The sequence below is a fragment of the Chelonoidis abingdonii genome, chromosome 22 (assembly GCF_003597395.2).
Source record: "Chelonoidis abingdonii isolate Lonesome George chromosome 22, CheloAbing_2.0, whole genome shotgun sequence".
Classification (NCBI taxonomy): Eukaryota; Metazoa; Chordata; order Testudines; family Testudinidae; genus Chelonoidis; species Chelonoidis abingdonii.
The window spans coordinates 21,220,567-21,290,310 of NC_133790.1; the positions used below are offsets into that span (position 1 = coordinate 21,220,567).

The 69,744-nt window shown below is 45.0% G+C and overlaps 1 protein-coding gene across 1 annotated transcript; it reads right to left on the minus strand.

Moving 5' to 3' along the window:
* Positions 1-24,575: 24,575 nt before the first annotated feature.
* Positions 24,576-59,143, minus strand: ADORA2A (adenosine A2a receptor). Its single transcript, XM_032801308.2, has 3 exons — positions 58,977-59,143; positions 36,904-37,833; positions 24,576-26,329 (listed from the first exon to the last, which is right to left on the minus strand). Exons 2-3 carry the CDS (start codon positions 37,251-37,253, stop codon positions 25,363-25,365), a joined length of 1,317 nt encoding a protein of 438 aa, XP_032657199.1. The 5' UTR covers positions 37,254-37,833; positions 58,977-59,143; the 3' UTR covers positions 24,576-25,362.
* Positions 59,144-69,744: the final 10,601 nt, after the last annotated feature.

Genomic DNA, 69,744 nt, shown 5'->3' on the forward strand with positions numbered 1-69,744 from the left:
TGTTACTTCTATGAAGAGGAACTGTCAGCTCAAGCAGAGACTCCGGAGCTGTGGGGGATCTTTACATCTAACCTGCATGCATTTCTAAGGCACTACACCAGCACCAGTTCTATTTTAACTCCATCCCACATACTGAACATGCTGTGTTAGACTTGGATTTGGGTGGGAAGACTAGATTTAATATCAACTGTCTCCAACATGACAACACTGCCTCCTCAATCACGATGCTGAACTGAGTACCCTCTGCATGACATCTGGGCTACCATGACACTGCAGCAGCATCGAACCAGGTTGCAGCTGCAACATCAGATGCCTTATCCATAATCAAATCATGGACTATGTTAACTTCATTAGCCTCTGATCTTCCACTGAACAGCATGAAATGGAGAGCAGAGTCTTTATCAGTTGACACCCAGAACTGTTGAGTAGACACTTCAGCTGGGACCAAAGGAATCAGTAATAAAACATCTTGGGCCTCTTCAACTCCCAAAGAACAATGTGTTCCTACTCCTACCTACAACTGGAACTGACAGAGTCAAACTGCAGTAACTAGTCCCCCTTGAACCTTTATATCCCCAAACCACAGCAGTGGCCCTCAACCCTCTCAGATACAGGTGTCCAGTAAAAGGTCACAGTACTACAAATGGGTTCTCAGGTGTAGACCTCCATGGCAGATTGCATGGGCCTGCAGGAAGATGCAACATTTTGCAGACTCCTCTTAATCACCTAGATTAAAAAACCTTCCCAGAGTCATCCACTCTCAACTGTTCAACTCTCATGAATCTCTCAAACTCCATGGAGTTGACATACAAAACTGCAGGAGCCCTGACTCCTAATTTTCTGGCTATTACCACTAGACCATACCTTCTCTCTTACGTTAGGAGACGTGGAAGAAACACTGAGTGTGATAGCTTTTTTAAAAGCAATTCTCATGTGAGGGATGTTCGCTAATCCCAGTGAGATTTTCCTTCGGTTTCTTAAGGCTAATATTGCTGGCTCCACAGTAACATGTGGAATTGAACAGACGGACTGAATTCTGAAAACAAACAGTAGTAACCTAAGCTTGACATTGTAAATGATGCTTATTGAACCCATGTCCTGATGAAAAGGCTAGGGATTGGTAACATGGTACAAGGAAGACAAAATAGAAGCTTAATTACTTAACAGGAAAGCAAAAAGCTTTTAGATAAAAGGGAGAGGGCCAATTCTCAGTCAAAAGTTTAGAGGCTTCTCAGAACCTTCCAAGGCCAAACATATGTGTAATGCTGACTTCCTTCCAGCTCTCTTAGTGACAGAAATAACTTCAACAGAGCGAATTCCATCAACATACCTTTTACCCAAAGCCGGTTCCTCAAATGAAAGCCACACATGTTGCTAAATTGAAAGGTAAATGAGGAACAGGAAAGGAAACTCCATTTGTGAAAGTGTGACTCTTCCCATGCTTATGCCCCAGAACGGCTGCCAGCTTGTAAGGACATGAGCTAACCAGGGGGAAATGAGATCCAGGAGAATGAGCCTATAGCCAACAAGCAGCATGGAAAGGGGAAAAGGGTGAGATTGGCCTCTCTGTGGTCCTGGGCTGGGACATGGCATCTTATATCACTGGTGTTGTTGCTAATTTCTTGTCATTGTTCCAGATTGTGGTCTAAACTACAGAGGTGTAAATTTAGAGTTATTTAATATGTATGCCATGCAGCTGAGATTGGAATCTGGCCAGTTAGAGCAGTAAGCTAAAAGCAGTTACAGTCACCACCCAAGAGCCGGCATGTTATCTGAAGGAACTATACATGAGGCCCTGGGCTGATAAAACCATGAGACACACATATTGCCCAGAGGGTAAAGCATTCGACACCAGCTGTATCTATGTGACCTCCAGGACCTCAGCTTTCATTTAAAGAGAAAATTTTCCAGCCCTCAGGGTTCCAAAAACAACCTTCCAAACGTGACCCAAGTGTAACTAATGCAGTGTTGTCTGCCTGAGTCAGTAGACAACCTGAAACAAATCCACTGGGAGGAGTGAATTCCCCAACCCAGAAATCTCACCAGGGTGCTAACTCTAAAAGCTGATGATGACACTTTCAAATGCCAGCATTAATTGCTTCATTTTTGGAAGGAGGCCTATGGGGACAGGAACTGGAACTAGTTGCGGAAGTTAAAAAAGAGGAGAGACAGAAAGATGAAGGGAAATAGAAGCACAGAAAGGGGAATGGAGACAGAGAGAAGCACAAGCCAGAGATCCTCCTCTTTAGGCCCAGGGCTATTTTCGAATGATACTTAAGGTGCCAGTAAGGTTCTGAATAAATGATTAAGGATGATAATAACTAAAGGTTTAGTTGCTAATTAGATTCTACCCTTGATCTTTGTGCAGATCTCTCATTGCCATCAGTGGGAATTCTGCTGTGGGTCCAGAGGGGAATATAGCCCTAAATTTATAGCCTGCAGCTGAGGTCATCATTAAAGATGGAATTTGGTCTTCTCCACAGAATGAGTTTGACATCCCTGATATGGCTAAATAGCATGGATTTTGTTCTTTATATACAAATCACACACACACACACAGCGCTGCTTCCTGAGACATATAAATTTGTTTTCCTTTGGTTATTTATGGTTGTAGCCACCAGCTGGCCTGTCTCAATGCTGAAATGCTCTGCATATTATTCCATTATCCCATTAGGTTGAATATGTCCTTCCTCCCTCAAGAGCTGTTAAGACATCAGTCGTACTGGAAAGATACAGCCCTAGTCACAGGCAAAGAAAGCCCAGCATCCAACAGGCACTGTCACCCCTTCCTCTTCTCCTTGGGGAAGATCCTCTGCCTATAGACAACCAGCTGGGTGATCTTGCATCTCAAGATGCACAGGTGACTTCTCACACCGTGCAATGTCTTGTGCTCATGCCTTAAGAGGCGATACTCTGGTCATTTGATGCCAAGCTCTCTGACTAAGTAGGTCACATTTATGTTATTTCTCATGTATGTATAAAATCTTATTAATAATGCTAGTTGGCTCGAAGCTTCTGGAAGAACATTTCCTGCTGCTTTATCTTTTCAGATGGCCATTTGCTAACACTGCATTATTTCAAGGTCTTGCCCTATCCCTCCCATCAGGATTGGAAAGTATATTCCAGAACTGCCGCCTCAGTTGCACAGAATCTTGGAAAATGACCCTGACTCAGGACAATGACTTTTAAATTGGGGTAATGGTCACCTTTATTTTCCCTGTGAACCCACACTGTCCCCCTGGGTGGTGTGAGAGAGAACATTCCTGGCTGGCTTCCCTGACCCTGAAGCTGGGCTTGACAGATCCTTCCTTTTTTTGTGGAATTCTCTTTGCCCCTGCACCAAATGACAATGCAGCTGGTGTCAGAAGAGGAGATCATTCAGACAAAGCCACTTAAACTCATAAGTGGGTCTGTCCACCTAACCACACTTTCCTATCCTGCCTTCCACATTAGGGAACTGGCAGTTGACCATGTCTCCACCCACAAACACATTGATATTAAATTAAACTCTTCCTGGCCCCAGCATAATGAGAACAAGCAGCATCAGCTCAGCTCCAGTCACTGAGTAACATAAATAATCTTCCTCATGCTCCCATGAAGCCAGCCTGGGCTCGGAGGCGGGGTGGAGGGGAGCCTTCTTCTGACATAATTAGACAGTCATTGAAGGACAAAAACAACCCCTCTCCACACAAGCCCAGTTCTCCCACCTCACCCCAACACATCACTGGCAGAGCACCAGCTGATGCTCAGAGCCAGAGGGTGGGGGTGGAGAAGCAGACACATGCACACACAGCTTCTGCCAGGAGGACCAAGAGGCTGGAATGTTCCAAGAGGACAGAGCTGCTCGTCTCTGCTGCTGGACTCACTCCAGATGGAATTTTTCATGGCCCTGACAGGCAGGGGATTGCATGGTTCCTCCAGAGAGTGGGATGTGTTCAGTAAAAGTTAACAAACGTACATCTAACGGGGTGAGCATGGGAAGTTAATGAATTAGCAGAAACCAGTGGCAAGGGAAAGAGTTTACTATTGGCAGCTCCCAGTGCAGGGATAGTAGTGGAGAGAGAGGCTAATGGATTATCATTTACAGATGATCCCGTAGCTGGTTGTGTCTGGGAATCCAGCTCTGGGACAGCCAACATGTTTTGCACTGAATAGCCACTGCCCACAAGCAACAATTCCTAAGAGAGCAAATCCGCAACGTTGGTGGTGGTGGTGGTGTTAGGGGATGCCAGAATGTGTCTCGCAATGCTGTGCAACTCAGCTCATGGCCAGCCTCACTTCTTATACACCATACTATTTTCCCTCTCCATCACTGTTCAGCTCCTTTCATTACTGTACATCCAGATACAGGCCTTGGGAAAAAAATTATAACGATTATAATCCAGCCATCTATTTGCAGTGTTCATTCACCCCCTTCATGTTTTGACGTAGGCCCACATTTTCTAGTCTTCTATAGAATATTTTTCATAACAAAGGGCTGGTCAATACTAGAAAATTACATCATGTTGATCATGAGGAACTTTGGCAACTAAAATAAGGTGAAATATGATTTATTTCTCAGTTTAGACAAACTCATACTTAACATCATGTCAGCTGGTCATGGTTAACCCTATTGTCTTAGTCTGTTCTGAGTGTTTAACATGTTATCAGAGTTCCTCAAGACTGCTTTCTAACACAATTGAATTTTCCAGTGTAAACAAGCCCCCTATGGTAGTACAGTAATCTCAAAAAACTATACAGAATAGTTTTCTTTGCATGATACTTCAGTTTTGAATTAGAAATGTTGTGCCCTACTGAGGCTTGAAGCAAAAAAGTCTTATATCATTGAAAGGGGTGAATTCCTGGCTAAGGGTATAAAAAGCACATTTCTACCTCTGATGAATCACAAGATATCAGACTTTGAATTAGTGGACCAAGACTGAAAGACCCCTCCTGCACTGCAGCCCTGTGCAATATTTTAGATAAGGGAAAGAAGTAGAGCTGGGGGTAGAAATTCACTGCTGGGAGAGAAAGAAGGAACCCTTTAATTCATTTTAAAATAGCATCTGTTTGAATCTGGTCAGAGAGTTTTGGAATGTTAGAATAAATTCCAGGGGAGATGGACTAGAGGTCAGTGCCTAAGGGAGGAAATCAAAGGTGCCTGTAAATGCTGTGTATCACGTGGCAGTGTAATTCATCACAACTGTCAGCACCACGTACGTAAATATAATGTTGCACACAATTTATTGATTGCATCAAACACATTGACTATTTATGTAGTATTCAGCCTTAGGGGTAGGGGATATTTTTTTTTAAATCCAATGATAAATATACCCACATGGCCTTTCTACAGGATCTCTCCATTTGTCAAAGCTGCAGCTCATACATCCTCAGGATGTCAGAGCCACTCAGTGTTAGGTTTCTGACGCATTAGAAGCCCATGAAATCCTCCTGGCAGAGCAATTCAGGGGAGTGGTCAGTGATGGATGTACAAGTTCTTTAAAGGTGGGATTTTCAGAAGTGCTCACTGTTGGCCTAACTCTGCTCCCATTGAAATCAACACGTTTTACTATGGACGTCAGTGGGACTCGAGTTAGGCCAAGGATGAGCCCTTTTGATAACTCTACACTAAGCCCCTTCATTGGCTCCCTTTCTTATAGTGCATCAAAAACACAAACTTGTTGTCCAGACTTTCAATGCCATCCACAGTTTAGCCCTGCCCTATCTTCCCATCCCACCACAGGGCTAACTCTTGCCTTTGCTCTGCCAGCTTCAAATCACTTCTTTGGTTGCTTCACCCACAATTCCCTTTATATTTGCTCCCACGTTCCCAGTCCAAATCCACAAAGCGTCCACCTTATCTCCCCCAAAGTCCCTCCTCAGAGCTTACACCTTCTGTAATGCATACAAGGAATTACTGCTCCTGACTGGGTATGAACTGTACACAGCTAGTCTGGGCTAAAACATCCCAGCACTTGTTACTCATACTCCTGCATCCCTCCTGCTGCTTGTCTATCTCAGCGACCATGTCTTGTCTCTGTACTGTAAGCTCTTTTACTGTGTGTTTATGCCACACCTGGCACTATGGAAACCGAGACTGTTGAGGCCTTGAGGTACTACCACTATATACGTGGTTCATACATTTCCTTCCCTTCTTACACACACAGCTTGGATTAACCAGTAAAGACTCCCTCCCTTTATTAGTTCAGCAACAATCGGCCATGTGAAAGAACCCAGGGCATTTTTCTCAGACCCATTTACAGGACTGGAATCTGGCATTTTCTATTTATGTATCAGACTGTCCTGCAGTGACACCTTATTGTCCAGTCCATGACAAAAGATGGGGAAAGGCCCTGAAAACCATCCAGTGTCAGACCTATTAAGGTGATTTAACCTATTTAATAATCAGCCCTTTGGGTCTGTTGAGCCTCCAGGTAAAAATAGCACAACCTGTGCATGTTGTGACATGTTAGCAGCTATACTGAGGTGAAGAAAATGGCACCTTTATGAGCTGCAGGATAAGTGAGCAGAGTCACAGCAGGTGTCAGGAAGCTGTAGAGAAGGCCCTTTTGATCTCAGACCTACTTAGACTGCAGAGGCCCAGCCTAAGTGAGAGAGATTTGAATGTGTTATAGGAGGGATTGGAAACTTCTCACTGATCATGCCCCAGAGTCCAGCCTTGCCAGAGAAAGATCTGGAAAAACTGCCCATGACTGAGACCAGAATGAAGGGGGAAGCTCTCGTTGAGGTAGCTGCATGTTTACCTTGCCACCTTCCTCTTTGGGAGAAAGGATGCACTGGCCTTCCAAAGGCAAAGAGGGAGAACGGCTCACCCCTTAGGATATTGTAAGTGCCATCGGGAGAGGCTGACCAGTTAAATTAGAGGGAACATTTTCTAAATTTTCAGTTAAACTCAGACAAGTGAGGCCACAATGACTGGCTAGGAATCTCAAAGGGCCCGATGTTCAGAGCAAAGTGGAGGCATTAGGTTTTCAAAAGTGCCTATGTCAATGGGATTTGTGTTCCTAAATCACGTAGGGATTTTTGAAAATCCCCCGCAGGAAAAGCCAGGGCAGGTTCAGACAGCTCTTTTCCGCTGTTCCTAACAGTGCACATCAAATGGGCACATCAAAGCAGTGGCAGACTCACTGCTGCTGATGGAAGGATGATTGGTAAGTATCCAAATGAGAGCATCCTCCAGCAAGTTAAGAGTCTCTTTCATGGCTCTGTTTACATAAGGAAAAGATTCCTGAAGATAACTTAAAATAAGAGTCAGGACCAGGGGAACGCAGCTTTGTGCAGACCAGTAGTTCTCCTCTTTCCGGACTCAGAGAGAAGCAGGCTGAGCCCAGGAGGGTCTGCGGTGGAGGGTTCCTGGTGGCAGGCGTTGGTCAGAGGGAATGTTCCACTAACACCACTTCTGACCTTTTGTGAAATCCTACAAGACATTTCTATCTGAAGGAGCCCTGCCAAAAGGACATGGAATTTGCCCTCGCTGAACAGACGCATAGTTCTTTAGTCTGGCAATCTGACTCCGGCACCACATAGTGTACTGGAGGCTTCAGAGAAAGGAGCTAACGGTGGTTTTAAACTGTTCAGAAATAAGGCATTAAACAGAGGAACAGAGTAACCTGCACAGGAGTGATGAGCTGATCTCCCCCTGTCTCAGGTCCCCCCAAAGACCAACTTTTTGACCATGATTCATGTTCCTCTGAAAAAAAAAAGCCTTGGGGGTTTTAAATACACAAACTCTACTTGGGCTGGATTTTGTGCATTAGTGTCTGTGTCTTAGGGTACGTCTACACTGCACGATTATTTCGAATTAGCTTAAACCGATATTACAAAACAGATCTAATAAAATCAGTTTAGCGCGTCCACAGTGGGATCACGAAATCGATTGTTTGCGTCCATGGTCCAAAGCTACCATCGATTTCAGGAGCGGTGCACTGTGGGTAGCTGTTCCTCAGCTATCCCATAAGTTCCGCACTTCCGGGTTGAGAGCACAGTGCCTGATGGGGCAGAAAACATTGCCCCGGGTGGTGCTGGGTACAGTCTCACCCCTCCCTTTGTGAAGGCAGCAGACAACCCTTTGGCGCCTTTTTCCGGAGTGCATTGAGACGCCATAGCACAGCAATCATAGACCCTGAGATCACAAACGGTATCCTGACCGTTGTCAACACCTCGCGTACTCTCTGCCAGCAGCATTCAGTACACAGAGGGTGACATTTACAGTACTCAAGGAATTATTTATTTTACTTCTCTTTCACGTGCTGGGGGGGGGAAGAGACTGACGAGCTGTTCCGTGAACCACGCAAGACACCGTGTATTAAGCTACAGACATTGGGCGCTCAGCCAAGAATGCAAATAGTTTTCAGAGGACTGCTGTGGAGACTGGTAGCTGTAGTCCTCATTACCCCTCCCTTCCTCCATGAGCATCCGTTTGAGTCTCTGGCTTCCGTTACGGTTGTCACGCACCGCTGTGTATCCTGGAGTTTATTTTTCAAACGCTTTGGCATTTCCTGTTCTTTAACGGAGCTCTGATAAAACAGATTTGTCTCACCATACAGCGATCAGATCTAGTATCTCCCGTAAGGTTCAATGCAGGAGCTACTTTTGCATTTGAACTGCATCGCCACCCGTGCTGATCAGAGCTGGACACATGAAAGCAGGAAATGTCATTCTAAAGGTCTCGGGGCTTTTCCTGTTTACTGGCACTCCGCATCCGAGTTCGGATTGCGGACCAGAGTGGTCAGTGGTGCCTGTGGGATACTCTAGGAGGCCAATAATGTCGATTTCCGTCCACACGAACCCTAATCCGAGTTATCACTTTCGAATTTAGCGCTACTCCTCTCGTCTGGGAGGAGTTCCGAAATCGATTTAAGGAGCCGTTTAACTCGATATTAATGACAATGTCGTGTGAACGGGTACAGCGTTAAATCGGTATATCGGCCATTAAACTGATTTAAAGTCGCAGTGTAGACCTGGCCTTAGTCTATACAAGTATGATCTGGGGCATGTTTGTGTGTGGCCTATGGATTCTTCACAAGTTAAACCCAACTGGGTGTGTAAGAAGGAAAATGAATTAAACATTTATATTGTGGTAGCACCTAGAAGCCTCATGGGAGTAAGTCTCATTCTTGTCTCATGTTCCTGATCATTCATGTTCAGGGTCAAATTTTCAAACAAGGTTCCATTGATGCTGTCGTGTGCTGACAGGACAGGCACAGCTGTGGTTTGAGCAGCTGGAATGGAAGGCAGAGATGACAACTGGCAAAAAATCCTGAAGGAGCAAGTGAGAATGATGCTGTGGAGAGGAGAGGATATGGCGGTGGGCATGTGAAAAAGGAACTTGTAAGCAGCAACTGATGAGCTATAAAAAGTGTCAGAGGAGAAGATCTTCAGGGTGGAATGCAAGAAAGATGGGGGGCAGAGGGGAAGGTGACAAGGAAGTGGAATGGACAGGAGAGCAGACCTGTGAATACAGAGAATGTGGGTGGGATGTTGGGGACTATCAGACCTTGTACATTAAAGAGTTAACAGGAACACAACTATCTTTGCTGTGCTTAAAGCACAAGAGTGAGAATCAGGTGCTCTGGGTTCTATGTCTATTTCTGCCACAACGGGGGGTAGTTCTCCTGGGAGCATCAGCAAGGCTTAGTTGCTATCTGTGAAACACACTGAGGTCTTTGGACGGAAGGCGCCATTCTAGTATAAAGCAAACAGTGGTGACCAAGTCAAACCTTGACATTTGACCTTAGCTGGTATGAATTAGGAAGCTCAAAGCACCAAGAGGAGCACCAAACAAGTAGAAACGTACCCAGACCAGCCTGACTCAAAGATGACATCTTCCATGTCTGTGCTCCCTGTTCTCATTCTCTCTGCTTTCCATTCAGGTCCATCTGTGACCCCATTTCTCTCCATTCAGATCTTCTCTCTCCACTGGGAGTAGACTGGAACAGCATGGGAGGGGAAGTTGCAGGCCCCTTGATCCAGCCCTATATATGCATGCTCACTCACTGCAAACATGCTGCTGAATCTGCAGGTAAAACCATGCATCTTCTCACCCTGCTCCCACTATGATCCTTAAGAAAAGCACCTGTGGAGTTAGCTCACATGTCCAGGTGTGCAGGCTCCAGCAGCACCCAGCTAGCTCAAGCTTCTCTCCTCTGCTCAGCCCAGCCTTGGGCAACTTCTACAGACACCCTCATCTCCCATAGCATGAAGCTTTCTGGGAAGCGGGAGAACGGGGAGAGGACAAAAGGCGGCAAAACACAATGTAAACGGGAAAGAAGAAGAAGAAAAGAAAGAAAAACAGAAAAAATGAGAGGAAAAGGACAGAAAAAAAGAGTGACAGCAGCCACTGTCAGGATCTGTTATAAGGGGACAACACACACCTGTCCCCTAATTTATGCCAAAATTTAGTTCTCTATCCTCCTCTCTCCTTTATGCAGATCTGCCCAGCTCTCTACTTTCCCTGCCATCCCCTCTCTGCCTTCACATTCAATTACCTTCAGGAACATTTGCTACAGGAAGATGCTCAGAATGTATCAAATTAACGCATTATGAAAATACAGTCAGGAAATGTCCATCTGATCCTTATTCAGTTAACAGGAGATGATACAGTGTGGATGCCAAGCTACAGGCAGGGGACACTGTTCTACCTAGACATACGCTTTCTGGGCCACAGTGTCATCTCGTCTTCCAAATGCTGCTGCTGCCAATCTCCATCACCTCTTTCTGCTTTCACCCTTGTTTATACCCTCAGAGAGGGGATAGGAGGGAGATAAGATAAAGTGAAAGTACCCCTCCCTATTACTCTTAAAGAACATGCTTGTTCTTGGCTACTTGAAGTCTGCATTTGGTGGCCACATGACAAGGCCAGCATAGAACAATGACATTTTTTCTCTCCAGGATAGCTACACATGGCATGTGGCTCCTATTACATCACTTTCCTTTCCCAGATGTTTTCATAGTGACCCCTTCCTTTGCTGACACTTTTCTACTATCTGAGACCTTACTGGGATCCCAAGGAGAAAGGTCGGAAGTCACTATTATTAGGAGGGTGGATTAGTTACTGTGAATTAAGGGATAGATTTTCAAAACTGACTAATGATTTTGAGTGCCCAACTTGAGACATCTCAAAAGGGCCTGATTTCCTGAGGGTGTGTGGCTCTCACATCCTGAAAATCAGACCTCTTTCAGGTGTCCATTTGGGCCCTCAAAAATCCAGAAACCTTAAACGAGTAGTCACTTTTGAAAATGTAGGCTTTAGCCCTTATTTCTGTTCATGAACAGATCCTAAGCTCCAAGAACACAGTAGTTATTTGTAAATATTCCCCTGATCATTTGGAGGAACAATTTTCAGCTCACTAACTCCATTTGTTAATCTTTATTCATGTACTATTATTTCTGTTCCTTGATTAGATGACAAACTCTTTAAACTTGAGAACAACAAATTACTGCACTTTCTGCAATTAAGTTTTTGAAGAACAGCTTGTGCTAAAACTCAAGAAATGTTGAGGATCTGTGAACATTTTCACCAGTCCCCACTGCTTTTCCCAGACATGTGCAAATAATGAACACTGATTCTAATTTAACTGTCTAAAACTGTGCCCATGTTGTGGCTGAAAGCACACTAGCATTAACAGTTTTTAACAGGGAACTAACACTGTTTTCCTAACTGTTGTGCATTAAGTTATCATCCTGAGATCCATGCTGCAGTCTAACCCCACTGCCACACAGGTAGGATATAGCACAGTTTAGCAATAGAGTCTCTGGGGGAAAACCACCACAGCTGTCCATGCTGCACCAGGGAAGCTGAGCTGGAATGTGCTCACAGCAGCTGTGAGCAAACAGAATTGTTCAATGTGTCAACTGTGGTGTGGACAGGCCCTAATAGAGATGGCATCCCTGAGTCCAACAAGGGCTGAATGTGCTTCAGATAGTGAGCTGCACACCACCCAGCTCTCCACTTTGCTCATTTAAGCAGAGAACCTCTGAGATTCCACTTTGAGCAAGTGAGGAAAAGTAGCTGAGTGAGCCTGCTTAGATCTATTTTTATATTCCTTCTCCATCTGTTCCTCTCCACAGCTGGCAGAGCCTGGGACTGCAGTGTTAGATCTTCATAACAAAAACTTCCTTATGAAACATGGGGCACTCCTCTCTCCCCACTCCGTTTGAGGCAATCTATTTTGGGAGACACAGATGGCATGCCCATCTTCTCACTGAGCACCAGAGAAGAACAAGCGAACGCTAGCCAGTGATAAATGCTCAGCCAAATACAACATTGGCGTCACATCAAGGGTCTGAAAAACCCAAAAGCCTGGGGAGGGAGTTAATGGCTTGGGCTGACACACAAGTCCCATCAAGGGGAATGGGGTTCATGGGTGAGTTTGAGTTACTGGACAGTTTTCACTAGTATAAAGGCTTTTGAGAGGCATAAAGACATAGCAGAGAGCTCCCTGCCATGGTATGTTCATAGCACAGAGCTGTATATCCCAGCTCTATGTTGTTTGATTGTGTTGAGGCTATGTCCTGTGTTCATTTTTCTTCTGCAAATATCTAGGTGGGGAATGGGGGAGGGGTCAGGTTTGACCTGCGGGAAAGCCATTGCATCCCTAACTGCAGCACTGACCAAAAATCAGCAAAGAACTACATAAGGCAGCTACTGTCTACCTTAGGATGTGTAGAAGCAAGGGGAAGCCAAAGGCTGTGGATCTTGAAAGATGCACAGGAACCTGTTTCCTCATCTTGAAGGTGATGTCAGCGGCTGTGTCTATTCAGGAAGAAAAACAGGGACACACATTTTAATACTGAGATATCTGACACACAGAGCACTGGACCAAATGGAAAAACACCAAATGCGTTGCTAAACACCTAGGGATCTCCATTCTTAGACAGGCAGAACATGGCTGTACTGGGGACAGAGTAGCACTTCTATCAGGGCCTGATTTATAAAAAGGCCTTAATGTAAATGAGATCCAGGCCCTCAACATTTAGCCTCGCTGGTTCTGAGCTATGTGAGTTTTACAGACCTGCAGGCCCAAAAGCCAGAGCAGCTTGACCCTGGATTTGAAGGGAAGAGAAAGTTAATCTGTCATTGCAAGGGTTCCATGGTAAATACACCATTTTCCAGAGTGAAAGGTGAATCGAAGATCCCCATGGGGGAAAATGAAACAGAAAGCGATATCAACATGCAGACATGGCATCTCATATTTGAGTGGTACAGTGAAATCTTACTGTGAGATTGTTTCTGATGTCATCAAGAAGGTCATGCAGCATTAATGTCATGGGAGGTACAATCATCCTGGGGATCTCTGATAACACAGGCTATGCTGTCTGGATCTCGTTTTGTGGAAAGTGCTAAGTTTTGACAGTACTTTAAAACACAGGAATCGGTATGGAAAGGAAACTCCTTGGGAAGCAGGCATTAAGAGACAGCAGCCAGCTGAAAACTGCCTTTTAGACAACTGCTTCCCACAGAGTTGGGGCAGATTTAAAGAACACAAGACCGTTTTTTGATTACACACACGTATGCTGCATTGGTTAGTTCTGCAGCTTGAAAGGTTTTAGTGGGAATGACAGATATTACTGTGTATTTCCTCTGGAAGGAAATCAAGATGTTGGGTCTGATGAATTCAGAAAGACACAGTTGTAGGACAAGTAGCTGGCCTAGATTTTGTTTATGGTGTTGAGTTATTAGTTATGGGAGAAGAGAATTTTTTTATGCAACCTTTAGCATGGTCTTCTGTTGGAAGTAAAGGAGGTCAGAAGGGTCTCTGAGAGGGGTTGATGTTCTCCCCCTCTCCCCTTCTGTGAATGTCTTCAGAAGGGATTTAGAGAAAGGCAGGGAATACCTACAGTATTGTGCCAATCCCAAATGGTAAGCAACTTAGTAATGAAGGAGCCAAGAGTGTGTTGCTGCAAGATGTGAACACCCCTCTGGCAGGCATGAAGCACCCTCATCTCTCATCAAAATCAGTCTGATGCTGAGGGCACCTTACAGGAAATGCTCAGCACCTTTAGTACTAGGCCCCTGGGTATAAAGCTGGACATGAAGATCCCAGTTCAGCTCTGGGGTTACACTCTCATTATCATCACTGGAAAGGGAGGTCATTTGTGCTAGGGCTGAACTTGCGTGAGGAGTGGGCTGTATAGACATATGTGGATGCAGCCGAACATCTGAACTTACTTGTTAACATACCGGTGTCTGTAGATTCACAGCCAATGCAGCATTGTTTGATTACCCATCACAATGAGGTCTTCAGCTTCCCAAAATACAGAGGAGTTTTCCAACATGTTCTAGGTTATTGTACTCAAAGAGGTGCGTGGGGGTTACTTGCCCACAGTAATGCTTGTTTTCCGAACATATTGCCCCCCCAGAGCCTCACTGTAGGGTCTACCTAGATGCACCTTCCCTGAGCTGGTGGCTAAGGAGCCCTGCTGATTTAACGTGAAAGCAGCACATCTCTTCCCAAGGATCATCTGCTCTTGCTGCAGTGTCAAGAGAATAGCAATTGGTGTCAGTTCAGGAATGAATGTGTCATTAGTTGTTGCTCCCCTTCCCGACACAAGGGAGAGTCAATAAAAGGCACTGGACGTCTCACTTATAACTCCACACCCAGTCCTGCAGATGGTTAAAAAAGGAGTCTCTATAACAACAGTTTGGTTAGAATAGGTCAGTGGTGACCAATCTTATTTCACTAGACAGCCACATAAACCTAAGCACAATCTTGTGTGGGCCAAACAGAGTCTACATATTTTAATAAGATTTAAAGTGACCTCTATTGATTTACATTTTAAGTTCAGCTTGTTTCATATGTATTTAGATAGACAACACTGTACATAGACAGTCTATTTACACACTTGTGTAAACTAAAGTGATGTAAACATGACAAAATGCTAATGAATCGTCCATTAGTATATTATGGTGAAGCCTTATGAAATGCTCAGGTGGGCCATATACAGCCCGCAGGCTGTAGGTTGGTCACTGCTGGAGTAGGTGGTGGCTCCACCATTCAAACTGATCTGTGTGTCTGCATAGGGCTTGGTCAACATGACTTACTGTGTGTAGCGTGGAACTTAACTGTGACCATTTTTGGACTCCATGAAAGTCTCCTGTCCACAGTGTACAATTTCCATAGGATGCTATGTGGCCAACTGGCAGCTTGTTTTACTTGTTTCTTACAAATGGATCTTTGGTTTGAGGCAATCCATTCAAGAATGAAGTGTTCACCCAAAAAATAAGACAGATGGTGCTTAGACAGTGCTGCTGTGTGGAGCATTTCCGTATGTAGCTAAGAAATTGACCAGTTTCTCTTCCATTTCTTCTGTTGCAGTTTCCATTGACATAGCAAATTCACACTTCAGGAAAACACAAGATCAATCTCCAATGGCAAGCATTTCTGTCTGGGTTCATGTTTGTGGGCACACCCAAGTGACTCAGAGCATCATCCAAGTTTGCTCCTGATTCACAATGCTGGTTCAAACTTTTCAGTTCTGCCAGAAACATCTATGAACTTTACAAATTGCTTATTCTGTGGATGGAACCAGAAGTCTTTTCACTGGAACAGTGGTATTGGAGACAAATGTCTTCATGAGTTAGCTGCAATCGCCATATAACTCTCCTTCTTTGGCTTTAGCGGTACTGTAAGTACACACAACAGTCCACAAAGTCACTTATGGCTCAAAAGGGATAATACACAATTAGCATCAAGAAACTGCTCCACTATTTCATTATATGATTCCCAACCCATATGTATCAGAACCCCAGCCACCATGTCTAGGACCAGACAGATTAGGCACACTCTTACTTATGCCAATATTTAACATAAGACGGGATGTGGCAGGAATTCATCCAAAAGTTAGCAAGTCTCAAAGCTACAATTCGTGCTGCTTGCTATGAGCCAAGTTTTCCAAATGACTGAGTGATTTAATATCACTGGTGTCCATTGTGCAGCAAGGGAACGGCTGTTTGGAAGGAATGAAGGCAGGAAACAATAATGGTGGAGTTTTATTTAATCCTCAGAGCTGCTGAGCACCTGCGACTTTCAATAATTTCGAGGCCTGGACTCAGCCACAGGAACTGGAGGGTCTCCTCCCTACCAGCTTTCAGACCACTGGGAAAACTATTGGTTTGTTCATTAGTTTCTGTTTCTGGCTCAGTTTTAAAGGCAGAATCAGAATAGAGCCTAAGCAACCTTCTCCATCCAGGATCAGAAGCAACAGACACATGCACGCACTAAATGCAGTCCCTCTGTCCTACAGAAAGCAGCTTCAGCACCTACCACAGCTCAGTCCTTTAACATGCCTCTGAAATAGGCATTTAAAGCTAAACAGAATACATTGCTAAGTAGAACATTCTGCCAAGTCCTGCCACCAGGACTACATGTTATAGGGCACTTGCCAATTCCCTAGTCAATTTTATTTATTATAGTCTAGGAAAGGTCACAACGAATCTCAAAAGATAAAAATCTGTCTCTCTCAGGATGCCTTCCTTATTTTCATTGGCTCAGGCCTCTGCGTTCCACACTAACAATAACAGGACACGGGTTCAAGAGGCACCATCAGCGCAGCTCACACTTAAATGGTCTGGGTTTGTTTTTCATTCTGTGTATAGCTGATCCTTACTGCTCAATTCTTGGTTCATTAGATTTCTCTTGGATAAGATTATGGTAAGTATAAAAGCCTGACGCCACCCCAGAACCCAAACACAGATACATTAGACATTTGCAGCTCAGGAAGTGCCAGTTCCCTTCCAAAGGATGCAGCTGCAAGTCCTTAGTCCAGATGTAAACTCACCAGAATTTCGGAGTACCCATCTGGGACATCCTCAGCTCTCACAGGGACATTTTGTGCTGCACTTCCCATGTCCATACTTTTCTGAAGTTGCAGGACAATTTTAGCATCTCTATCCCTCACCCTCCTGTCCTTCAGAACCATCCTAGCTGATACCAACCGCTCCATTTCGCTGAGAACACCTTCTTTTGTAAGGTGCAAGGTACCTGAAATCATCTTCATAACACTCTCCTGGATTCTGAGCAGAAGCTTCCTGTCTCCCTGCAGGATATTACCAGTGACAGTTCCTACCATGTAGGATCAAGGTGCCGACTTGGCTGGCACTGCAGCCCTCTGATCCCATCTTCCTCCTGTTTTGGATTTCAAACTCAGTCTGTCTGTCATGGCTTTATAGGGAAGAGCTGCTTCCCTGTAGCAACAAAGTGCTGAGCTTGCTTCCTGTACAGGCTCGTGAGACTTTCCCCTCAGCTGCATATTTAACCTGGGATTTTCAAAGCAGCATATGGGAGCTAGGCATGAAGGTCAATAGGAGCAGGACATGCCTAACTCCCATAAGCTTTCCTTTGAAAATCCCACCCCCCATTTTATGAGGAGAGAAGGTGAATCTCAGATATTTTAAGTGCCCATCATTGCACACACATTGTCCTCAGGGGAGTCAAAGAAGGGAACTGGGGAAAATCCAGTCCTCTAACTACCCATTACAGGTATGTCTACACCCCAGATTAAGGTGTAATTGAGGATGCTTTCATCTCGCTAGTGTAACAATAGCAGTGAAGACACAGTGGCATGGCCTGTGTCCCAGGTCAACAATCTGTGTATGGAACCAGGTTTAATCCTCACTCCAGAGCAAAGACTTGAACTCAGAGCTTCCCCGCTCCCCAGTGAGAAGGCTACAGGCTAGTCTGGGGTGCATTGCTCTCAATCTCTCCTGTTGAAACTGTTCCGCTCTGTATAAATACTTAACTGTTCAGTAGGCCAGAGCGAGTGAGCATGACTATATCCTGATGATTAAAGCACTTACCTGACAGATGTGGATTCAAATCTCTCCTCTGGAAGAGAGAGCACCCCACCCCAGAACAACCGGTCGCTTGGGGGTTAGGATGTTTAGCTGGGAGGAGGGACAATTGGGTTCAAGTCCCTGCTCCAGAGTGGGGATTCAAACCTCTGTCCTCCAAAGTGGGGAGGGGAGAATGGACACACACACACTCTCTCTCTATTTGCTGGCCTGGAAAAAGTTTTCTCCAACCAAAACTAATCGGGTCAAATTCATGAATAGTTTCAGGTCGATTGAAACAGCATTTTTCAGTGATTAAGCTATTTGAGTGAAAAATTTCACCCACTTCTCATGCTGAACCCCGTCAACTGCCACAGACTTCAGTCTGAAATCAGGGGGAGCTGAGGGGGCTCTGGACTTTTATGGGTTCAGTCCCTAAGAGAACCACCAATGGGCTCCTAGACCAGGGAAGACCAGGTAGGGATATTGCATTAGTGATAGCTTTAGGATATTGGCTGTTGGCTAACATCAGCCCCACCACCTTGGGCACATAGAAGTTGGAGATGGAAAGAACACTCAAGATCATCTTCCCTCCCCTTTTGAAGGGCAGGTAATCGTCTCTCACAAAGCATGTAACATATTAAAGTGTTACAGGGTAGATCTCAGCCCGGGACTGCAATGAAAGCACTGTGAAGTCCCTTTGTTTTCTGCTTTTGCCTATGCTGCTTTGGATGAACAAGCCAAGCTGTGGGCCTTGAAGGTTAGATTTCTTGAGCAAGACAATTGTGTTTTAAACTGGGTGCTCCCTTTGTTCTCCCAAGGACTCAGCTTTCTTCCTGCAGGACACATGCTGCCATTGTTCCTCCAGGTACTCCCGCTGTACTCTGGCAGACTCCCATTGTTCCTCCAGGTACTCCCGCTGTACTCTGGCAGACTTCCATTGTTCCTCCAGGTACTCCCGCTGTACTCTGGCAGACTTCCATTGTTCCACCAAGCTCTCTCTCTTTGATGCTTCAGAATAAAACAGTGTTTATGAAAAACATTTTCAATTTCACCCTTGACTGAGCAGGTCAGGCCTTCCTTGCCCTGAGTCCATAGGGACGCCAGCTCACTTCATCATCTCCTGCTCCCTGATGTTATGAATCATATTCACTTTCACTAAGCCCCCTTTCCTGGCTGCCCGCAGAGGGGACATGGACACAGTTCTTTCTGCAGCCTGTCAATGCTGTCCCACACCAGCCTGAGAGGGTCACTCCCTCCCTAGAATTCCCAGCATTAGCAAAGGGCCAGGACTGGAGAGGCAAGCATGGTGCAGATCAGCACTGAGGTGCATTGACACAGCCTTATGGGGATCCAGCGATGGAATAGCAAGGGCACTGCAGGCAGGAGGTCTCAGCTGTACTGATAAGGCAATGAGGTGCACCGATAAAGTAGGGGCACCCAGCCAGACAGGAAGTGAATGCTAAAGTCACAGCCAGGAATAATGGTTCAGGTGTTTTCCCCACTCAGGTGTCTGGCTATTTAACAACTTGCCATATGCCATGACAAGACCCTGTACCTTGGCCAAACCACAGTGCGCTGCTCAGGCAGACCAATGTACAGATATTACACAGCACATTAATGTTATTCCTCTGGGTGCCAGGATAACAGATCCAGTGAACTAGGGATGCAAAAGGCTTCTGGCCTCTGTCTGGGTCTGTCATCTTGGAGCATGTTAATACTTTCAGAGAAAGACTAGCAGAAGGAGCCGGAAATGGGAAGAGGACAGAGGAAACACTCTTCCAAGATGAGCCCAGCAGAAAAGCTCACAATAATAATACGTTGTTAAACAAAACCAGAGGGCAGGCTGCAACCCCAGGACACAAAGGCACTCGCACTCCTTTAGAAATATATTTTATTATTTTAATGCTCATTTTAAAAAAATGTAACCAAGACATTACACTCAGCAGCATCACCAGCAACGGGCTCCTCAGTGCCCGGCTGTCTGATTACTCATCACATTCTAAACCATTGGTCAATGCACTTAAAATATAATTACATGCACAGAATTCACCCCCTCTTCTGCCATGCTGCTCCCACTCCTAAGTGATAGACATCGACAGAGGGAAAGGGGGAGCAACCAATATATCATTTATAAAACATTTAAATTAAAAGGGTAAGAGATATCACGTATGCACTCGGGTGTTTGGGTCCCCTTGCTCCATGGGACAATGGGAAGGTGTAATACAAGATGGAGATGATGGCTCTGAAAAGCAGAGGAAAGAGGAAAAATTCTCCTGTGAGTGGGAAGGAGACAAGGAGTGAATGCAACAGTTGCTCTGGGATAAAAAGGATCCAGTCCTGATTTTGCTACATTATGGCTTGAACTAACCTAGCTTCCAAAGTAAGGCTGGGAGGTACAAGAAATAGATTCAGGCCTGATGCTCGTATTCTAAGCATTTGGGCCCCAGATTCTCTTCTCACACCAATTTCCCATTGGTGAAACTTCATTTTAGTTACTCTTGATTCATGCTGGTGAAAGGAAGATCAAAATCAGGCCTTTGACCTCTTCCACTCAGCACTGGAGCGAGGTGATTCCCCTGCCAATGGTAACCATGGAGAGGATTGATCTTTAGGCAGTTTCCTTATCAAAGAACAGTGGAGTATTCTACAGCTGTGATGCCACACCCTGCTCAGTAGCATTGCTGCTATTTGGTTAGCCATTCCTGTAGAATATTGTTAGGTTATTTATTTATTTTTAAATAAGGGCTCATCAGATGCAGATCAAGAAGAAAGGCCTTTGCGACTTCTGGACATTCTAAGAAGATGGGCAGCATCTGTGAAGGGGGAGCCACCCAAAAATCTATTCTGCCTCAGCCACATAATGACCAGATGGGAACAATCAGCTATACCTGCTAAATCAAACATAAATATGGGAAGCATGGGCTATGCAGGATAGCCACGCCACCTGTGTGTCCCCCCGGAACCTGCAGTGCATCTCCCCAAATCTTCCAGCATGTTCCTGCCCCTTGACTGTCCCAGAATCCTCCAGCACATGTCTGCCCCCCCCCCCCAAGCCCTCCAAAATCTCCCTATTTTTTCCAAACCTGTCTCTAAACACAAGCATTCACTTACTGATCAGCACGAATTACAATTTCATTGGTAAACACTCATTGTCTGAAATAGCTCTGCCTATTTCTTTCCACCAATTTTCAAATGTTATCTGTCATTCAAACATCGTGGTCTTGTCGATACACAGCTTTCTGCTATTTAACTCTGCAACTGGATTTTGCAACTGCAACTGCAACTCTGCAAAGGATTTTGAAACAGTCCGTCTGAACCATGCTATACAGAATAAAGTTGTGACGTATTGTGCACGACCAACCAGCCAGCATGCTATCAACCAAAAGGCCCTGAGAATGGCTCTTGATAAAGTCAATCCTGGCAACCAGCCAGAACCTCATTAAAACTGTGCAAGGCAAATAAACCTTGGAATTCACTAGTCTCCTGGGAATGATGAAATTAATGGAATCTTCCTCACACAGAATCAGACACTAGGTGGCTTCAGTGGGGAAAGACACACCTAGGTTCCTTCTCTTCAGAACAGCTGTGTTTCATCAGCTAAACATTCTCCACTGCAAAGGAAATGAGGAGGATGTGGGAGGGGGAGAAGCACATCCTCTTTGACCTTTGTATTGACCAATGACTTTTGTAGTTGAGATAAGGTGGCGTGACAGATAGAAGAGGCAGGAGAAAAGCATATACTTTGCACAGAGCTCCTCTTCTCTGGCTTTTTTCAGACTCTCGGCCTAAACAGCAGTCAGATTACGGTGGTGACGCCCAGTGTTGCCAATCACAATCAAATAAAGAGCCTCACTATGTGTGATGGTTTTGCTACAGCCCCAGCTCCTGGAGTCATAGTCTCACATTCAAATCTGTACTTCCAATTCACAGCTATGGAGACAAATCTGAAAACATGAATCCTAAAAAGGATCAAAGAGAGGAAGGCAAATAAACAGAACTCCAAATGCCCTGCTTTTCAAAATCTCATAGTATTTGGGGGCCTGACTGACGATTTTTCAACGCTTGGTGTTGGCAGCACCTTGACAGGGAGTTCAATACTGTGTCTGTGGAGCTTGCTGTCCATGTCACTATGTGCTAGGAACGCTGGCTCCTAAAGCTATTGATTGCCTGTTGAACACTGTCCAGTGAGCATAGGGACACTTGTGTCCAACCAGTTCTCCTGAGCATGGCAGCCCTCATCTGCTTGTCTGACATTTCCCCAGCAAGATATCCCAAAGGTCTCTCTCTAACACGTATCAGCCGAAAGACAGATGGGTGTAATCTGATGGGCTCCATGTCATCCTCTAGTCATCTTTTCTGGAGGCTGATGATCATAGCACCTACAAGCCCCAATCATGGACCAGGAATCCATTGTGGTAGGTGCTGTATGAACCCAGAACAAAAGATGGTCCTTGCCTGAGGAGCTTGCATCATCTCTAAATCCTTACAAGCTGAGCTGCCCTCTGCCTGGGGAAGGGATGCCGATCTAGTGCAAGCTCCCCTAGTCCTGCCCACAACCCATGAATCAATCCCAGCCTCAGCTTCCCTTCAGCTTTTGGGGGCTACAGAGACCGCATTTCCTTTCAGCTCTGGATGTTAACAATGAAAGGGCATTTGACACAGCTGGTTAAATGCCCTGAACAGCAATACTGGAGCCAATTCCAAGACTGCTGAAGACCAAGTGAGCTTATATGACAACCCAGTTAGACTGGTGAGTTTTCCAGTGGGACCCTCCCAAGTTTGTTAAACCCACATAGATCAACTCTGTCCTTGTAGTAACCAAGCTGCACATTTGGGTGTGAGGAAGCTGGGGGAGCAGTGGAAGGCAGCCAGCCTGTGTTGGTTCTTATAAAGTTTGATGTAATATAGCATCAGGCAGATCCTGTGTGACAGCCAGCAGAACGTGACAGCACACACTTTCTGCACTTGTGTGTGTTACAGCACATGAGCAATGCTGATATTTCCCCATACTTCCTTCCCTGCTCCGCTTCTGTGTGGACCTAATTGTTATGCTGTGAAGGCAGGATGTCATCTTGTGTTATTCTTAGCAGCATTTCAGCGCCTGAGTTCTGAAAAGATCAAAGCCCTTCGTGTATTCCTCCACTGCTGAAAGGTTACAGAAGGTTGGCGATGCACAATCCCCCACATAGCATAGAGGAATATATTCCACCAGGGAAGATCAACAATAATAAAATCCCAAACGCAAGCTATGGAGCCTGATAATGGAAGACTTATGCTAAAAAGGAACTGACTCAACTTGACTGTGATGTCTATTGTTTTAATACTTGCCTTGTCTTGTCTTTTTGCTGAGAGCTTTGGTGGCAAAAGCAACTTTTTATCTGTCTGCCAGACATACTTGTTGAAAGCCCTGTACTGGCTGGGACCTTCAGTGCTAAACTCTCTCCAAAGTCATACACCAACCCTCCTTGCCCCCATTCACCCAGGGAGCACAACGGAAAGGAAATTCCCTTTAAATAGCTTGTCAATAAGGAATGAATAAGCATTGCCTTTCCTTCTCTTGCCCCCAAATTTCAGAATCTCTCTCCCCTCAAAAAAAGTTACCCTGATCTGAGGTCTGGGATGGCCAACTCTCAGACCTGGACCAGTGGTAGGATTGAGTGGTGATATATAATGCTTCAGGGTCAAAGAATGGATCACTGGAAAGGGGAGATTTCCAGCTTTCCAGTGGGACAGACGGCACCTGCCTCTAGCCCCAGAAGGCCCTGTGATAGACTTTTGTCCACACTAGTGTTACAGTAATAGCTATTTTAGGTGAGCTTTGGAATATTTTTTTTTCTCATAACCATACATGGCAGATGAAGCATACAAGCTGATTGGGCTTGGATAAAGATTTTATTGGCCCCCTTTAGGATGAGTGGCTTCACCAGTTACAAGTAAGGGGCCATTCCAAACACATGTAAAAACCCTTTGTAACATATCACACTGTCATGTACCCTGTATTAGAGACAGATCAGACCATGGTCTATCAGAAAGGCAGGCAAGGCTAATGCTGTGACTGCACAGATCAGGGAGGGGTGCACTGGTGGTTGTTTTCCAGTTCTCTGAAACACAAGCTTCTTTCTCTCTCAAACTGCACTCACGTGCCCCCACTTCTACTGGTGCACACATATCCACGCACACTCATTTGTAATGCACACCCACATATTACAGAAACACAGGGCTTCACGGTTAACCAGATTCCATGAGTTGTTTGAAACAATATAGAAAAAATGGTTTTAATGAACTTGGGCTCATGAATTCTAGACTTTAAAACCAAGTTCAGTTTTAAAAGTTGTTTTTACTTTCAAGAAAAATGAGCAATTAAAGTTCACCAAAAAGAGGAATTCTAGAGAAAACGTAACTAAGGCTGTGGAATGAATGGGCATTCTGCATACACAGGTGCAGACAAACAAAGATAAGCAGAGGAAAGAACCAGCCACAAAGACATTGCAAACATGGACCTATTACCAGTCTGTGGTCATCTCTCATTGCTAACAACACACCTGCCAGCAATTCACAAAACCTGCTATCACCACCCTATTAGCCCTTCCCTTCCCACACAGACCTGCCCCTGCCTTGCTGTTACCCACAGCACACAGACACCTGCCAGTGTCCCATTGGCTAATAAAACTATCAAATTATCATATATAGTCTTTGTTCTTTCGGTGAAATGGAAGGGTCTGAAATATAGTTACCAGTTTGCTTCAATGTGCCAGGACGTAGCTGGACACTGTAGGCTTGGATAGAGCCACCCTCTCTTGTATACATTCATAACTGACAACATAATAGCACCTTACACACAAGTAACTTCCCAGCGGCCCATCTCCATGGAACACAGGGGAGGTAAAACCTTCTGTCTATATTCCAGCTCACTGTAAAATAATTCATAACTGATCTAGCAGTGAGTGGAAAATCAGGAAACCTGTTGTACTAGTAAGCTTTAAAAACTAATTTTAAAACAGAATCTCACAGTTGAAGATGCTGAAAGTTCCCACCAGTTGAATCCCTTCACTCTTCAGGCAGCATAGCATCTTTCCTGACCAGTAGGCACTGCTATACCCTCTACTTCTGTTAGAGGCCACAGTGTTAAAAGCCCTGCCCCCTCTTCCTCCTCATGAAGTAGTAAATGTTTCAGTCACACCTTTATTTCTGTTGGTAAAGACACTAAACTGAAGAACAACCACAGATACTCAGTACAGCATAATGTCATAACACACCCTGCTGGAGCAGAGTCTCCCAATGCTAAAATTCAGATGTCAGATATGACCTTTGCTCTCTTCTCTCTGTCTCTCTGAATTGGGCCTTTGATAGCTATAATGTCCCTCCTCTTCCTTTGTTGAAAACAGTGCCTCTCAATCTTTCTCCAGTCTAGTTCTTTGGATCTTCCCATCAGTCCTGGGTAGGGACCCCCTACGTGATAGTGACCTGGCCTCACTCCTCTTTTCCCCTCATCCTCCCTTTCTCCCATAGCAGAGGCAGCCAGTAGAAAAAAAGAAAAAAGAAAAAAAACCACCAGATTTCATTCCAGTGGAAAGACGTTGTGAGAGTCATCAGGAAACGTCAGCTGCTGCCAAGGTTGAATTCTCCAGTTCAGAGTAAGAGACACGAATGCCAATTAGCTCTTCAGTAAGAAGCTCCATGTTCCCACACACATCTGAAAGGTCCCCATTTTTGCAGGAATGTGGGAGATGCCCATTTATCTCCATGTCTAGTGAATTCCCATTGTGGTGCCATTCCAAACCTGCCTTGCATTTACTCAGGTCCTGCATGTCAGTATCTTTGTGGATAGCACCCAGCTCCCCATTGGCATATATGTTCAGAGCATACTCACTGATCCTAATGCTGGCATTTTCTCCATCCCCACCATAAGTGGAAGTCCTAGTACTGGCAGTACCAGTCTTGAACTGCTTCTTGCCTACAATATGCTGCCTGAGAATTTTACGGAAGGTGAGTCGGAATTCCCTGATCCGGTAGGCATAAATCAATGGGTTCACTACGGAGTTGGCATGAGACAGGATAATGGCCAGGTACATCAGCCAGAGGGGAGGACGGGCACAACCCGGGCAAAAGAGTGTGAAGCAGTTTATAATGTGGAGTGGAAGCCAACAGATGGCAAACAACCCAACGATGATGGCCAAAGACTTGGCCGCATGGACTTCCTTCTGCAAAGTAGAGCGTGAGCGTTCCCCATGTACCATCTTGTTCTCCATCTGTTTGAGCTGCCGCCTGGCTGCCAGAAAGATTTTCAGGTAGATGCCAAACATGAGGAGGAGGGGCACCAACACACAGGCAAAAAAATTGTAGTAGACCATGTACTCCATGGTGACAACTGTCTCAAAGAGACAAGCTATCATGCTTTTACTGCAGTTACTGAGTGAGGAATTATTGGTGTCCTGAGCTTCCCTCTGGGAGCATTTGTTCCAGCCCAGCATGGGCGTCAGGCCGATGATGAAGGATAAGACCCAGCAGATGGCAATGATACCTTTGGCTCGCGAGCTGGTCACCAAACCATTGTACCTGGAAAGCAGAGGAGAGGAAGATTACAACAGTGTAACTGGTACAAGCACCTGATGCCCATGTAGCTTCCCAATGCTCATCTCCATGGAAGGTATGGGGGAGGTAAAGCCTTTTAGGGAATACTCCAGCTCGCTGCAATGTGCTTATCAGAAGCATCACTGAACTGCAGCGCTGAGCCCATTTCCCTCAACCCAGTGAGGGCCAGAGTGATGTTGGACGTGGACAAGGAGCCCTTCTAATCTATCCTATCCACTCTTGGGGGGCGAAGGGTGGGTGCCAGCAGCACAGGTCAGCTCCCAACAAATAATGCCTATCAGCAATTCCCTTCTCTGCCTTACAAATACTCACTCATGGTTATGAGCCTGCTTGTCAAGGCATAGAGGAAGCAACTGTCCTGCTCTGCCCCTCTGCCCGCAGGGAACTGAAACACCCAGAGCTGCTGCTCTAACTTTATCTCTATGTACTGCCAAAGGCAGAAATAGCTATTGAGCATCCCTGTAGTGTGGCGTTGCTTGCCCCCTATCTGAGTGCAGGTAGGGTCCCAGGAGTCCAGTACAACTGCCCAGTATCACAGAGCTCTAGGATACTGTGGTAGTCGCCCAATGTCATAGAGCTTAGATGAGGGTCTCAGAGAAAGGGCACCATTAGCTCAGTATCAGAGCTCAGGCTGCACAGCATGCCCTTGATGGCAGTCACAGGGAATTCAGTATTGCCAGCCCAACGCTGATCAACTGAGATGAGATCCATAACCAAGCTGAGCAGCGCTGACCGTTGTGCCTTTCACAAAATAACCAATTCAGCATGACTGACTGCCTCAACTGAAGAAAGATCAAGGACTCTGAATAACAGAACATACTGTGGTCGGGCAGAGCTCTGAGGTCAACATGTCACTATACCCCTCATGCCAGTGCTTTGGGCAATAAATCCACCTGGCTGTTTTGAGAGAAAAAACAGAAGCGCAGTAAGAACCTGACACACAACCAAAAGGCCTTTGTTTTCCAAATATTAGCTGATCCATGGGTCTAGCATGCTGCTGTAAGCCCTCAGCTGAAGGCACTAGCTGTACGCTTTGAAAATGTAAGTTGTAGTCGTGTGTCACATGTGAGTACAGTCTCTTTTCCCCTCGTAGTACTTCACACAGAAAGGGAATGGCAAGGTTCCCACATTGTCCGTTGCTGGGTCCCACACTGTACTTGACCCTGTGCGTGCGTGATCTGACTATGGGATGCTCCCGTGTTCTCCAGTAGTTGCACTACTTCTTTCCTCATATCAGATTCTTTTAACAAACAAACTTAAAAAAACACCACCCAAAACTCGCTCTCTCTCTCTCAGTGGGTTTGTTCTTCCCACACACGCTCCTCTCCTAAGGCGAACTAAAGCCCTACAGGGAAGGGGAGGAGGGATGCTGCTTGTCTCAGCCAGAGAACAGAACTGGGAGCTGGTATGTGTTCTCAGCCCCTGGAAAATACAGCCAGGCATGATATGGGAGTGCAGGCTGATCATTCATACATTCTTTAATTGCCTTTCAAAAGCATAAAAAGTGGGAGACTGGGGGAAAAAAAGAAGGATGGCGCAACTCTTTTCTCTACAAGCTGGCGAGAGGACTCAATCCAGATCTGGAAGATAGAGAAGGTTTCTCTAGAAACTGGTGACAGTTGTGTGAATCCTTAAAAAGTGTTAAGAATACTGTCTATCCAGGAGGAGAGAAGTGGAGTTACTCTTAAATTCAGATCTAACCGACATGAGTGGAGTTATACCTGAGCTTCAAAATGTATATTTAAAATCACAAAGAGGGAATAAGAGATTGGCAGATGGCACTTGAAGCTTTAAAAAAATAAACTAGAATTGGCTGCATCTTTGTCAGGAGGAATTTTGAAATTGTACAGCTGTTATCCCACGGCTGGAGAGGTCCCTTCCCTGACACTAAAAATACATTTATTCCAGCTCTCAGTGCTCTTACCCTCTGGGGATTTCCATGCAACAGGCTTTAAAGGCTTGTGAAACAGCTTTTAACCCAAGCATCCTCCTTGCTGTACTGCCCTACAGTACTGGGGTAGCAGTAGAATTAATCAGCACAGAACTGCGTCCTTCTATAGCACCTCTCATTCAGGGATCTCCAAGAGGTTTGAGTTGTGCCTCACACAGTAACATCCCCCTTTGACAAGTCCATAGAGACAGAGAGAGATGAAAACACATTATCTACAAACAAGTTCACCACAATTCTGAAAGTGTCAGGACAAGGTAACAAACCTCACCGCCCCTGTAACCTAGTAAGAAGGTAAACTCATGTCTGTAGAGATTGAAGGACTACATACAGAATGGCTTTAGAGTGCCTTAGAGACGGGAACCAAATGCAAATGTTTAAATAGATAGAAATAAAATCATGAATACAGCATCCAAGAGCGCGTAGGCTCTGAGCATGTCAATAGTCAGATTCCTGCCCTGAAGAGGTTATAATCAAAGGGACTGATCTTACTGACAGTTACTGAGGGGCCTGACCCCCATTGATTTCAGTGGGACCATTTATGGGTAATAAGTAGTGAATCTAGTAGCAAGTGATACTCCAAGGCAGAACATCTTCCAGATTGTCAAAAGCCTTGTGACAGTGAGCTCTTCTGGTGCTTCTCGAGCAGCCCATAACTAACATGTGGCTAATGGTGTTAGTGTACAAATGAGGAAATAAACTACATTCACTCCAAGCAAGGCTGCTTAATTCTACACCAGCAGAAACAAGGATGTGCAAAACAGTGTTTGTGACAAAACAGGTTACATCAGGAGGGAAGGGCATTACAAACTATGGACCAAAAAAAGGCCGTGAACCCAGGGATGTCTAAGGGTGCATCTGACCGCTCAGATCCAAAACATGGGATTTAAAACAGAAAAATCAGCCATTTCAGCAGCCACTTTACTTGCATAGGGTTCAATTATCAAGCGTGAGCTACCGTTTCACATCTGAACTCCAAGATTAGCAGTAAGGCAACTAAAGTGGACATTTCAGAGGACTTTTCAGCATCTCAGGTTCCAAGCATGGCTCACTACATCCAATTAGTTTCAATCTGTGGTGGTGAAATTGTGACCCTTCATTCCAATATGAGCTCACAGCTGCAAATTCAACACTAGCTAGAGAAAGAACACCTTACAGAGAACTTCCAAGTGACTGAGAATATGGTCTCAGCAATTCTAAGAAAAGGGGTGCCCACAATTACTTGCACATCTAGGTTATCCATAAGAACGGCCGTACCGGGTCAGACCAAAGGTCCATCTAGCCCAGTATCTGTCTACTGACAGTGGCCAATGCCAGGTGCCCCAGAGGGAGTGAACCTAACAGGCAGTGATCAAGTGATCTCTCTCCTGCCATCCATCTCCATCCTCTGACAAACAGAGGCTAGGGACACCATTCCTTATTCATTCTGGCTAATAGCCATTTATGGACTTAACCTCCATGAATTTATCCAGTTCTCTTTTAAACACTGTTATAGTCCTAGCCTTCACAACATCCTCTGGTAAGGAGTTCCACAAGTTGACTATGCGCTGCGTGAAGAAGAACTTCCTTTTATTTGTTTTAAACCTGCTGCCTATTAAATCCAGGCGCAAATCAGAGTGGGAAGAAAGATTTGCATTTCAGCATGTTATTATAGTTGACGTTGGATCATCACAAATAAAAGGATTTCTTCCATTGTTGTTTGCAATGTTGTTGTAGCTGTACTGGTCCCAGGATATTAGAGACACAAAGTGGATGAGGTAAAATCTTTTCTTGGACCAACGTCTGTTGATGAAAGAGACAAGAGCTCTGTATAAGCTCGAAAGCTTGTCTCTTGCACCAACAAAAGTTGGTTCAAGACATTACCTTGTCTCACAAATAAAAGGTTGCTACCTTTGAGAATGGGGACAAGGTGCTGGACAAATGGTAATTTGAGAACTTTTCTGTTTGACTGCAGGAAGAAACTCTGTCTTCTTCTATCCAGTGCACCTCCCCTACCTGCCATTTCATCATGAGAATACCTTTTATACCCCCTGCCCCCTCACACACACACACACGCTTGGACATTGTGCCCTCTGAGCTGGGAAATGCCTATTGTTCTTGGCCAACAACTTTACTCTGGGACTAAGAATACCAACCAGTTTTATTTATAACACCCAGGTTTTGTTGTACCAGTGAGCAGAGGCTCTCAGTGCACCTGACATATTAGGGACATGAACGACTTAGCCCTGAACCATTCAATAGCTAGTGCTTCTCCCTACCTGAAACATGCCCCATACCACTTCTGGAGTGCAGTACTTGTATTAGCCCCTATCAGACTTTGCAGCCTGGTCCATAATTCCTTGCATCATTAGCTAATTGTTTAGAAAAACTTTTGGAAAGTCTGTCAAATTTTGCACAATGTTCCATCAAAACATTTTTGGGAAATAAAGTTTAGAATTTGCAGGATATTTTTAAGCATAATTCATCACTGATTGTTTGACACACACATTTTTTTTTTTTTTTTTTATAATTATACCCAAGTGTGCATATTTTCCCCACCAGCTTTCAGACAGGTCAGAAACGTTTAATCTTTAACAAAAGATCTTTTCCTCCAACTGTCTGTCAAATGTTTGTGTTACTTAGGTGTTGAAAAATAACATTTTGAACAGCGTGAACATCACTTCCCTTTTCCATTAACCAGGTTTTACTTTCTCCTCATGTCTGAGGTCAGAAATCTATTAAGGTGTCTACTGATCCACAGACTGTTCCAGGGGAAACAGTTGACAAGATCTACCACTGCTACTGTAAAAGACAAACAGAAAGAGGAAGACGCAGACCCTTTTGTACACCAAGCTACACACAGGTTTTTACTGATTCAGTGATGTTGCTCATTTGTTATCGAAATAGTTACATTGGAACAACCCCTTTGTGTGGACAGAGTTATACTGGTATAAAGGGGCTGATATTGATGTAGCTTATTTCCATAATGTAATGGTATAGCTTACATCCTATAAATGTGTCCAAACTAGGGGGCTTTACTGGTTTCCAAATCTATCTGCTAAAGGATATAGTTACAGTGGTACAAAAGGCCATACAGACCAGCCTTCGGGCGAAGAGCATTGCATTAGTTCACATTGCAGAGAATGTCTTCACAATTATAAGGGACAGAAGCCTTTTATTCTTAAAAGGACAAGTTTATTAATCAACAGAAGTTCTGGATGGCCATGCTGCTCACAAGTGGCAAAGACACAGCTAAGCCATCTCAAATGATTCACACTCAGAGATGGTGATTTCGAAAGCACATAAGTGACTCAGGAGTACAAGATCCTTCAAAAGCCAAAACTGATCACATCACCAAGGAGTTGTTATATACCACACTAAAAAGGGGTTTTGCAGATACATTTGGGAGACTTTAAGCCTTATGTCCCCACTCCTGCAAATATTTACATATGATTAACTTTAAGCATGTGAATAGTCCTAAGGGGACTACTCACGTACTTAACTTTAAGCCTGGTACTATTTTTATATCCTTCCACCTGTAACAGGCCAGGTTTCCTTAGCACCATGAGTCTCACTGTGAAGACCTCAAAGGAAGAGAAAAACATAATTAATGCATTCTAGAACCCTCTAAAAGTGGCGTAAAACAGCTTCCCTAGACATAATAATTAGGCTTGGAAGGATTTGCTTTTTATTGATAAATGTTGGTTAATGTTTATTTTACCCCAAACACCCCCAACGAAAACATATTTCCATCTAGAATTACTGAAGTTTACCAACAGGCAAAATTAGAAAAATCCTGTTTGAGAACTTAGAGTTTGATTTACAGATAACTTTGTATATTGTGATGTTGATAATTTGTGTTTTAACAATTATAAAGCTTTAACTATTTGAATCTCAACATTTACTGTCATTAAATAATTATTTTCTAACCCTCCCTGAATTTCCTGCAATTGTGAAAATTTAAAATCAATAAAAAATTTAAAAAGGCTTAAAAATTAAACATTCTTATTTGTCAAAATTATAAAACATAAAGATCTAATTCTGGCAACCTATTAATAATGATGGGATTTTAAGGCCTAACTTTTAGAAGCTTCAGGGGATAGAAGTGTCATAAATAGATAGCTAAGGGTTAATGTTTCTTTTACCTGTAAAGGGTTAACAAAGGGAACCAAACACCTGACCAGAGGACCAATCAGGAAACTGGATTTTTCAAAGTCAGGAGGAATTTGTCGAGTCTTTGTCTGTCTCTCAGCTATGAGAAGGTTCTTTCTATCTTTCTAATCTTCTGTTCCAAATGTAAGTACAGGTAGAAAAACAATATAGGCTTTTTATGTTTTGGTTGTATTTACTGTGTTAACTTGCTGGAATTTTAATTGTCTCTCTTTTGATAAGTTGTTATTCATTTTTCTTTAAGCATTGATCTGTATTTTGTCATCTTGATCACAGAAATTTTGATGTCTTTTCTTCTTTTTTTAATAAAGCTTCTTTTAAGACTTGTTTGAGTTTTCTCTCTGGTAGCTAAGGAGGGGAATTCTCTTTGTGTTAGATCTACAGAGGGTAAGCTCTGCAGCACAGGAATTGGTGGGGGGAGAGAGAGAATCATCTGTTCCTTGTTGGGTTGTCTCTTGTGGAATAGAGAGACATGCTTCTTGGTATTGTGATGTAAAGAGATTGCATCAGTACTCTCAGGTTAGCCCAGAAGGAAAGTCTGGGTGGAGAGAGAGGGGAAGGGAAGTGGGTATTTCCCTTTGTTTGTGAGACTCAGAGTTCTGAGTCTTGGGTCTCCAGGAAAGTTTGGGGGACCAGAGCGAGGCAGGCGCTGTAATTCCTGTCTGGTGGCAGCGAGATAAGATCCAAGCTGGTAATTAAGCTTGGAGGTTCATGCTAGGCACCCACATTTTGGACGCTAAGGTCCAGATTTGGGAAAGATGCTTATGATAAGAAGCAAGCATTGAGCATCCTTTTCAAAGCCAGTGATAGAATGCCCCTTCAGTTTCTAGCCCTCGTAGATCACAAGATGCTAAACCTACCAGTCACTCATACAAGAGTGAATATTTACCATTTCTGTGCCTTGGGCCAGTGTAATTTGGGGGAAGAGATCCTACCTTTCTGGGGAAGATGGTAACATTTGTATCCTGGATACTGCTTGATTTAATAAATAAATACAGTGTGGCTTGACGTGGTGTCCTGTTGTCCATCATCCTTGGTTGCACACTGTGCTACATATTTTGCATTCTCCCGATTTTCAGGAGCATTCAGGTATTTCAGACTTTCCACTAACTTTAAGTTCTGCTGTAGGGGGAATTAGCTACTCCACATGTTAGTCTTCTACCAGTTACATGAAATTATACAATCTTTCTACTATATATTAGCTTGGCACAATTAGATTTTGATGAACAATATCAATGTTTATTTTTAAGCATTTTAAAATTCATATTGCTTTAAGGTTTCACAGTTGCGGAAAATGATGGGGGCGAAGGGGATCACACAATAATTAAATAACAGCAGACATTGAGATTAAAAAAGTTACAGTTTTATAACCCACTAACACAAATTGTCAACATTACATGTCAAAATATACAAAGTAAATATCCTTAAATCAAACTTAGTAAGTTCTCAAACATTTTTCTTATTTTGCCTATCAGTAAATGTTAATTATTATAGATATATTTGCTCATCAGTTTCTGTGTACGGTGAAATCAACATTTACTGATAAAAATTTAATCCTTCCAAGCCTTCTGCTCCTCAGTAAATATGCTCAAATTCATTTGATGCACTATTAATAGAGATGAGTGAATAATTCAGACTCATTCAATGAGGTTTGTGTCTCTCTGTGGCATTTGCCTGGGACACAGCATTTGGAAGAGTGCCGTTTAAATGAAATTATCCATTCTGCAGCCTACTTGGCTGATCGTTCTAAGAAATCAGAAGACTATTGCTAAATTGTGCAGCCATATTTATTCCTAAGGAGAACAGGCAGCAGGTGTATCCTTCCCCACCTGTGGGCCAGGTCTACACTAAAAAGTTAGATCAACCCAGCTATGTTGCTCAGGGATGTCAAAAAGCCACGCCTCTGAGAGACACAGTTAAGCTGATCTAACTAAGTGTAGACAGTGCTAGGTCAATGGAAGAATTCTTTTGACCTTGTTGGTTCCACTTCTTGGGGAGAGATGGATTACCTACAGCAATGGAAGAACTCCTCCCATTGTCAGAGCAAACATCTACACTGAAGCGCTACAGCTGCGGCGTTTTTAGTGACAACAGAGCCTTAGAGGTTACCGCACACTCCTGATGTGTCTGGCCAGCTTTGCTGGCTGGTGCTGCAGTGGAGGCTGGAGGAAGATGATTGCCTCCTCAGTGCTCCCTTTGGTCTGGCAAACACCTGCAGAGGCATTGTGAGAGAATGGTCAAAGGGATGACAACTGTCTCTTGCTCCTGCTCTTCCCCATCCTTTGTGCATCTCTGCAAGGATCAGCCATGAACTGGCCCCTGAGGGCTTCCTTATTGCTAAAAAAGCACAATACCTGGAAATCAGGCTTTATCTCATTATTTGCTTTGGGGTATAAGTCAAAGAATTACCAAATGGGCAGCAAATTGCTTCAATTCATCAAACAGTCAATTAGCTGGAATATTGAATGTGCCTGCTCACAGGGCTTTCAGTGTCTCTCCCCACTGCCAGGTGACTTCCACCAGGTTCCTCTTCCAGCCCTCCATAATGCTTTTATATCTGGGGGATGGAGGGGAGGAGAGGGCAGGAGAACAGCCCACGTACTCTGAGCAGGATCAGGCTGCAGTCACCACCACAGGAGTGTCTGGGTGGCAAATGAGAAGGAAGAGCTGTTACAATTTCCCTCTGCAGATGAGGGCATCAGAATAATATGCTGGGGGGGCGCAGGGGTGAGAGGTGGCAAGGAACAAGTGAGAGGGGAAAAGAAGAGAGAATGATACATAGGAATGGAAAGACAGATCAGAGGTGTCACTAGTCACAGCTTGCTCTGCTCTAGTCTACGCTGTCCTTGCTGGAGAATGGAGAGCGTCACTCATTTACAGGCTTCCTCTGTGTCTTAAATGCCTCAGAAATGACATGAAGGCATTGTCAGTTAACTGCTCCACCATCCTCCCCACTTTGTAATAAGCCCAGAACATACAGGGTTTGAACTGAACTGGCAGCATTTATCTGTAGTCTTGTGATGATCAGACAGGGTGTCAGCTCCCACACACATGGTAAAATGTTCCCCCGGCCCACATGAATCTGGTTGCTTCACCATAGAGCAGCAGCCGCTCTGTTTCAGTTTGCGAGCTCTATTTCTGAAGGTCCTTTTTTTCCCCAAAAGGATACAGTGTGTGGGGTGCCCACTTGTGGGATGGACTTGGGACAGGGACAGGACCTGGCCTTTGCCAAATAGCTTTCTCTGTTAGAGACGCTGGATCCTCTTGCTCATATTGAACAAAACACACACACTCTCTCTTTGCCTGTGTAAGCTTAAAGCACCCCCACAACCCCTGAGAATGCCTCTCATTCCCATCTGCATGCTTGCCCTAGAGCAGGGGTTCTCAGGACAAATTATTTGGTGGCCTCAGAGTGCGGCCACTAGCTCTTGCTGGTGACCACTCTCACTCTTTTTCCTAAAATACTTAATTAGCTTTAGGAAAAACAAATAGATATGCACATACACATGTCCAAATCATTGTAATTTATTTATAGCTAGCTAGTAACTCTGCTGTGAAAAGTGATATTAACCAACATAATCAGATTCAAGTATCACTTTTCACAGCACAGTTACTCAGCCCCAGGAAGTCTGGGGACAAATTAAGCCCTGGATGGGGGATCGGGGGAGGCATCGGGGTCCGGAGCCTGAAGCCCCATGGCCGGAGCCCAAAGCTTTGTGGCCAGAACCTGCCTCCCCTACCACCCCCGGGCTGAAGCCCAAATCCTGACCCCCACCACCCTTGGGAAGGTGAGGAACTCACTGGCTGACAAACCCTTGCTGGAAACCCCAGCAACCAACACCAAGGCTGTCCATCCGGGAGCACCACGGAGGGGGCGGGGGCTGCTGGTCCCCTCCACCCCTGCAATCACACCCCAGGAGGCTGTAGCCCAAGAAAAGCCCCTGGTGGCTGCATGTGGCCCATTTGAGAAACACTGCTCTAGAGAATCTCACTGTAACAGCAGACCTCCACCTACCAGACAGAGCCCCTGCTGTCCACAGTGGGGTGATAGCGAGTGACCTCTATTTTGTGCTCAGCTTTCCCACAGTGATCTGTCTGGCACTGTCTGCTCCAACTCAGAACACGAATCATTACAGTTAAGTCAGGAATCTGTCTCAGTGCAGAATGTAAGCTCCTAGGCAGGGTCCAGGTAATGCCATGGGCACACGCTTCGTGGGACAAGGAAGAGTCAGAAATAGAAATGCAATATCCAGGAAATCCAGCAGGAAGGGGCAAGTTTTGAGGTCTAAAAAGCATTTTCAGATTACAGTGAAAGTGGCATCATTCCCTTTAACTCTCTCTTCCTCCTTGCTTATAGCACATAGGATGCTCTAGAGATGCCCATTCCATCTGCGCTTCCCACCCCACCACACACTCCAGGTCCCACCCACTCTGGGCTTACCTGAGGGGTATCCGGATAGCAATGATTCTGTCAATGGCAATAGCCAGGAGACTGAAGATGGAACTCTGAGTCAAAACCAGGACGAAGCAGGCGATGAAGAGGCAGCCATAGAAGAAGGCACAGAAGCCAGTGCTGATGGTAATGGCAAAGGGGATCGCCAGCACGCCCACTGCAATGTCGGCTGCAGCCAGGGACACCACAAAGTAGTTCGTGACGTTTTGCAGGTTGCTGTTCAGATAGACGGCCCAACAGACCAGGACATTCCCCAAGATGGCCAGCACTGCAATGACCAGTTCTAGGATGATGTAAATTACATCCGAGAGGAAGTTTTCATTCCCATATACTAGCATGGTGAGGTTGACCAGGCCAATGCAAGAAGGTGCCAGAGAAGCTCAGTGTCCATATCTGCAGTGCTGCAAACAGCCACCAACGCACCTCAAAACGGTCTGGGTTTTGAAGGGCACTCAGCTGCCAGCTGTTGGCCAGAGGCTTATCTTGCCCCCTTTTCCCTTCAGCTGATTTAGCTGTCTACTACAGAGGGCATAGAAAGATGGAGTACAGGGTTTGTCAGCTTCAGCAGATAGGAAAAACCTTGCAGATTCTCAGTGTGTTCACAATAATGCAGAAGCACATTTGTGGTCCACTGAGCTCTGACAGATACGATCCCAGAAAACACCTCATGTAGATGAACCTTTACTCTCCAAATCAGAAAGACCTGCAGATGTTGTGTGTTTGAAATGTTCTGCCTGGTATAGTCATGTGTGGTAAGGATCTTGGGTTTCCTGTTGACAATCACAATTCTCTTCACTATTTCCTGCCACCTCTCAGGAACTTCATCTTATTCTCCCTTTTTCCCTTTTGCTGAACACTCTAGGACTCAGGGAATCTTCTCGTCAGCTGTTGCAAACATCCAACTTCTCCACTTGTTTCCTTAAAAAAATACAACAAAAATAACCATACTAAGTAATCAGCTCCAGTAATGAGATGGGAAAAGCAAAATCTCATTCAAGTGGCATATCCAAATGATGTTAGAAATAAAACAGACCTACATGAACATCACAGGCAAAAAAAAAAGCTTATATTTTGTCCCCATCAAAAGTTGCCTGGTTAAAGGCAATATTGCACAGCTACAATGCCAAACACAAGAACTGTTTTGTTTCTGAGGCTACCAACTGAGCTGACAATTCAGCAGCTGCTTGATAGTTTGCCATGAAACATGAGAGCTCAGTTAATGATGCCTTAGACAACTTTGATCTGACATTTCCTTTGAGTGCTGAGGAAATTCCAAAACACAACTGACAACATAAGAAATAGCCCCCATAGAATGCAGAGGTGTAACATCCTTCAGTACTTTCCTACCCAGAGGAGAGAGAGAGAGGGAGAGAGAGAGAGAGAGAGAGAGTCACACTGCTCCAAGGATCCACGCACAGCACAGACTCCCATCCTCTTGCAGACACACCCCCTTGCCTAGGTACACAGTCCCTCACACTATAAGCAAACATATAATACCTAGCTCTGCTACAGTGTTTTTCATTCATAGGTCTCAAAACACTTTACAAAGGAGGTCAGTATCAGAATGATGGACACACAAGTGATACACACATACTTACGCAGACACACAATCATGGGTATACACACACTCCCCCTGCACAAAGGTACACGCACAGATGCTCACATAGTATTATACCCACCCATGGCAACCCCTGCAAAAAGCAGCAAACTGAGCCCCAAGAACACACATTCCCATGCATGGAGAAGCTCTTAATGCCATACACACCACCTTGTATACTTATCTCAGAACTGGAAGGGACCCTGAAAGATCATTAAGTCCAGCCCCCTGCCTTCACTAGCAGGACCAAGTACTGATTTTGCCCCAGATCCCTAAGTGGCCTGCCTCAAGGATTGAACTCACAACCCTGGAGTTAGCAGGCCAATGCTCAAACCACTGAGCTATCCCTCCCCTCATGCTGTCATGTGAGTCAGATACATACACAGCACTTACCGCTGCTCCTATCACACCATCTCTCATGCAAAGACACACACACATTTGCACCCAGAGACTCCAATCACAGCGTCAGGATCAAGAATGAGGCTTGCTGAGCTTAGTTTAAGGCTCTGGTCCTTCGCAGTCCATCACAAGTGACTACAGGATGCTTTGCTTTTCACTCCTCTGTAGTGAGTTTTAAGCCTCATTTGCTGCAAAAGATCGTGTTTTGTCCTTTGTTTAAGGGAAGAGTATAGTTATGGCAAACAAACACAAGTAGGGATGGGAAAGAAAGGGGCCTTGGTGTCAGTTGCTAAATCACCACTGGGTTCAGTTTCAGAAATGCAGATAAGCCTCCCAAAACAAATGTTTTGGTGCTGTAACAACAGATGACCCTGAACAGCACCACCAGCGGGTTTTCACATCTTCACAAAAGGCAGACTGATCTGAAGTCAGAAGAGAATTTCTCAAAATAAAATAAAGGAGTAAAGATAGTGAAAATGCAATGAACTGTGATTCACATCTCATCTCAGGGAGCTAAGCTAATCTTGCACCTTTCATTGGTTTGGATCTCTGTTGCTAGTGCTGTGTTTGAAAGAAGAGAGAGTGGTCCTTTTTGGTTCAGAAGTGCTAAAAACATACCTTTTCATCAATTCCTGAAATCCCCTTTTGTTTTATATGCATATTTTGGGGAAGTCAATAGGGGAAATGAACTTGCAATGTGGCCAGTAAGAGGCAGATAAGGATCTTGTTTTACCAATAGTCCCTTGAGGAGGGACAGTCTCTATTATCTTTCTCTATCTAGTCCCTCCAAAAGCTCTTCTCTCCACCGTATGTTAATACAGTTGAAAGTATAGCCCTGATTTACCTCTCCAAATGTCATTAATTATCCATTTCAAATCCTGCCTGAAACACACTGAAGGGCCCACTTGCCAAAATGCATTCTAGGCTGAAATCCAGCCCCGGGTAATAGAGTTAACAGCAGATGAGCAGAAAGAAAGACAGAAATGCAGGGAGGAGGGCAGAAAATGAGATGACAGAAGATGGAGAAAAAGAAGCAGAGATGACAGAGTGAAAAAGAATAGAAGAGAAATGGGGAAACAAGTGGCAACTTCAGGGATAGGAAAAAATTACTGCAAGAGCTATGGTGTGTGTGTCTATTGAAAGTGCCGTGCTATGAAAAGGTTAGTCATTTGAATTGAACAGTCACAGCCAGAGCCCACAAATATGCCCTTTGAAGTGGGGAAGGGGGCATCAAATTAGTTCACATCTCCCAAGAATGCAAAACACACACCCTGAGAATGACTAATACGTTGAGCTTCGTAGGCCTTTTTTTCAAACAATGTGGGGCTTCCTAACTCACATTCATATCTCCAGACACATAAACTTAATGAAACTCAAGCTTAAGTACCAACTCTCTGTTAAATAAACACTTAGTGAAATTTAACAACTGCATATGGAGTATCTCAGCCAAAACCTCTGACCCATAAAAAAGCCAACTTTAAAAAGAAAAGATCTGTCATCAAGCTACAACAGCTATAAAAATAGCCATGCTGGAAAAGAACTAGGCACTGAAGTAATCAAGTTAAACAGGATGCAGAGACAATAAAACTGCCATCTACCTCTTACATAGTGCATGACATCAGTAGAACTCAAAGCACTTTACAAAGGAGGTCACTAACATTCCCATTTTACAGAAGGGGAAACGGGATTAATAGACTCTCTTTTCCCAAATCAGCACTTCCTTCGGTAGGCTGATGAACCCATCTTAATCCTAATTGTGCTTTATTTAACTTGACCACCTCAGCAGCTAATCTTTGTCCAACGTGGCTATCTTTAATCAGATTAGGCATGAGATAGCACAGTTTTATTGGATTTTCCTGGTGCTCATTATTCCAGATAAATCCCACCTAGTTCAAATCCATGCAGGGAGAGATGGAATTTTCTGCAGTTGAGCACATCCTCCTGGAAAATGATGCTGTAATTTTAAAATTTAATGACTGTCTTTAATTGTCTTATGTCACGAGAGTTCTTGTACATTCTACTTCATCCAGTTGCATCACTGACTGATTTCCTTTTTATAATTTAGTCTCTGAAGGCTTTGAATTTGGCTCATGCCTAGTTCTCTGGTTCCGTTTGCACGTTGCAGTCATATTTTTCCATCATAGTCTTCCCTGTTCACCTCAGCGTTCTGTTCAGAAGGAGGACAACTGGCTCTTACACTCCGCTACACTCCACTTTTTCATGGGATGGAAACCATTAGACCTGGATAGAGTTGATATATCTCAGAAGACAAATGACTGGAGGTGAGCAAACATTCCAGCCATGACATGCCAGCATTGCATCTCCTTCAGCACCAATGTTTCTGTGGTAGCAACTGGCATTAGATACAGTGTTTGAGTTTACAACATTCCAGCATCATGACTGCCGCAAACTCGCTGGTACAATGGTCTCTGAGGTGCAAGTGCCATATACCCATTCATTCCCCATCTCCTTCATTTTCCATGTTGTGGGGCAGGATTTACCTTCATGCCGCCGGCAGCCTGACTCTTTGACAGCAGAAGTATTTGAAGCTTGCTTTAGTTCCAAAATTAGTTTGCAAACCAGGCCCCAGTTTGTTCAGTTCATATTGCTAGAATTTACTGAGCAGGAATGAAAATAAATATAGATATAAAGGGAAAGACATATATTTTGTGGGTACTGATTTCTCTGAGGAGCATCTACTCCATGTATGACAACAGTCCAGCAGCCAGCAGTGATGAGATTAATTTACTCACAAGCCTGCTTTACTTACGAAGGTACTGGGGGTGGTATATTTAACATTTCAGTTAGGTCTTCAAGTGATCAATATTGTGAACTTCTTGTGAATTGGAAAAAATAACCTGTACTATGCAGTGTGCTGGACAGCTACAATTAATATTGCTTCTCAAACTCATGTCTTGTTCTGTTAATTGGATTAATCCCTCCTTGTCACCCTGGGCTATGTTCCTGCCATTCTCCCATTATTAAATAAACTTTTCTTGCCACTCACAAACCCCCTAAGCTGCTCCCTTGTTCATTTTTCATGACTTGGAACACTCTGTTCTAGCTCAGATTTCAGCCTCAATGAGAATCTGCCTCTTGAAAATTGAATAAAGAATCTGAACAGCATGTTCCAATGAAGCTGTTCACATCTGGAGGCAGAACAAGCTTTTATTCTGAGCTCTTCCAACTGACTTTGGACTGAGGTACTGCCATTGCAGTCTCCTGAGCTGCTTGGGGTTTTTATCTGGAGTGAATGCTCAGATAATGTTGATTCAAACATTCCTCATACAAATTCCTTTCCTGCCATTGCCCCCTTGAGGCTCTTTAGACCTCTTGCTTTTGGATACACATGCCTGCATTATGCATCATCATGCTGGTGATGAGTGGACTTGTTCTTCTCCCGGCCCAGCCTCCTTATTCTATGAACATTTTATTTCCAGCTGTGGAGTAACAGGTTTGACAATATCCACAATTTTTAATTTGGTAGCCAATCTCAGGGGCATTAGCAATATCCCACAGGATGCAGGATTTCTCAGACAGTCTCTGATCCTCCAGCCATCAGAATGTGACCCCTCCCTGGAAGCCAAAAATCTTCAAGTCTATTGCCTTTGTAGCCAGAGTGCAGGACCAAGCAGCTAGAGACAGTGCATGAAATGGCGAAGTAAAGGTACATGCTGCAATGAATCTCAGCACAGGGGAACCTCCCTAGCAGTGTGATGCATCAGGGAACCCTGTGAATTTCTAACATGCAGAAGCCAGAATTATTGTGACCTACACTGCGTGGACTGAGGTGGAAGAAAAACCGAAGTCAAGAACCTCGCTCAGCCCCTTATTGTTCCTTTAGTCCTCAAGCCTGTGCTGATAGGCTGAGGGCCTATCACACCCCAGCCTCCTCGCAGCACTACCGATCCCATCTCCTTGCCTGGAGCCATTCTGGACTTGGACTGGTCCTTCCCCACCCCAGCCAGGTCTCTGGACCAGAATGGGTTTTCCCACCCAGTTCCAGACCAGTGAAAACCAGTTCTAGGGAAAGTGGGTCATGTCAAGGTAACACAGGGAGGGAAGAGGTGGTGTTCCTACCAAGAGAGAGACAACCATAATTGGGACTCACTCCACAGACAACAGTCTTGAGCACGCCCCATGCCACCTCCTCCCCAGCACAGTGCCTCCTAGTGTATCCCTGGAAAGTTATACAGTCCTAGGTGCCTAGTTTCCTAGGGCAAAACCTAGGACTTGTACAAGGTATTATTCCCAACTACCCTAACCCTGAAACTGAGCCAGCAGGTTGGTGCTGTTAATAAGCCATATGTTTCCTGCTTTCGGAACTCAGAAAGGAAATTTTTAGCCTCTTGGGAACATTCTCCTCTCTTTGAAGATGCTTTAACTTAGAGGAAGATTCCATATCTTTAAAATCTATTAAAATGTCAAAGACACATTGCCTCAAGCCATATTTTTAGAGGATCATCTATCACACAAATTAACCAGTGTCCATACTTTACCTGTAGCTGAGAAACATTTTAGGCAACAAATGTATTGAAAAATCTGGGTTTTTTCCTTGTGAATTGCTTTTAAAAGCTGCTGGCTAGTTTGTTTCCTGCACTTAGATACCAAGGTTTTAGATGTCTTATTTACAATTGTTTCACTTCTTGTCACGCTGCAATGGCCGAGGCGTGGTTGAGAACCAGTTTCTCTACATCCTGGCTAACAGATGAAGAGGTGACTGGGGTGCGCAGGTGGGAGGAAGAGTTGCTCTATCGTAGCAGGATGTGGCTCTTCTGGTTTCCTTATTGGCTTTTTATTGGTTACATTTTTAATTGATCTTTTAGTCATCTGCTTCCAGTAATAAGAGGAAATTAAATATTAACAATAGACTCTTTCCCTTGTGATTGTTCGTCATTAACGAAGGATGAAAATAAAAACAAAGCAGGCAAGAATACCACAGCACATTATGAGCCTGATTTTCAGGTGCTCTGAGCACCTGCAGCTCCTATAACCGTCAGCTGGAGCCATGGGTACTTGGCCCCCTTGAAAATGAAGTCTTAGAAAAGTATAACAAAGACTGAGCTATCTAGCTACACACAGTATGTGTGCTTATATAAACCCTGACCCCCACACGGGATAGTCAACATCCCTGTCACAGACCTAGAGAGAACTTTTCCTCCTCCTTTTTATCCCAAAGATCTTTTAAGTCATCATCCTTCTGGCTGAGAGAAGTGTAGATAAGACACTCTTGTGAACTCATCAATGCTGTCTCTTATTCAGCCAGATGAGGAGTAGTCTGTGGCACTCCTACTCCCGGGGCTTGAGCACACTGTCTCTGCAGCATTGCCAACCTCTTCCAACCTGGGGAACAGCAGACTAAGATTTAGACTCCCACTTGGGTTTCCTGAGGCTTGGAAGTATGGAGCACTCATGCCCAGGCTACTTTCTCATCTATGAATGAAGTCCTTCTTCAATGAAGCAATGTAGAACCCCGCCGCTGAACAACGAAGTTCATTTAAGGGTTCCACCAAACCTTCCATTGTTTCACTTTTTATTCAGAACAAAGATGGTTTCAGCCATTTCTAAGACTGAACCAGTCCATTCTGCTCTCCCCCAGGGCAATGGCAACCTGTCCCTGCATTCCAACCTGACTCCTCTGTTCTACCTAGTTGACAGGGGCAAAAAGACCCTCCCTCTTCAGAAGGTTGTGCTGCACCCAACCCCAGACCATCCTGACTTCATTTACTAGCAATAACTTTAGCAACTATCCATAACTAATAAAATAATTATTAAGTCTTACCCCATCAGCCTATGTACTGTTCTTCCCTCCTCTATTTATAGATTCATAGACTCTAAAGCCAGAAGGGACCATCATGATCATCTAGTCTGACCTACTGCACATTGCAGGCCACAGAACCTCACCCACCCACTCCTGTAATAGACCCAGAACCTCTGGCTGAGTCGCTGAAGTACTTAAATAGTGATTCAAAGACTTCAAGTTACAGAGAATCCACCATTGACACTAGTTCAAACCTGCAAGTGACCTGTGTCCCATGCTGGAGAGGAAGGCAAAAACCCTTCAGGATCTCTCTGCTCTACTTACCTCTAAAGTGAAAATCATAATTTAAGAAAGGCGAGGGGGGGGGAGGGGGAAGGGAGATATACCAACCCAGGTACCAGCCTGAAAGCAAAGCCCATGATGCAAGATGGACCCAGTGCTTGTGGTAGCCCATTGGGGGCCTTCAGCAGAAATATTCCCCCCCAACACATACTAATAATTAATAGGGGCCTCCCTTGAGCTGCTTAGGGCTCTAAGCAATTGTTTAGTCTGCTTATGCCTAGCACCGGCTCTGGATGGACCAGCCAACAAGAACAGTTAATCTGAAACCTTGTCTTGGGCTTGGTGCTCCACCCTCCAAGAGCTAGAAGTGGATTAATCTTTATTGCTGCACTGGAAGAGGGGTTGGAATGGAAAACACCTGACCATTATTTTCTAAGTGGATACTGTAAATGTTAAACAAAAACAAAGAAGGAGAAACTTCCCCCACAACGACTCCTCCAACTGTAATGAGCACCAAACCAGGCTACCGAGCAATACTCTGGGCTGCTCCAACTTAGGGAGCATCTCCATAAAAGTCTCTTTATAAACCGGTGTCACTCTGCCCTGGGATCAATGTGTAAATGTAACACTATTAAAGATTAGAAGCCCAAGCCTGCCCATGAATGTTAGCTTTGGACATGACTCCTAAGAAGTAGGCATCATTCAGCATTGTTTGTACTATCACCCTAGGTTTTTTGCTTCCAATGTCTTTTTCCCTTACATTTCTTTAATATGCATAATCTGTCCTGTGTTATCCCTTGTTACACCTGTAACACTGCTATCTCATGAACTCACTGCAATTAAGAGGGGTTGTTGTTTTTTTTGTTGTTTTTTTAAATGATGCTTCTGTTCTCCCCCAGGAATTTATTCTTCTGCTACTTGCACCACAGTTCTATTAGTTTCTTGCTGGACAACACATTTTCACTAGCACAGTCTGCTGAGCCAGTTACACCATCTTTTCTAGAGAGAGCTGAGATTGAGTTTTTTCTAAAAGTTTTGTTCAAAACCCTAACTACTAGAAAATCTCAAGTGTTCTTTTTTACTAACTCCAAAGTGACAGTGCTCAGCCTGCGCATTCAGGGATCTAACAAAAACTTCCCTTCTTTCTTTGGGTCTCCATGCTCTGTGGTAAAAGCATGCCTGCTTACGTATTACGTTCTGCTGTGTTTGCTAAATCCCTCTTTTGGATCTGCTCAGCCAGTAGACTCTGATACTACACTTTGGGGAGATCATGTATTGCTAATTACATATGACTTCAAAAGTTTGGAAGCACCATGTTTTCCTGGCAGACTATCAGATTAGAGATCTAGCTTGCCCCTTCACAAATCACCTTATAAATTTTTTTATTAGCATGAATTTCTTACTTGTTTATGAGCTAAAATGTTTGTCTAAAGGAAGTGGAAAGGCAAAGAGGTCACCAAGCAAGCAAGCACAGCACAGATTCCTTCCAATAGTGACTTCCAGAGAATGGTCCTTTGCTCCTCTAAATATTTTTCTTGCTTACAGTAAAGACTATTTTTTGTAAGTCTCCAACCCTTGACTTAAAGAAATTCCCATCCATTTGTCAAACACATGACCCAACCCCAATCCTTATTGTCAGCAAATAGGAAGTGAGAAGATATTCCTAAAACAGATTTCTAAGTGGGCTGTGGAATTTGCTCTCAAGTGCAAGGAGATTTGTAATGGAGATGGGTCCAACCCAACCCCCCCCCCGGACCAGACACCCTAAAACTCTAGAGAAGATGGAATTTAGAAGTGTTGAGCCCACCTTGGTTGTACCAACCCCTGTAAATGGAAGGGGAAGCCAACCACAAACTATACAGTAAGGCTGTAGTGTGAATGCACGGGAGAAGTCACTGGTCCCCTCAGGAGGACTGAGTATCTGTCCCTTCTCAGGGTAGTTAGGGAGAAACAGAGAGCAAAATGAGCTATAGCAAAGGGGCAATCCCATTAAGACCACCTCAGCCCATAGACCCAAAATATGCAATTTTACCTCATCTTCTAACAACTGCAGCCATCCACTAAAAGTTGGTACTGCCCAGTCATCTCCAGAGTGGTTCCATCTTTGTACAGTTACATCACCTCTCCCAAGTTCCCCCTCAATCTTCCCTCTCCACCTGTGTTAGTTACCTTAGATCCCAGCTAGACAGGCAGCTGAAAAAGACAGTTACCTTTTCCGTAACTGGTGCTCTTCGAGATGTGTTGCTCATGTCTATTCCACAATAGGCGTGCGTGCTTGCCACGTGGACCGGTGCTGGAAGTTTTTCCCCTAGCAGTACCTGTAGGGGAGCACCCCAGTGACCCCTGGCGTGGCGCCTCCATGGTGTGGTATAAGGGGCACTGCGTGCTCCCCCTACCCTCAGTTCCTTCTTGCCAGACAACTCCGACAGAGGGGAAGGAGGGCGGGATGTGGAATGGATATGAGCAACACATCTCGAAGAATGCCAGTTACGGAAAAGGTAACTGTCTTTTCTTCTTCGAGTGACTGCTCATGTGTATTCCACAATAGGTGATTCCAAGCTATATCTGTTGGAGGTGGGTAAGAGTTCACAAATTCTCAGGACAGAGCACAGCCCTGACGAACCTAGCGTCATCCCTGGTCTGGGAGACGGACGCACAGTGCAAGGTGAACATGTGAACGGAAGACCATGTGGCAGCCCCACAAATGTCCTGAATGGGGACATGGGCCAAAAAGGCAGCTGACGAGGCCTGCGCCCAAGTCGAGTGCGCCCTCACAATTGGTGGCAGAGGGATTACACCAGGTCGTAACAGGTACGGATGCACAAAAGGTGATCCAGTTGGAGAGCCGCTGAATGGAGAGCAGCCGACCTTTCATGCGCTCGGCCGAGGCAATGAACAGTTGCGAGGACTTTCTAAACAGCTTAGTCTGCTCCAGGTAGAAAGCCAGAGCCCGTCTCACATCCAGCGTGTGGAGGCGGCGCTCCACACTAGACGCATGGGGCTTGGGGCAGAGGACTGGTGGAAAAATGCCCTGATCCATGTGATAGGTGGAGACCACCTTCAGGAGGAATGAAGGGTGTGAGCGGAGCTGTACCGTATCTTTATGAAACGCCGTCTAGGGGGCTAGGAGGTCAGGGCTCTGAGCTCCAAGACCCGCCTCACCGACGTGATTGCAACCAGGAAGGCCACCTTCCACGAGAGGTGTGATCAGGAGCACGTAGCTAGAGGCTCAAATGGGGGCCCCCATGAGATGGGCCAACACCAGATTTAGGTCCCACTGTGGGACAGGGGGCCTAACATATGGGAAGATGCGATCTAACCCCTTAAGGAATTGGCCAGACATAGCATGGGAGAATACCATGTGGCCCTGCACCGGCGGATGGAAGGCCAATATGGCCACCAGGTGCACCTTGACTAACAAGGGCGCCAGGCCCTGGGCTCTAAGGTGCCAGAGGTAGTCCAGAATAAACTGGATCGGGGCTCCCACTGGGAAATTCCCCATTCATCCGCCCATCTGGAAAACTGAGACCACTTTGCCAAGTAGGATCGGCGCATGGACGGCCGCCTGCTTTCTAGAAGGATGCACTGAACTCCTTACGAGCATGTCCTTTCCTCCCAACCTAACCATTGAGCAGCCACGCCGTGAGGTGAAGAGCCACTAGATTGAGGTGGAGGAGACGGCCCGGGTCCTGGAACAGCAGGTCCAGGTGGGACAGCAACGGCCATGGCGGGGTGACCGCCAGGCCCGCAAGGGTCCCGTACCAATGCTGCCTGGGCCATGCTGGGGCAATCAGAAGTACCCCGGTCTTGTCCGTCTTTATCTTTTCCAGAAACTTGCCAATCAGCGAGAATGGGGGAAAGACAGAGAAACTGGCCTGAACAGGACAAGAGAAAGGCATCGGAGAACTTGAGCCACAATGTCCTTCTCATGGACACTGTGAAGGCCATGGACCACGCAGCCGTGTCCACAGCATCTGAAGCCACCTGCAGGGTTGCCCTGGCAGCTGCTGTACCCTCCTCCACCAGCACTTTGAACTCCTTCCTGTCACATTCCTGAAGGGAGTCCTCGAACTTGGGCAGAGAACCCCACAGATCAAACCCAGGAGAACTTGGTGGTTCGCCACCCGTAACTGGAAGCTCGAGGACAAATACATTTTTCTTCCAAAAGAGTCTAGCCTCCTTGAATCTTTATTTTTAGGCGTGGGGGCTGGCTGGCCCTGCCGTTCCCTGTGGTTGACCGACTTGACCACCAGGGAATTAGGAGCAGGGTGGGTGTATAAGTATTCATGCCCCTTGCCGTGTATAAAATATTTGTGTTCCAGTCTCTTAGAGATGGGGGACAATGAAGCCGGTGTTTGCCACAGGGCATTTAAAATTTTGACACCCCTTTATGGAGAGGCAAGGCCACCCTCCTCAGTGCCGAGGAGGACAACACGTTAAACAGGGAGTCCGAGGGCTCCACCAACTCCTCAGCTTGGAGATGGAGGCTTGATGTCATCCTTTTTAAGACTTCTTGGTGGGCCCTAAAGTCCTCCTGCGGGATGGAGGGGCTGTAATCGCCTCATCTGAGGAGGGTGAGGAGGCCAGCACGGTACTTTGGGTGTCTACCGACACCGGAGGGTCCACCACCTGGTCAGTCTCCGGACACGGTGCCGAGGATGTACATCCCACCAACTCCTTCCTTGGAGGTCTGGAGAGGGAGGCCAATGGTCTTCTGAGGCTCCAGCCACCGAGTGAGCCCCCACTGGGGGCTGCATCGGGGGCCACGGTGCCTACTGGTACCATTGGGCCGGTGCCACTGCACCTGCTGTGGCACTGGCGAAGCCGGCTGTTCGTGCTGGCTGGCCTGGCCCATCGATGGACAACTACAAAGGGAGGCTAGGCTGACATACAATCTGCTGCTGTCCCTGGACCGGGAGGAGCGGCGGCGCTGGGAGTGATGCCGACTATAGGACTGCAATCCCGACGTGGAGGACTGGTACTATCGGTAACAGCTACTCTGAGATCGGCTCCGGCAGGCGGACCCGCAACAGCGAGACACCAGTCACCGATGCCCAGGGCTGCAGAAACGGTGCCATGGTGGTGTCCTGGAGTGGGACGCCGAACAGGAATGACGTTGACGTTTGTGCTGTGAGCAGCTGCGATAGCCCCTCTCAGACAAGGACCTTTGGCGACGTCTGCCTCAGTCCTGTCGATGTTCGCTCCTCAAGGTGGAGCGGTGTTGAGAATCTCGGTCAGACGGAACCCAACCAGACAGTCTGGTGGAGAAAGAATGGCGAGGGCGATCCATGTGGACTTTGCCCTGAACAGTCGCGGGGCTGCAAACGGTGTCGGGAACATTCCCTCGACCGAGATCGGTACCGAGCTGGGGGCGACTGCGGGGCTGACATCAGCGGTGCTCCTGGTACCGGCATGGTCATAACTTCCTGGGCCGCCTGCAGGGCCTCCGGTGTGGAGGGCATCTGCTAGGAGAAAAACTTCTGGCACTACTGCATGTGGCAAGCACGCACACCTATTGTGGAATACACACGAGTAATCACTCAAAGAAGAACTTCTGTTAAGTGTCCAAATAAGCCCCAGCTGGTTCTGTAAAGGCAGGACTAATTAGGGCTTTATAAGTGACTAGTGACTGGGGCACCTTTGTCTTTGGGTGCCCAACTTGACAGCTTAAAGTGGCCTGATTTTCAGGAGGGAGATGCTCAGCAGTTCTGCAAGTCAGGTGTTCTTAAGGTGTGTCAAACTAGAAACCCAACATCACTGGTCATTTTTAAAAATGTAGACTATAGGTCTTTAACACATTCAAAATGAATGTGTTTCCTTTCTAAAGCACCCACACTGCATACAACTATAACCATACTGGCCACTGAGGGATAAAATGCCCTCTAGCTGCTGTCTGGCAATATGATATTATAGAGCGCCGCAGAATATGGAGATTGCTGTATGGACTAGACACATATGAACATGACACTCTCGCAGCAATTTAAGATGCCTGCATCACTCCTGTGGATCACGTTAAAGAATCACACGCTTCTTGACAACCTTTTATTAAGGGGAACGTTTCCTGCTGAAAGTTTCAGAATTCCTCCCAATGTGCCCGAGCACACTGATCTCAAGAGTGAAAATGAAGCTTTTATTACCATGCAATATACGTTTTAACAACCCGCTTCCCATGACTCTTCAGCCTCAGGGACTGATTTGTATCTAGACTTACTTAACACTCAGTTTTCTGAAAATGTCAACAGCCAGTTAAGAGAGGTTCCCAAATAAGTCCCAGAGACCTGAGCATTCCCCTCCAAGAAGGTCAGTGGTTCTGATAATGACAAGAAAAGAATAAACATCTACAAATTCTCACTTCCTCACAACCCAATATCTGGGGAGACATGCAAGTGAGAGATGAATTACAAAATGGAATGAATGGGCAACCTGATTTCATCCCAGCTCCACTCCCATGCTACCACTGCAATACCTGTTCTACCCAGATATCAGTCACTTCACTTTGGAAACACTTGGACCCTTCATTATGCCAACAGTTCCTGAAAAAAAAGGGGCAAGAGAAAAGGAAGGAGGTAGGGTGACCAGATGTCCTGATTTTATAGGGACAGTCCTGATATTTGGGGCTTTTTCTTATATAGGCGCCTATTACCCTCAGCCCCCATCCCGATTTTTCACATTTGCTATCTGGTCAAGGCTGTCCCTAGCTATTCTGGGGACCTCCACAGCCCCTCCGTGTGGGGATGGGCAGGCCTTCATGGGCTAGGGTGGGGCTGGTTTGGAGGGCGGGGGGAACCACCCACCAGCACTCACCAGTGGTGTGGCTGAGGCCGGGCCACTGCATTTCCCGCCACTGGTGAGTGCAGACCCAGCCCTGCTGCCGTCCTCAGGGGAGCGGAGACGGGACTGGGGTGGAGTAGGGGCGGGGGCCATGGGGAAGAGGTGGAGCAGGGGCTGGAGCAGCACACAGCTGAGCAGGCACCAGGAAATGTAGTGCCCCAACTTTTCCTGGTGCCCTACATAGCTGCGTACTTTGCGTATGGGCAAGGACGGCCCTGCATCTGGTCACCCTAGAAGGAGGGCATGGTAATGTCACAGCCCAGGAGAAGGGGGACAGATGGGGAGACTCCAACGCTGGCTGAAGCAAGAGACCAAGGGCTGTGTTACTGTCCCAAGTGTGAGAACACAGCAAACCAAAGGGAAACATTCAGAAAGCAGAACAAGCCTGAATCACACTGCACCCTGCTCAGCTTTTCTGCCTTATTCACTTGAATGGGTGAGGAACTGGCCAGTAAGATATGCAAAGGGTGACCCCCAGCTGAGAGCAGCTTAGCACAGTTCCTGCTGCCTCCTTGCACTCACAGCTGGAACAGCTTGCTACCTAAGGATCCTGAGGGTCCCAGTGAGGCTTGGCTGGGATAACATGCAGGGTATGGACACAGCAAACACAGGCACTGAATGCGGGACTCTGCTAAGCCAGCTTTAGAGTCTAGCAACAAGTTGGCAGATACAACAAGCCTGATCCTGCAAGGTACAGAGAGTGCTTCCTAGGAGATACAGAGCGTGGAGTGCACTCAGCCCCTTGCAAGGGACAGCCCAGCAAGTCATTTCTCACATCACCAAATTTCTCTGAGACCCCCCATTCCTCTAACTGTCCTGACTGGCTAGTTCAAGCTTTTGCACTAGTAGGAGCTTGGCCTTCGCCTGCACTATCCAGTCCATGCTTGAACCTCACTAGTGATTGGGTCCCGCTCACAGCAAATGGTTCCATTGTCTCAATTTCATTGTTAGTGAAATGTTCCCTAAACAACTCTAAACAAAATGTTCTCTTCATGTTTCAGGGTTTGTTACATCATCCTGCAACACCTGGAATCATTCCTCCCTGGCAGTGCTTAATTTGTAATCAGGCTGCTGACAGAAAATTCCAAGCCCCAGGGCCATCCCAGGGGAGGGGGGGGGACGGTGTGTGTGGAAATGACGAGTGTGTCACTTCTGAGACTGCCCACGTCGGCCTGCGGTGGAGCCCCCCAAAGTGCAGGGCCTGAAGCGGTATCGCACGCCTAGGGACCCTGCAGCCTGGGTCCCTGGAAAACTGCCCCTTCCCTCACCCCCCCTCCAGTGAGCCTGTGTGTAATGAAAGAGGTGCCCTTTCTTTTATTTTCATAACCAATGTGCGAATCCCAGAGGTGCCGGGGCTAGGAACAGCCATGATCAGAGGTGCCAGGGCTAGGAACGGACAAGCCTTGGCACAAATTAAATACTTCACCCTGGTTTTTATCTTACCACCTTCCAAATGTTTTACAACTGTTACAATGTCCCACCCTATGCTTGACTAAGATGAATAAAATCAATTGAGTCACTCTTCACACCTCACCCTCCAGTACTTGTAGCATTTTAGTTATTCCCTTTTGAATTGGGAATACCTTTCTAATTGATCAATGGATTGTCTTTATTAATAGTAGGTGTTCCAACCCTAGTCACAGAATTCAAAGCATGGCTTCTTCATTGTTTGACATCTGCCACTCCTAGTGAACTTCGCAGCAGAATGTTCATGTTTTGTGCAACAGTATCACCTCAAACGCCCATCTAACTTCTTGCATTCCATCATCCCTAGGCCATTACTGCTCTCTAACCAACCAACAGGTTCCCAGATAAGGCTCTGAGGAAAGCATCTATATTCAGCACAACACTTCAGCACATGCTTAAAGTTAGTTTAAATCCTTTCCTAAATCCAAGCCTTAGGGCATGGCTACACTTGCAGATGCAGAGCGCTTTGAGTTAAACCAGCTTTCGGAGAGTGCAGTAGGGAAAGCGCTGCAGTCTGTCCTCACTGACAGCTGCAAGCCCACTGGCATGGCCACATTTGTGGCACTTGCAGCGGCATTGGGAGCAGTGCATTATGGGCAGCTATCTCAGCATGCAAGTGACTGCAACATACTTTTCAAATGGGGTGGGGTGGGGTGGAGTGGAGTGGAGTGTGACAGGGAGTGTGTTGTGTGTACGTGGGGGGAGAGAGTGTGGGTTTAGGGGGGCTGAGAGCATGTCAGCATGCTGTCTTGTAATTTTAAAACAGCAGCAGAATTCCTCTCCCCCTCTGCCTCTCTCTCTCTCACATACAGCATTCCACACTAATGGTTGTTTTTTCTCAGAGCAGATAAGCAGACGGCTGTCAGAAACGGAGCTTTCAAAGGGCATATCTGCATTCCTACAGTGATTCAAAACAATGACAAGAATGGCCACTTGACTTAAGGGGTTTATGGGATGTTTCCAGAGGCTGATCAGAGCGCAGTAATGCAACACCTCGTCCACACTGATGCCCGGACATTGTAGCCAAGGTGCAGCAAACATTATTCCTCTCACTGAGGTGAGGTACCAGGAGTGCTCTAGCTGCAGGGTCAGAGCGCTCTACGTGTGGACAGGGAGTGACCTAGTGCATCCGGGGCTGCTTTAATGCACTCTAACTTTCAAGTGTAGCCAAGCCCTCAGTCTTTTGCCTAGTGAGAGTAGTTCCCAAGTCAGTCTTTATAACAACCTAATTAAATAACAATTCTGTTTGCCCATTTCTCTAAATTCTTGAGATCGTTCTGTTTGTGGCTCAGCAGCCCATTTTATAATATCATCACAGTATGTTTATCTAAACAAATTTGTTTTAACTTTTCAATTCCCACGTGACTATAAAAGGCCTTTATTAAATATCACGTCCACCAAATTCCCTCATCTACTAAATTTGTAATCACATCAGAGTGCGCTTCCAGGGGGTCTTTATAATTCGTTTTTTATAGAATTCATGCTGTCTATTGCTCATTAGGCTATCTTCTATGGAGTCACCAGTCACAACCCTTATTGTTCACTCATATTTTCCAAGTCCATAGGTTGAACATGTTATAAGTGATTGAGCAGTTCTACAGTTCTCTCTTCTATTCTATTTCTGTTCCCGACCCCATAAAAATGGATGAAAAAGTCGCTAGGCCCAACAGCAAGGATTCTGGGACTGCACAAAACTAATGGGTTCTTCTGGAGGCTGTCAATGGGCATTGAAGAGGGTGAAAATCCAAAACAAAACTCTCCCCAAAGCTCTCATATTTGGCTGCAGTTTTTCTCTGCTTGTTTTTATCAGGATTTAATCATAGGGCTCAACCTGAACCTCATTACAAGAGATTGGACTAAACAATAAGAAGAATAGTTGTTAAAACCTGATTATATTAAAATGTGGAAGCAAGCAGTGGCTGTTATGGAAAACTATTAAAATATCAGCAATAAACGATGCATATAGAGAAGTTTTGGCAAAAATACTCATTTTGGATCTATACTTCCCTTTCCACCCATTCTGACAGTTTGGTATAGTCCAAAAATCTCCGGCAGGGCAGAGGTGCTGGAACAATTTTTATAGTGGGGTGCTGAAGGTGGAAGCCATGTATTTAGGTTGTTATTAGTATTTCAAGCCCTGGGGTACTGCAGCACTCCCAGCACCTATGCTGCAGGGTTCTAATGCCTTTCATCAAAAGCAGGAAGGTATGTTCCCTTAATCTTTTCTTGGAATTGGGGGCTTGATATTTATATGTATATTCCAAGTCCATCTCACTGAATGGGATGAAAGAGACTGCCCACCTGCTTTCCATGAACTCATGCTGCCTGGCATATGTAGTTTTTATTTTCTGTACACCTATGTGCATGCAAGTAGCCATTGTTTTATATATACATTTGGGGGGTTACAAACTGTGATTGTTAATTTACAGTTTGAGCTACCTGCCACATCAGAAAGGTTCTCTTTTATTTTCATATTATTCATATACTTTGAATATGTAATCACATTTGTACTGAGTTTCTTTTTTTTTTTTAAACTGAGATTCAACATAAATGAATTCTTCCACAAATCTAATCCAATTTGAGGATTTCCCATATCCCTGCTTGTCATTCTGCCTCATCCTTTTGTAGGTGTGACACTCTGATCTTGTAGTTTTCCATTTTAAAGGCAAAACAAAAAGGACTGTGCCCTCTGTATAACTGCATGTCTCTATTGCAGACAGGAAGTTGAATTGGTCAATTACTACAGTTCTTCAATTACCACAAGGCTGGGACTTAAAAGCCTGAAAACAAATACGTTCAAAGACAGAGTTACCTAATTGATGACCATCTGCTTGGAACAATAATTTTGGTTTAAATAATTAATAAAAGTTGCCTTAACTACTATTTACCCAAATGACTCACACTAACCTTTTTAAGTTAACCCCTTTTGTTTTTTCTGTGTCACACACAGACACACCAGAAAGACTCTGTCAACAGCCTCTTCAAAATCATGGTGCTTTTAGGTTGGTAATAAGACAGAGGCACATTGCACTCGTGGCTTATACCAGTGTTTGTACCACACAATGTTCAAAACCAGTGTTAGAGAAACTATAGTGCTTTATAGTGTGATATTTGAAAGGCACCTTGCAGCAGTTCAGCCTTTGCACGTGCCACAGCCTGTGTTTCACTGCTGCTGATGGGGTCTTTCTCCTTACAGAAAGGATGGGCTGAAGCAATCTTACCCATCTCCTGGCTTCTCACTGCCTTGGAATCACACCAACCACCATCCAGCACCTTGGATGCCCATTATAAACATCCATTTTTCCTTACACCAGACCAGGAGGGATGAACAGAGGAAGCTGTGGCCCTTTTGCTGATACTTCAGATGATTCAGAACGCATGAAGTATGGCCCACTCAGAACCACTATAACTTGGATCTCACCCCAGTCACGATCCTCTCCCACTTGCTGAGTTACTGGCCACCTCTAGTGACAGCTTCACGAACGTTTCCATGTACTGAAGCTCAGAGGTCTCCACTTTCACCAGCTAAAGACATTGTTGAAATGCTGGACAGCATTGAGCCGACTGTAAATATCACTGAGGAAAAATGAACCACCTCATTTATTTCTGGTGACGTTGTTTATTTTGCTTGATTTCAAAGTTAAACAACTGAAACTCACCAGCGTTAAATGCTATATGCACGTTTACTGGTATCTGATACTCCTGAGGAAACCACTGTTTCCAGTTGACTAAGAGCACGTACATTCAAGGACTCAGCAGCAGTGCTGGGTTTGAGGGGAACAAAATTAAAGGCTAGAAGTCTGAGGATGATATGGAGGGACAAAAGCTGAGAGTTTGAGCACTGGGTGGCTGTGAGAATTCAGAGGGCTGGGGGAGCAAAGGGGATGAAGAGCTTAGACTCTAAACTCAAGAGAAATTGAGGGAGGAATCAGAAGTTGTGGACATCTAGGAATTCTGATGACAAAAAATTGTCCCAGTCTTGCAGTTGGGGATTTAGGTAAAAAGGGGGAGTGGACAGTTGTTTGCCTTTCCCCCAGTGTTCAAAGGCTGTCCATGGAAGGGCATGCCTGACTGTATTACTATCACCCCAAAGGGAACAGGGAGAGATTCAGATTCAACACCCATGCCATCTCTGAAACTAGCACGCGAACTCTACCAGTATCCCTCAGAGGAGTGAAAGTAAAAGCTGGATCTACCAGGATCCTGCTGGAACTAGCCAAATTTTGGCCCCAAGAGCCCCAATTCCAACACCCATATAGAGAAGTTGAGATAATCATACTTTACCACAAGAGTGTGGATTCTGGTATGTGAGTGCGGCAAAACCTCAGATCCAGTGCATGGAACCTCCTGAGTCTGTCCAACTTCCACCCCCAAATTCCATGGCATGAACAGAGAACAAGGGCAGGTGCTCCTACTCTGTCAGATGGTTCCCAACTTGAACCCATTCTAGTGCCTTAAGTTGCACAAAATCCTGGATCTGGCAATTGGATCTTAGCAGGCTTTGGCCCACAAGCCCAACTTGTACAGTCTAAGCAGAAGACAAATCTAACTATCCTATTTCTCAGGAAAAATCAGGATCTGTCTGCATCTCAGCCCAACAGAACTGGGAAAATACATAACTAGCTCCTAGATCCTATTGGGTCTGGCCAATTTTCAACCCCAATCCCCCAAATTCTACTGATCTTAATACAGAAGAAAAAAACTCAGCAGATCTTAGTTCACCAGATCTTGTTACAAACTGACACAGCCCTACTGAAAAGCGATTGTGTTTGGCACCAGGGTCTTTCTGGAGGCAGTGAGCTTTTTTATCCCAAACCCAAAACTTAAACCAGCTAAACAGACAAGAAGGGCAGCTACTCCATTTCCACCGTAAAATCACAGACCCCAATACATCCCTGCTCAACAGCATCACAGACACATTCAGCACCTGGACTCTGCTGGAGTTTGCATTTTTGGCTCCAGGCTCCCAAGATGTATTGTTAAAACAAGGTGCCCCTACTACGTGACCAGAAAACTCCAGCCTCTGATATATAGCATGGTCTGAGTCGGGGGCAAAAAATTACCAATCTGGCTAGATCCAAGTGCCAGATCAGAGTTTTTTTACGCACTTACACACTGGGAAGCATCCGAGTCTGGACTGTTTCTGCTGCTCTACTCATGACATGGACTTGAGAAGGAGAGGACTAAAACTTGAGTGGATGTGGCAGGATCCAGGGGCCAGATTTGGTTTTCGGGACACTCCTATTGGGATGTGCCAGAGTCCAGAATATTTTTTGAGCAGTTGAAGCAGCTTCGATTGTTGTCTAGGCATGAGAAGGGGGAGGCGGGGGCTGGATCCAGGTTGAGGTGGGGCAGTAGGGGAGGCTGCACGTGTTCTCTATTGTAATAGCACAATTTGAGGGCTGGGGGCCAAATAGCATCAGGATTCTTGGATCCAGCCTCTCTCTCTGACAGACAAACACACACTTACTCTCCCACAGACAGACAGACACACACACACTCTCCGGCCCCACGCGCAGTGCATCTGCAGGCTCCTCTCCCCTGCCCTGTCTCCACAATTCCCCAGCACCCCGGCGGCTTGGAGAGCGATGCCCGCGGGGGTGGGGATGGGGGGGGCGCATGGAAAAGTCCCGGGGAGTGAGTGACTGGGGGGGGGAGCACTTCTCCCCTGCCCGGGGGTCCGCCCCGCACAGCGCCACCCTCCTCCCCCTGCACAGCACCCACCTGTCCAGGGGAGGGTGTTTCCTCCGCCCGCCCCCCGCGGGCTCTCCAGCCAGGCTCCGAGCTCCTGCTTAGCCCGCTTTGGTGCTCGCCACCGACCGGCCAAGAAAGTTTCTCAAAGGCCGGGGCTGCTCCCGCGCCGGCAGCTGCCGCGAACTGGCCGCTCGCTCGCCCGCTCCAGGCTGGTGACTGGGTGAAATTCAAACCCACGGACTGAGCCCCGGCGCCGCGGGGCGGGAGACGCAGGCGGGGGCGAGGGGGGTCTCTATGGCGCCCCCTGGAGGTTATCACGGCCTCAGGCACGCGAGCCCGGCGGATCGGGGCGAGTTCTCCCCGCAGCAGCCGCGTTCCATGCGTTGGGGCTCGCCCAAGCTGAAGGAAGCGCTGGCCCGGCTCGCTCAGGCACACCACGCTCTCTGAGCCTGACTTCCTGGGGAGGGCCCGCTTAGGCGGCTCAGTCACACCCTCGCCGCTAGGACCGCTTTCACTGAAAGAAGAGGGGGGGAAAGGAGAAAGATGGAAAAACACGGACCCCGAGGAATCCTATTTCAACACAGTTTGCAAATAGGCCATTCTGCCGGGGAGTTGAGCCCACCTAGGGAAAGCTGTCTAGAGCTGAATGGGGTTGGACCTACTGGATTCTAAGACTAACTTCCACCTAAAAACCTAGAGCTAACTTTTCAGGTGGTTTTGAGCCATCCTATCCAATTCTGGAGCCGGGATATCATTTTCTGTTAAAATTGAAGGGGTGCCAAACAGCCTCTGGAAAGGTTAGGACTCTCCCCATAAAAGTAAACACACTGCCTTCCACTTTCTCTGTGCAGGCTCACAGCAATGTTTCTCTGCTCGCCTTGGAAACTGGTGCTGTAAAACAACTTCTCACATTCACCGTGGGAAAGCAAACCCCTTGGTACTTAGGTCACTCCCGCTGTCAAGTTTTGTTGCTGGTCGTTTTTTTAAAACTCTGCCTGCTGCCCTTCCCTTCCTCAACTCCAAATGAAGCTATACCAACATGTATATTTAACAAGCTATTCTGAACCTTAACAGTGTTCTATTAAGAAAGGTGAAGGCAGACAGGGCACTTTAAACCCTGATGATGGGAAATCTGAAATAGGATGCAGTGGGCACTGGGCTGATCTAATATCCTCCTCTCTTCTATTCAGCCATCTAGCCAGCATATGCCTACATTTTGCTAATGAGACAATTTGATTATATAGGTACTAAAAGCAGGGAACATCGATTTTGTCCAGAGATCATTAATAGAGTGTCAATAGTAACCAAATGGATGACAGAAAAGAGCCTCACTGTCTCTTGGGTGGCTTAAAGGCAACCTGTGAAGGTTTGTTTGTAAAATGGATAAAGTGTTTTTGCTGCTTTATGATAAAGAAGGTATGAAAGGTTCTCTCTCTCTCGGTTCCCGTTTGTTCTTTACAGTAGAATTATCAGGAAAAAATGGTTGCTTACCTACAGCGACTGTCAGATGTAGTAGGTGGATTTGTTTTAGGTGCAGACCAGGCCTCAATTCCCTCACAATTGCAAGTCAATGTTGCTGAGGATTCTGAAAGAGGGGATGGAGGATGGGTCCTGGGATGAGGAGTGGCACCTGCATCAGCTGAACAATTGTAGTACTGTACTGCTCTCCCAAACTTGGCATTGGACTTGGCTGCTTGCCAAAGGTCAGTGGGTTGCAGCTTGGCAGATTTCTGATCTGGGCACATTCCTGAAGCAGGCAGAGGATGCCACTTGAGCTCTAAGGCTCACTCCGGTCATGTTGGATGAGAGCACTAGACCAGCCAGCAAGATACATTGTGTTACCCATTTTGACATCCTCTGTGAAGAGATGGCCTGACCTTTAGAAAGTGTCAGGTTTCTCACTCCCTGTGGCTCTCCAGTTCTGATCGAGGACTTGGAGGCTCTGTCCTTGGAGAAGTGATGTTTTATGTCTTCTTTTGGAGACTTCCTTCATGTTTGGAGCTATGCTGCAGCTCTGTCTGGCTCAGTGATTCAGCGTCACCTTTATGTGGCACAGGTGCCAGCTTTGCTGCCTGAAGTGCCAGTATGGCTGAGTTAGGGAGAGGGTCTTCGGCACCAGCATTTTTGGCACTGGGAACTTCACTCAGTGGGTATCAAAGTCATTGGTACTGGCTCTCCTTTTTGCCTTCTTTCCACTTCCAGAAACTCAGTGCTCAAGGAAGCACTGGCTGATGCTGGCTTATCCAGCCTCCCTTTGGTAGCATTTCATGTTTGTACAGCACCCAGCACAGGGAGACCCTGATCCTGATTGAGGCCTCTGGATTTTGCGGTAACACAAATAAATCATATGGGAACATTCACAGAAGCAAGAAAGTCAAGACTCTTACCTCTATAGAGTTTAAGACTGGAAGGGACCATTATGATCATCTAGAGCCTGTCCTTCTGCATAACACAACCAAGGAACCTCTCAATTTCGGCATTAAGCCCAGAGTTTGTGTTTGAGCTATGCCATATCTTCTAGAAAGTTAATTCTAAGACTGAGTGATGGAGAATCCACCGCATTCTTATGTAAGTTGTTACAATGATTGATGACCCTCAGCGACAACGTGTCTTATTTCTAGTCTGAATGTCTATTTCCAGCTTCCAACCACTGGATGCCTTTTTCAACTAGATTAAAGAGCTGTCTACTATTAGAAAGCTCTTCTCCATGTAGGTACTTGTAGGCCATGACTGAGTCACTTCAGTCTTTTTTTGGATTAACTATATAGATTAAGCGCAAGTCTCTCTACTATAGAGCATGTTTTCCAGACCTCAGATCATTATTGTAGTTCTTTGTTAATCCCTTTCCAATTTGTTAACATCCTTTTGGAGTGTGGACACTGGAACTGGACACAGTATTCCAGTAATGGTCTCACTAATACCATACACAGGTAATGCCATCTCATTCAGGGATTGTATTCACCCTCTGAGTTACATATCATACTGGAAGCTCATATTCAACTCTTTATCCACAATGACTCCAAGTCCTTTTCCGTTGCTGCTTTCCAGGATGCAGTTCCTCATCTTGTGTGACTTACATTCTTTGTTTCTAAATATAGGACCTGCCTGTATTAAAACCTTTTTCAAATAAGCCCATTTTACCAAGCAATCCAACTGACCTGTCTCAATGATAACCACTCCACAAACTTGTGTGTGATTCGCAAGTTTTATCAGATAATTGATAAAGATCTTGAACAGCACTGAGCTAGGAACAGGTCCATGGGGACAACACTAAAAACACCTCCATTGGATGACTATTCCCCATTTACAATTGCTTTTTGTAATCTAGCAATATCCATGAACTAGTGGCTACATTGATTTTGAATGGTGTTATTTTTTTTTTTAATCCGAATCTCATGCAGAACTAAATCAAATGCCTTACAATAGTCTCAGTCTGTTATAGCAGCAGAGTGTCCTCTGGCACCTTATAGACTAACAGATGTATTGGAGCATGAGCTTTCGTGGGTGAATACCCACTTCGTCGGATGCATGCATGTATAGATCAATATGCATCCGACGAAGTGAGTATTCACCCACGAAACTCATGCTCCAATACATCTGTTAGTCTATAAGGTGCCACAGGACTCTTTGCTGCTTTTACAGATCCAGACTAACATGGCAGTCTGTTATGTCAACATAGTTACCTTTGGCAGCCAAGCCTGTGGTCTCCTCAAGAACCAACAATCAATTTGTTTGACAAGACCTGTTTTCCATGAAACCATGTTGATTGGCATAAATTATGCTACATCTTTTAATTATTTACTATTTGCATCCCATATTGGCCTTTTCATGATTTTACCTGGGATCGATCTCAGACTAACTGGTCTATAGACTGTCACGTCATCCCCTTTATCCCTTTTTAAATAGTGGGGCATTGACTTTTTTCCAGACCTCTGGAACTTCTGCAGTGTTGCAATGTTTGTTAAAAATCAACAGTAATGGTCCAGATAGCTCATCATCCAATTCTTTTAATACTTTTGGGCACAAGTTATCTAGCCCCACAGATTCAAAGGTGTTTAATAGTTGCTGCTTAACATCCTCTTAGTTATTGGTGGAATAGAAAGTATTTCATTATCACTAAGATAAGATTCTCTTGTTTCTTCCTGAATACAGAGGAAATACTTGAATACCTCTGCTTTTTCTGATTGTTAATTTTATCATCCTTGTCTAGACCTATCCCATTGTTAAGACTTTGTTCTCAATCTATTTAAAGAAGCCCTTAAACCCTATTGACCATAAGCTTCTTTTATCAAGTGTCTGCATTTCCTAACTGCAGATCTGTATTAACGGCTATCAGTGTCCCCATTTGTAATTTTTATATTGTTTTCTTCACTTGCCTTCTTAAGTCAGGATAGCTTTTACAGCAAAGAAGCCTTCCTTTGTGACTACAGAATTGTGTTTTCCTGAGCATCTAATAAAGCATCCTTAAATAACTGAGTTATTCACATTTTTTTGTTTAAATATTTACTCTCTCTCAATTTTGCCCATCGTTGTTTTAAGCTTTGGGAAATTGGTGTGTGTATGCCTGTGCATGTTCCTGGGGTAGGCACTATATTCTGATTGCACATATAAAATGGATTTAGATCACAAGCAGTTACACCTTCATTTTTTAGTTCAAGATACTCTACCCTCTAAAACTAAAAGAGTAGTGACTCTAGAATAAAATGTTACTGTTAACCTACACATTACTCTTAAATCACAATAGAGACCTTTCAGCCATAACAACTGACCCAAAGTACTAAAGTCTGGAGGAAACCAGTGTAACATGAATCTTGAAGAAGTTTCCCTCCAAGACAGCAGTGAACTCTATAAAGAAACACTGACCTCTGAAATTTGTCATGAAAACTACTCTCTGTGATCTACTCTTTGCTTAGTTGATGCATCAATAACGTCTTGCTTGGGTAAGTTACTGGAAAAAGTAGTACAAAATAATATAATCAAAAAGAAAACAGCTACTTCCGGCCAGACAGTTTCATCACTCCAGATATTCTGGCTGCAAGATGGTAGAAAAAACTCACACTTCTGAGTTCTTTTTGCAAAATGTTGAAGTTGCTGTGAGATAGAAGTGAGCATAGACTTCTGCTGAAAGTGTGATCACTCAGCTCGTTTTGAACAGAATAGTGCTTTTGATAAACAGACTTGCATCTGTGGATCCAGAGATATTTGTGGCATTGATAAATACTTGTGTTTGTGCCTTAACATAACCTTTAGTCAGGCGGGAGGTATCAGAGCTATCTAGCGGTTAGAGATATTAGTCGACACAGGAAGTGAACCTGCTAGGTAAACCACTAAGCTAACTCAGCTTTGGGTAAAGTTTGCTCTGACATCCAGCTTCTGGTGGAGAGGTATTCATATTACAATTGCAAGGTTCAGCAATGGCAAAGGACTGAATGGTTGTGGTCTGTGTCACACGCAACTTGTACATGGTAGGCTGCAGGGGTTCTGCTAGAAGATCAGGCTTCTGTATCAAATATGGACTGGCCATAGAGCTACCATCTCAAAAAGATGCACACTAGAAGTGTTCAGTCTAAGATCCTTTAATGCTCTGCCAGGTATGGCTAAGTTAGGTTAAATAAGGTATGTGACACAGCACCACCTAGTGGCCAACAGAAGACTACAGTTTCGCATTCCATTCCATTCCCCCAAGTTTTTCATTTCTACCATTTACAAAATTTATACCATCATGCCGTCTTTGAAGTTCAGTATGGTTCAGGCTGCTGTCCCCTCTTCTTCATGGCTGAACAGTATAATAGAGTTTAGCATTCCATTACAGTCTGGAGTCTCATATACATCAGTGATCAAAACAAGCTTCTCACTGTAATAATGCTGTATCAGAGATAAGACCAGGGCATTTTAGAGTTGCTTTGTGACAGAAGACACTGTAAACCTTACAAGACATGCAGGAATGGACTAAATTTCTTTCCAGTTTTCTTGCTCCTTTCATCAGACATCTTCTGCAACATGTGGCTCTTCTTTTCATTCGCTACCCAAACTGGATCTTCGTGCATCATGACGGACCACATCCAAGCCACGCACATTTGTGGAGATGCAGCAAATGGATGCAAGCATGATGCACACACTGGAAGTGTGTATAATACACATCTTAAATGCACTCATCGGTGTTTGATATGTAGCTATCAAAATGGGGTTTTGTATAATAACTTCTTCCTGAACTGCCTCAAAAAGTAGTGAAAGGCACTTTTGTTAAGCATGACAGGAGCAGTGAATTTTGTCTCAGAGACACGATGAGCTAAGAAAGTGACAGGAAAATATTTGGAACATGAACACAGATCATAAAAAAACCTCATCACATAATGAGTTTTGCGGAATATTTGGCACAAATTCTCCACAAAAATTCTACCCTAGGATGAGATGTGAAATCTGAAATTTCAGGTGGATTGCTTTGGTTTTGGGGAAGCCTGGGGGAAGGTGGCCTTATAACAAGAAATTTACTCATTCTTTCAAAGGGAAGGTAAAATCTCTTAAAAGTTTTTAAGATTGCCACTCCACCTGCAATGACCCCCATCAGTAAGCTCCCACTGCCCCTCACTTACAGAGATGCTCCTGGACCTCCCTTGCATTTCCCCCCCACTTCTAGTGGCTCCCCTGCACAGACACATTCTGCTTTTTGTTCTCCCCACCACATTTCTTTTTTTAGGGGGGTGTTAAACTATCCTTCAAGATATACCCCAATCTGCTACTGCTTCTTCATTGTACTCCTCAATGTGTCCCCCATCACTCACCCTTGTAAGTATGCCTGGGGAGTCCCTTAAATCCTCTGTGGCAAGGATCTTTCCCCTTATTTCCCATCAACCAGGAGAAAGCCTCATTTTAAAATATACTGGAATAAAAGTTAGAAGATGCAGGATTTTGCTCTTCTCTCTTTCTGGTATTCAGGATTCGACCATTACAGTAAATACTTGTAAGCAATGTTGGGTCAACTGTTTAAAACTGAAGTGAGACTATCAAATAAGAAAGCAGGTCCTTAAGTTACATATACAAAATGCTTGGAGGAGTGGTTAACATAGCTAGTGACAAACCACCCAAAGGAAATTGCCTAAGTCTAAAGACTTAGACATTCATGGAACCCATTTAAGACTAGGATAAAAGATGACAAAGTATTTACATAATCTATCACAAAGAAAGAGTGTAAGCCAGGGTCAAGGAGGACAGCAGACATTTGTTGCAGATGTTCTCAAACAAGAATTCCCAAACACTGAGCCATCTCACTGTATCTATCCTACCCTATACCTCATGGCTAGGCATTGGGGAAAAGATTTTCTAAAGCCCCTAAACCACTTAGGCATTTCTGAAAATCCCATGCCTGGTGTTAAGGTTTCTTCTCAGTTATTTTGTTACTTAATTTTTCTACTGCCCTCTGGCACGTAGTAAAATGGAAAGATGTCGTTCAACAGTATGTTTAGGAGCTGTTTGTGTACTATTAATAGAAAACTAGTTTGAAGCATGAATTACCATATGCATGTCACGGAGCAATAATTATTTGTGCTCTCACAGTACACAGAATTCACCTCTGCATAACAACACAGCTGTTGAAGTTACAGTGTCCCAGCAGGATGATGTTAGCAGATGATTTTTTTCATACACATGATTTCCATTTTGTTTTCAAGAGCAATGAGAGGGCATCACTTATTAACCAGGGTAAGTTTAACATTCCGACTGGCGCTTGGCAACACAAATTCGTAGATACAGAAGACAAAACAAAGCCACCCACCGTAACTATTGACCCCCTATCCCACTAGGGATGATTGTGGTCTCCAAATACTGGGAATGTTGATGCGAGATGATGGAATTTTATTAGTTCATAAAGTTTTAGTGTCTGGGCAGCTTGTTCCAACCTATTATCATTACCCCTTGCTAGCAACAACACTGCCTCAGACCACCCCCATTGTGTTTTATTTTGTTTTCTGGCCTGAGTCTGTGACTCAGCTTTCACCATTTCCAAGAAAAGAATGAAGTCTATTTTCAGAAACTCTGTGCACCTAACCCCTTTGACTTAACTTAATTGGAGCTGTGGGTACTCAGTATCTCTGAGAATCAGATCCTACAGTGGGATGTGCCTGGCTCCTTGTGGCCCCCTGTTGGAGGCCCTGCAGTCCTACTACACCCATCCAGAAAGGAGCAGCAAAGGTTGGTCCTCCAGGTCTGGCTATTTCCATGAGGCGCCTCTAGGAAATGAGACCCCAGCTGGCTCAGCTAAAATGAGCTGCAGGGCCTGAGCAGGTCAGTTCCTGGCTGGGACCAGAGGGTGGAAAAGGGTTCTTATCTCTGGCCAAAGGAGCTTGACTAACTGCATTTACTGGGGGAGAGAGAGGACCTGAGAAGTGTAACCCTAAGGTAACAGGTAAAAGGAAAGGGAGCAGGTGGTAAGACACCCAGGGAAAACAGCAGCAATTAATTCAGTGAGGGAGTGTGTGACTGCTGTGGATAGGATCCCTGGGCTGGAACCAGGACCATTGGATGGGCCCAGGTTCCTCCACTGGCAAAGGAGCCTAAGCCCTGAAAAGGGGACAAGGCTCTTTGGGAAGCCCAAGCTAAGGGCTGAATAACCTGGTGAGGGCAGATGATTTGTTGAACTCTGTTATCCCAGAAGGGGCTTATTTTTTTTTTTTTTTCTTTCAATTGACACACCTGGCTGGATGGCTGAGCCATTGAAAGACCACCTAGTAAGGCTGGCAACTTATAGGGGGAGCCAGGAGTAGGAAAAAATTTGCAGTAGCGCACCCAGCTGCTAGGAGCTATTCATGAAGAAAGTGCCCCGTCACACGGTAAAAACAAAATTCATCAGCAGGAACATGCTGTATGCTTCACCTCTGGCTTGATCCAGTGCCCACTGAAGTCAATGGGAAGACTTCAGTGGGATTGGAATAGGTGCCATAAGTGCATACAGAGCAACTGAATATTGTACTTAAAAAAGTTTAAGTGCACTGCAGGTTATTTATTTTTGAAAAATATGATCTTGTCAACAGCCTTGTGAAGCTGTCTCCAGACTCTCAGGATTCAAGTTTTTTTAATTTTAGAAGGCTTAACTTTCAGTCTTCTGGTGTCAAGAGAGCCTAACATTACTTGCAAAAAGGAGGCATAAACAACTGGGGAATGAGCTATCCACAGCACTGTATAGAAGCACAAATATTTCTCCACAATATCTATTCAGTACAAAATTCTAGCTGGGGAATTTAGATATACACCCCACTGGTTTGTTTAATTGTAGTTATCTAAGGAGATTAAGGAGGCCTCTGAAGATAGGACACCCCAAAGATGGAAGGAATAAGATTTCAGAAAAATAAGATGGAAACCATTTAAAAAAAATCTATTTCATACGCAGAAATGAAGTTCTATAAACAGAATTTAATTAAACCATAGTGACAAGGATGGCAATTGAAAGTATAAGAGCAAATAAAAACGTTATTAACTTGGACTAGACTGGTGGCATCAAGTTGCTCTTTATCTTCGTTTTTGGAAGTCTGGATGGAAACCAGGGATTTTTTATAAGCAAGGACATCTGTGGGGTAAGTTTTAGAATGAATTTATTTGTGAGAAAAAAGAAGAAAACAAAGCCATTCAACTGGAAATAAACACTCTTCTGATCTTTAACAAGAAGGGGCACTGAGATTATAAATCAGTAGATTTCCCCTTTTTACTATATGGTTCACACAGCAAACCCTAGTTTACATGGACAATTTAAGGGCCCTCCAGACATGGCCACTTCCTTTCACAGTCTAATTAAAGGAAAAAATTTGTATCATATTCCACTTTGGACTGGAGAAAAAAGCCAGAATAAAAATCAGTTTAAGATGTGGGGAGTAGAATAGTGAAACCAGGCAGAAATCAGATGCTGGGCCTACATGAAGATACTATTAGAAACATAAATTAAGCAGAGCACCAGGGGAGAGAGCTACAAGAGGCTAGACTAAGTTACAATGCAATTGGAAGAAAGTGTTGGGAATAACCCTTTTTACCCAGGAAAGAAAGTCAGTTTTCATAACAAACTAAGGCTCTGATCCTGCAAGGAACCCTATTCATAGAGCTACTGGCCGGATCGGAGACCAAGATATATATAATGTAATACATTAAACTATCTGCACCTTTGATCAAGATTTAGTTGAGTGTGCCTCCTTTAATAAGGATTTAGTAGAAAGCTGTTAAACTGGTTTCTATATAAAAATCCTAATCTAATCATAAAACTTAATTCCCACCACCACTAAAATAATGTCCACCCCCAAAATATAACAGAAAAGTATTGTTGAAATTTCTTGTTTTCTATTGCAGACCTTTCACCTGGCATTGGTGGCAAGATTTTTCAATAATCCTTCACCCTAGCATCACAATTGCTTAAGTGACTTGAAGTTAAAAGTTCTAAAATAAATAAAAATACCAATACAAGTTCAGAGACAGCCACTATTACAATAAAACAGAGGCAAGATGCGTTTGCTACGAGTAAAATTACTGAGCCATAACAAACTACACGTATGAATTGTGGGACAGTTAGAAAGCACCCAGTAGGGGCCCGCTCTGACTCAGGCCTGGTCTACATTACGCGTTTAAACCGATTTTAGCAGCATTAAACCAATTTAACAGTGCACCCGTCCACACTACAAGGCCCTTTATATCGCTATAAAAGGCTCTTTAAATCGGTTTCTGTCCTCTTCCCCAACGAGAGGAGTAGCACTAAAATCGGTATATTACCATATCGGATTAGGGTTAGTGTGGCCGCAAATCGACGGTATTGGCATCTGGGCGG

Bases quoted from the DNA above. Each gene is read 5' to 3' on its own strand.
- ADORA2A (XM_032801308.2), bottom strand. From the start codon at position 37,253: ATGCTAGTATATGGGAATGAAAACTTCCTCTCGGATGTAATTTACATC. The intron at 26,330-36,903 runs GTAAGCCCAGAG...TCTGCTTTCCAG, and splicing joins GCTATCCGGATACCCCTCAG to GTACAATGGTTTGGTGACCA.